Raw genomic sequence first — 71,743 nt, 5'->3', positions numbered from 1 at the left:
AAAACTGCCAATTCTACAATGGACAGCCCACTTAGCCCAAGGGCATTTTTTTGGGTGAAGGCTGGCCCAAATATAGAAATCTAATGACGAAACTGTTATTAATTCAAAAGAAGTCCAATTTCATAGGTAAAATGAATAGTGCAATTAAAACCCAATTACCCAAGGGACATCCCACTTCAGGCCCAACGCAGCAACCCAAGGCCTTTTTTCTTACGAAGGCTGGCCCAAATGCAAAAACCCAATGGCAAAATGGTTATTAACTCAAAATTAAACTCCAATTTCATAGGCAAGATGAAGAGTGCAATTGACATTCCAACTTTAGACTATGGTAATGGTAATTGTATAGACTAGTCCAACACCCAATTGAAGGCAGCCACGTGGCAAAAGAATTTTTTTAAATTAGATTTGGTTCAGTTCAGACATGTATGAAACTGGTACTAAACTGATTATTCATAGACCGGTTTAGTTTTATATCGTAATTGAGAAATATCATTTAGAATTGGCTAATCCGTTTTTTCCCGTTCGAACCGGGTTCAATTTCAATTCTTGGTCCATTCTGCCCACCCTTATGAGAAAGAGCTCCTAAGAGCATCTCCAGTCATACTCTCTATTAAGTACTAGGTTTAATGTTTGGCTTCCCTTGTCAAAATTTGTAAATATTACAACACATGCTCATAATTTAGAGTTAGGGTACAATGCTGATCTGGGATTAAACTTGTCAAAGCACTAGCCATCTTCACTACAAAATGTTTGATTCATACATTTGCATATGCATATCAAGCTTATTTTTTCAAATTCTTTTTGTTTAGTGTAGTTGTCTAGTCAAAAATTCCTTCTGATGTCCAACTGTCGAGGCATGCAAATTAAGATAGCCCACATGGGCCATTTGACACATTTTCCTGTGCGTGGATTTCTCATCCTTGATCTGAAAAGGTTTCTTTGGGTTGTGACACGTGTCTCCTTGTACCTCTTAAGCTTCCAAACCAAAACCCTAGCCATAAAACCATCTCATGCACAAATACCCAATCACTGCATATTAGGGTTGCAATGTATTCATGGTTTTGTATTAAGTTCTTGGTTGAAATTTGAGTTTCATATCCTACATAGACCAATCCTTTGGATTCATGTTAGGTTCTTTTTCAACTATTTGACTGGAGAACCTGAATGGTCAGTTGAATCTAGATTTCATATGCATATCATAACATCATATCATTGATCGTGTTGATCTTGGTGCCATAAGGTGAAAAAGCTGAGGAGGAGCTGCCACTTCGTGAAGACTGAAGGAGTTCATCTCGTGTAAGGTAAGGTTACACAAAGGTAAAGCTGCTCCATAGATAAGGATCTAGGAATTAAGTTTGTGTGGTCTTTCTATGAACCTTGTTTACACTAGTGGATTGGACTCAGTGTAGAGTCTCCGGTTTTTTAACCTAGAGGTGGGTTTTTCCGGCCAAAAAATTCCTCGTGTTCAATACTTTACAAAGCATCATTTATGACCTAATAATCACTATTAGAGATAAACACTGTAGGGTCTGCTAGTATTGACACTTTGTTAACAAAGTAAACATAACTCATGAATTAAGACTAAAACATAATTGAAGATCACATTGTCTTATTTTAGTTGTACGAGTGTGCTTGGTTTATATGCTTGTGGGTACCTAACAATCTGTACTTAGTTGACTAGTACGTTTGACTAGTCAATACAGTTGGTTTCAAAGTTTTTATTGTAGGGTAATCTGTCTGGTACTAATTTCACTCTCTATTTTATACCAAAGGTTTGGTGAAAACTATCATAAAGTTATTTGAGAAGCTCTCTAAAAAAAATGTACTTTACCATATCCCTACTTTAAAGAGTTATAACGATCATGCATCAATAAATAGACAATGGGAATTAATTATTTATTTAAAATGATCTTTTTTGTTTGTCAAAAAAATAAATTTATTAGATTAGATGTTAGATTAGAGAGCCGACAGAGTTCGAACCCATGCTATGGTGCAAAGGCAACACTTACCTCCACCACTGTGGTTGAGGGCCACTTGCTATTTAAATCGATCTTAAAATAATTACATTAATTATAGAGAGCCACTATGAGGTATTTTCTTCCTTCCTATATCTAGGAGCTCTTAATGAATATTGATGTGAAAATTACTTAACACACAAATTAAACCCTCTTTTGACAATTGTAGTATATATGTAAGTAGGGTATCGTTCTAGGCCGGGGATTAGGAGGGATTGCTAATCTATTCTAAATTAATTTAAAAATATTAAATAAGACTCAATGACACAAAATTAGGCTAAAAATTCTAATAACTCGAAACACACTTAAAATGACTCAAAATAATGAAAACAATTAAATTAAACACTAGGAACTGAAATGGACGGAAATTAAATTAAAGACTAACAATAAAGAAAACTAACTAAATAATATAATTTAATAATGGATGGGTGTTTGGTTTTGATGAAAAGTAAATTAAACTTAATTAAATTACAGAATTGACAAAAACATAAAATTAAGGTAAAATGATAAATGACGGACTAGCTAGAGGGTTCTTCTCCACACATGTTATACTTGCATACAAAATGATTTTCAGTTTTTCTTTCAATAAATTGTAAATCTCAATACTCCAGATTAACCGTGAACAGCACTAATTAACCCTCAGTTTTTCCACAAGTTATTGGGTTGGATGATTGCATACGACAACCCAAAACATTCCCTACAAGTTCCCTACATGAATTGCATAATAGAGATACAAGCAAGAATCATTAAGTTCTATGAAAAACATAAGCATTGACGAGGCACTCGTTACTATGATTTGCATGAAACTTATGCCAAGAATTTACTTAACGTGATTGTGACTAGCAACCTTCACTACTTGTGAATATAAGTTCATAACGATTAGGTGAAATTCACTTATATTCTAGCATCAAATTCATGCATGTAAATTAAGTATGCATCCTTAATCGACATACAAAAATAAGCTATCTATCAAGCAGTTAAGCAAATTAAATCACAACTCAGAAATCACAACTGAAGGTAATCAATTCATATTACAAATATATTCATGGCTTTGAATTATCCTCTAGCCAACATAAATTTAATTACACATTATTAAAAACAGAAATAAAAGAGAAGTTTAGAAAAATTAAACCGAAAGAGAGAGTGGGCATCTTGCTGCTTTCTTCACTGGCGTCCTCCCTGTCTTCTTTCCGTCTCTAGCAGCCTTGCTGCCTTTCACGCTGCAAAACCGTCCCTGCTGTCCGTGTCAGTCTCTCCTACTTTTTCTTCGTTTCTGCGTGCTGACCCTGTCCTTCTCACCATGCCGCGCCTTGGGCCTCTCTCCCCGTTCTCACTCCTCCCGTACTGCCTCTGTCCTCTCTTTATTTTATTCTTCCACGTTTCTTCTTATTTCTGCGCCTCTCTCGCTGCCAAAGGCAGCGCCTCTTCTCTGCGAGCTGCCCAAAGGGCAGCCCCTTTCTCCCGCTCCAAGACCCCCCCTTGCGTCCTGTCTTCTCTCCTCTTATCTTCCCGCTGACCTCCCACTTATTCACTTTCATTTTTTATTTTATTCCTTCCCATTTTTTCACTACCGTCCCATTTCCTCCAGCTGCAAAAGCAGCTATTCCTCTCTCCCACCGACGCTCTCCCTTCTATTTTCTGCTATTCTTTCCGTTCCACTACCTTCCCACTGTCTCCCCACTAGCTGCAAAGGCTTATTTCTTTTTGTTTCTTTTCTTTACTCACCAACTGCAAAACACTTCAATCTTAGATATATCATATAATTTTTAATGCATACCTAATAAATTTAGCCTAACTTCTATAACCTATAATCCGTGACAGAATTCTACCAATAACCCATGACAGAATGAGAACGACTAAAGCAATTTTCGACGAATTTATTATTTAAAACTCATTTGTGCCATTTTTATTTTCTTTGCATAAACAAATCCTATAAACACAAAAATAACGTAAATAGCTCAAAAATATAAGGAACTAACTAAGAAAAGACGAGTGAATTTGAAGTAAAAATATATATAAATATGATCCGATCAAATATCTATCTTAGGAGGTGGATAGGGAATTGGAGGTGATTTTTTTTTAATCACCCTTATATTCTAGTTAGGAGTTTATTTAGGGAGTCCATTGGAGATGCTCTAAGGGTTCCTAAAATTAATGTTTATCGGTTCATATTTATGTTGGAAATGTGCCCTAAAGCCAATCATATGATGATACTTTACGGACATTTTACATGTTAAACTAATCTAGTCTAATATAAAGGGCAAAGATTATTGTTTAAAGCCATCTCATATAAATGTTATATGCTTAAACGATATGTCCAAGGAATATATAATTGGGAGAATGTGATCTAAAGAAGTTAGATTCATGAGACCATTCTCTTTCGTATACATATCCTAAACATTCTTGATCATACGATTGCCAATTAGGCATTGACAGTCCGTTAATATCAGTACGTGCTATGTCTTCTCTTAGAGAGAGTGACTGGTCTCGAGTCATTGGTGTGACTGACACCAAGACAAGCATGTAGGTGCTCAATAGAAAATGAGTCCATTGAACGCGATCAATAAGGAGTTCTCATACTCATGTCACATGAAAACTCATGGTTTGGATAATGAAAAATAGTCATTTGACCTGAGGCATCATAGTTGTCTTATGGTTAAGTCATTGATCTTTGACTATGTCAAAGTCACTCCGTCAAAGGGTGTCCACAACATAGTTGGGGTTAAGCCACTTAGCCATGGAGACAAGTGAATGCACAACAATGGATCTCTAACCTTCAAACCGTTTGAGGGAGAATACTCTATGATATGATTAAGAATCTCTGGCCAGAGTATGAATGAGATTTAGGAATTCATTCCAAATCACATTCCAGGTAATCATATAAATAAGAGAATCACATTGGATAGTAGACATGAATAAACTATCAAATCAAACAATGTGGTCAAGAGTATTGTAGAGAAAGATCGTATTGCATTGTAATCCCTAGCCAAATAGGTTCTCCACCTCTTCTGATTAACTTGGGTAGCCATGACATACTGCTAGGTGTGGTTTGTCGAAGCCCTAAAGGTGTATAATCACTAAAGGGAGAATTGAAAAGTAAGTTTCAATTCACAATTGATTTGAAAAGTTATAATTGCCCACTGCCTCACTAAAGGGAACCTAACGGATTGTACACAGTGTAAGGTAGATATTGAAGAAACAACGGAGATGAGTAAAGATAATTAAATGGTTTAATTATTTATGGCTAGGATTAATTAATATGTTAATTAATCAAATGAATAAGTTCATTTTAGACCTTGGGTTAGTTTTGGGCCTCAAGGCCCAATGGGCTTCGAATGTCAATAACTTAAGTTGTATGACAACTTGAAAACACAAAGGGCATGAAAGCCCAATGAACCCACATGGCCGGCTATAGAGAGTGTAAGGGAGAATTGGTTTTAATTTCAATTATGCCACTCAATGTAAGTGGCTATAGAAAGGAAATTATAACTCATTCCCTTATAAGGGTTTTCTAGAGAGAAAAGAGAAAAACACAAAAAGGCTCTCTCTTCTCTTAGGAGGCCGGCCACTCTAGGAAGAATGGACTAGCATCCATTTCTTCCTAGGTCACTCATATTTTCCTCAATGCTCTCCTTGGTGTGGAAACTTAGAAGTTCCCTTTCTTGGGAACTTGGAAAATCCATTCCTTCATCCATATCCAAGAAGTCATGGAGCCAAGAAGCAAAGTTCCTCCATCCACATCCATAGAGCCAAGGAGCAAAGGGACTAAGGAAAGAAGGCCCTCACATGGGTGAATATCCTTTGCTAAGCAAAGAGATACTTCAAAGGTATAAAAGTTTCTAAACTCTTTTCTTTAAGATTTGAGTTGAGTCTTGGTTCACCACAACAACTAGGCCTTCAATTTCATGGGTAAAGTTTTGTTTTTGAGTGCATACAAGCATGATTCCGCCTTTAATTGTTAATTGTATGCATAGATGTTGCTCAAATTAAATTTTTTTCACAAATTATTCCTTCAATTTATTACTCCAGAAAATAGAGAGTATAGTTGAGAAGAAATTTTTTAAAGAGCTCCTAAAATAACTTTCTAGCAATTTTAGCTAAAATTTAATTAAAGAATATAAAGCATGTCTGGAGATGCTCTAATAAATTAAGAATTGCCTTATCTATTTTACCTTGTCTTTTGGTGAGATAATCATCTTAACTAGGTCAATGGACTAGGAAAAATACCATATTAACCAGCAAAGTATAATTTTCCTCAAACAATCGCCTACTCTTTTGAAGATGCTCTAAAAGCAGTTTCACCTATTTTGAACGGTTTGGGGCTAGAAGTGGATTTGGCGTGGTTGCTATTCACTTAAACAATAAACTTCCTTAGCCTTTCTCTCTAGCTTTTTCTCTCTCGCCCAGGAAAACCCCCAATCCCCTTTTCGCCGCCGACTCCTTCCTTTGGTTTGGGTTAGCAGGCAACCCCTGCATCTTCTCACCTTTTCTTTTTCCTTCTAGCTAGCTACTCATCCCTCACTCCCTCCTACATCCTTCTCATCTCGTTTCATCCTTCCCTTCTTCTGAGCCATTTTCTCTCTCCCCCCTCCCAACCCACTCACTAAGACTTCCCTTCTTCAATTTTTCCTATTTTCCTTCCCTTTCTCTTACTGGTTTTCGGCTTTCCTCCTAAATTTCTAATTTCCTTGAGTTTGTCTTAATCTCCCTGAGTTTATCTCAGATCTGGGCTTTTATGCTCTTTTCTTCCTCCGTTGTTTGTCTCAATCGTTAATTTTCCACCGCCGACCTTTACCACTCGACCTATCGCGTGTCTCCCATTGGCGGCACACTTTGGTGTTGGGTGGTCATTAAAGTGCTGTTTTTAGCACTATTTGGTAGGATTATGGGAGTGCTTTTGCACGGGTGGCTTGCTCACCCACATTTTCCGTTCATCCAGCTTGTTCGTGGGTTCTTCCTCTTGACGATGGTGGTGGATCAGCGATAGTGGCTCAGCTATTGTGGTGGAGTCAATAGTCTTCATGATCTAGGGTTTTTCTTGTTGTGGGTTTGCTCTTTTTGGGCTTATCGCTTTAATTAGTCTAGTTGGATCTTCTCTATTGCGAAACCCTTTTGCAACCCTTTATGACTCATCTTCAATACCAACCCAAGGTTTGAACATGATTGTTGCCACCACTTTCCTCTCAAACAGCGAACTGAGCCACCTAAAAAAACGATGAACAATATGAAAACAACAATGGCTACATATCTAAAATTGAAAATCAAGTGGTCGCCGCACGATTCTTCTAGCCTCAATTTAGTTGATGTTCTTGATCTTCGTCCCGGATGAGTCTCAAGCTTCTTCGAAGCTTTCTTTACGGAGATCCTGTTTGAGGCAAGGAATTCTCCTCACATAACTCCTCGGGGGTGTTGGCACATGGTGTGTTGTCGAGCTAGTTCTTGCTTGGTGTGCTGCAAGATAGGTTAGTAGTTAGTTTTGAAATGTGCCTTTGTGGGGCCTTAGATGTAGGCCTTGAGGTTCATAATCAAAACTAACAAGGATATTGGCATGCCACTGCTATCTTAGTATAATAGATGTTGAACAAATGTGATTTAAGTCGATTACTTGCGTCCCAAGTTACTTAAATTTCTTGTTATCAAATGATTGTCACAAATGGGTTAAGTCTGCATTAAGTTATTTTTCTTGCCTTGTAACAAGGACTTTTAGTTCATAATCTTGTATGTTCAAAACGAAGGGAGTTCAAGGCCCTTTTAACCATCTCCTCGAAACACAGTTTGTTCTTAATGGAACCATGTTTATTATGCTAACCAGATTCGAATGTAAATGGAACTCTTAGGTAGAAAACAGTTGGAAATAACTTGAATATATGCTAAAAAGTACAAGAAGCGACAGATCTACTAAATTAAAGTACAAACAAAAAGACTCGGGCAAGGTCAAACTTCTTACAGCCGTTTTTCTTTGAGTTTACAGAGGTTGTATGTTAAAAAGGATAGATGGTAAACAGGTTTTACATGAGGGAATCGATACTACAACACTAGGGAAGGTTGCAGAGCTTTTACACTAGACAAAACATGACTTTTCTAAGAGAACTATTGCTTAAAAGGACTGAATCTGGCAAGTTTCATCTTTTCTAGGTATGAACTAGCATGAGAGCAAAGTTTGTATGCCTTTTGATTGGTTGGTTGAGCGTCCTTATCTTTGTTGTTTCTTTCCCCTTTTATAGCCAATTTGGCCCGACTGCTTTAGCTTTACTCTTTGTCGAGGGCTTTTAAGGGTAGTAAGTCATCTCTGATTTACACCTTTATGTCATCAAAAGTGCTTTTTGGATGGTAGTGAGCTAGTCTCTATCACTTTTCACTTTAATCATAGGCACATGGCCTATGTTGTGGTTGAGACTTCCTTACTCCACCTCAGGCTTCTTGACTAGGCTTCAGGCAAGTTCGACATGTTTTTGCGCCTTTGGGCTTTCCTTAATACAAAGCCCAATGTTTAAATATCAACCTAAATAGTGCCCCCTTTAATCATTGTTAAGTTTGCAAACTGAGACATTAATAATGATTAAACACCAACTGCATGCTTTTACTCAGAACTTGCACCATTTAAATAGACATGCCCCGACCCTGATATTCCCCGAATACCAAGATAGACACGTGTTGGCCGACACCTGAGGGTGACGAAAGCCATTACTTGATACAAAAGCTAAGCATAAGAAGTAAATAAGGATTATGAATTTAAATACAACGAGTTAATAATTTAGGAACATGTTCAGAGCATACCACTAACTAAAGCTCTAAAAGAATTAATACAAAATTGAATAAATAAAAGGATGTGGGTTCTACACCGAGTGGACTCGAATATGTCAATGCGAAAGCGTTGACGTAGGGATCATATGCCTCGATTCTAACTCTTGAAAGGGGGCGCAAAACAAGAGTGAGTGGACCAAGTTCATATATATATATATACATAATACGAAAATAGTTATGAACATACTAACCCCCAGGTTTATATATAATGAAAACTACTAACATAATAAGTGATAGGTTTTTTGAAAGCCTAGCATGCCGTAAAACATCACAACAGGTATAACGCGAAAAAGCATCATATAAATCATCGCGTGTATCGTCTCGTAAGCGCGGTGTTCTGCTAGTAGGATCATTGAATAAATGTAACTCCTGGCCATATGCCAGCACCATGGTCTCTACGCCCGTAGCCAGAGATTACCAACTCCCAGCCCAATGCCTGCTCCGTGTCCCTCAGCCCGTAACTAGGGATTATTTCTTCCGACCTAACTACTCCGTGATCCTCGCTCCAGGCAGCATAGTGTCCACTAGGTATGCACAAATAGTTACGCCTCTCATAAATAACCACTTCATAGTATAAAGTCATCCATCGTCTATACTATAAAGAGGGGTTTCTAAAACATGTTCTAGCATCCTATCGTCATCCATCAGATAATCTACCAGTTCATGGTTTTTATAGAAAATACGATATATTAAAATATAACTCAATATAGGCCGATAATTAATTCCTCACCAAAAACACGAGACGAAAAATCAACATATTCAATAAACATGCTAAACATAAAATTAAATCATAAACTCGTAAAGCATGCTATTCATTTATGCAATTAAACCATAAATTCATATAATTTTAGAAGGGGTCCACTCACAGAGACTCCGTAGCAGCAGAATTGTGCGGAAAATGATTAATAATTTCCTCACTAGCAACTTCACCTAAGCACAAAAAGGTAATAAATAAATAAAAGGATTTTCTAAAGGATTTGGGCTTGAACTAAATAAAATAAAGGGTTTGGGTTGAATGGTTAAAGCCTAATGGGTTTAGGTAAAAGGTTTTGGATATGAATAAAAAGGATGGTGGTTTGGGCTTGAGCCCAAACCCACATACCATACACCTATACACACCAGCACACACACATATGTATGCACATCATACATGTACACTTACACACGCACACACGTAACACACCACACACGTGCATGGACACACACACACACACACCACGCACACACATGGACACACACACAACCCACACACACACAACATGTGCATGGCCCAAAACACACATCCACACATACGCACAGCCCAACTCACACATTCACGGCCCAACACCACACACACACCCACACACAAAGCACGGCCTATGCAGGGCACAGCCCACATGCCAAATAACTAAAAGGAAATTGGGATGGTCCAAGAATGGGCTAAGGCCCGTGGGTGTTTGAGAATGCCTGGTGGCCTGGTTGTGGTTCGGGAAGAACAGAAAATGACGCCGAAGTTCAACATCGGAACCAGACATGCATGCACAAAAATAAAGGTTTCCACTTGAATTTCCATCACCAAAACCTCACAATTACACATAAGAACTCTCTCAGATGTACTGCAGCAGGTTTTTGGAAGAGATGGACCTCGAACTTGCCAGAGTTCGTCCTCCTTCTTTTGCCTGATTCTGGAAATAGAGATGAGGGTGCATACAGGGATTAGAACTTCAACAGATAGTTCAAAAACCTTATCTAATCATCCCAGAAGCAAGAGAGATAGAGAATGGATGCATTACCAACACCAGCCGACTTCAAACTCGACGGCATTTTGCTGGAATTTGTTGTCGAGGCTGGGGTTCGTACGCGCAGAAGTTGCAAAGGTTGAAACCCTCGAGTTTCAATGCAAAATTAGCATCACAGAGTGCAACATAATAAGATTAAGACACAGAAATTCAAAAGTAATTAAAGACCTCACCTGGGTTTGAGTTTGAGAGCTTCAAGCTTTTGGCATTAATGGTGCCGAGGTCCACACTGAACTGATCCCACATGTAAGATCACCACTGTGATATTTGCATCCCACAGACTTCGAATATGCTAAGGTCAGGGTTTATTTATGAAGGTAAGTGGGAGAGTGAGAGCTTTCTTCTCTCGGTGCTAGAGAGAGTGAGTTCGAGATAAATAGAGTTTTAGAGAGAGAGAAAAGGAAAGAGGGGTCACGGGGTGGGGGGATCGAAAGAGAAAAAAGAGATGTGAGTTAGGATGCTGCCACGTGGCAGTTTGGGGGTACAACTACACGTGTACTCTAACCATCCTTGACATGGTTCAAGTCCTCGAGTTGAGACCCCTGGGCAGGTGCGTGAATATCACCCATGATTGGTCATTGCCTTCTCACCCAACTGCTGAAGACTCAAGCGCCTCTAAGTCAATTACTCATCTAGAGTACACTTCCTCGACCTTCAAGAGCTATGGGACGTCCTTCGCGGGCTTCATCCCATTTGTAAAGAAGACATTCAGCCTGTCTTCCCCCACTACCAACAGGGATCAAGAGGACATGAATTTCCTCCTATATAGGTTGAACAAACATGTGTTCCCAAACAAATCCAAATGAGTGAAGCTGGAGCAGATCCCTTTGGTGGAAGCCTTCCATTTCTTCGATGATGTGGCCACAGGGTATTTCCTCCTCACACACCTATACCACCTAATATATGAAATGACCAGAAGTGAACCCTTCGAGACCAATCTCAATGGGCCAACTTAGATGGTCCAGTTATGGCCCCAATGGTACTTCCTTAAGTTCCGGGAACCCATCCTGGAGTTCCCCGAATGAGTGGCTCCAGCTCGCATCTTGGCCAAGGCATCTCCCACCAACCATTCAACACTTGCCTGCCTACTTCAGAGTTTGCCGGACTCAGGCAGACTTAGAGCGGGGTGCCTTTGTGCTCAGGAGGTATCTATGGTTCTCCGACCAGATCTTTCAAGATGCTTTGGGAAAGAATGTCAGCAGCCTCTGCAAGGAAAAGTTTATCAGTTGAATCCAGCAAAGAGATCTGGCATGGGGAGTACGAAGCGACCGCACGGGCTACGAGTGCGGGCTAGATGTCTACTACCCCATTTTCTGTGGTAGATAGCTGGGATTTTGGCAGGCGATCCCAGTGCCATTCTTTGACTCTATGCATTGTGGAACCTTCTATCGTCTTCGCTCTCCCTCAGAGGTAACTTTTTGGGTAGCTCGATGTAGTTTAGAAATGATTAGCAAAGTCATCCATAAGCATGTAGCCCTTAACTTTGAGTGCACTTTAACCTTTGCCACTTGGTAGGAGGCCAAGTGGTTAAAGAAATATGAAGGGGACATCAGGGAGGCCTATGATCGTCTCTTCGGGCAGCTCTTCTTCAAATCATATCCGAAGAAGGAAGAGCTTGAAAACTGGAATGAGGCTATCCACCAAAAGAACTAGCGTTTTCTTGTACGTATCCTCTAATACTCATATTTTACTTCTCTTTGGGGTACATCCATAATCTATTGATCACTAATTCTTACTTTGGCTTTGCAACCCAAAGCAACACTGAGGAAGTGGATGTTGGGCCAGAAGAATAAGCTGTAGACACACTTATCCTTCAAGAGGTCGCTACCAAGGCTGCAAGGCAAGGGGCTAGGTCCAAGCAAACTTATGAAGATGCTAGGGACATCTCGAAGCTCTTTGGGGACTCAGCGAATGAGGTGGAGCCTAAAGAAGAGACTCGAGCACCTCGATGGGCAAGGGTAATTATGGTGGAGTCTTCCAAGTCCGAGCCCAAAGAGTGGCTTCAGCCTAGACTTACTTTTCCTAGTCTGCAGGCAACCCCAACCAAGAAGAAGACTATAGCTCAAACCTCTAAGGTGTCCAAATCCTCATTTGGTCATCCAGCCGAATCGGGCAGAAAAAAGCAAAAATCCTCCAGTAAGTGATTTCATCTTTAAACTTATCCCTTCCAGTCTTGATTTCCTTGAACATTGAACTAACACTCCCTTCCTTTCTTGTAATCAGGGCCTCCAGCAACCAAGAAACCTGCCCATACTCCCAAAGAGGGGCAGTCGGGTGGAGAAGTCTAGCCAAAAGATCAGACAATCCTTGATACAATCATCAAAGAGTTGAAGGTATGGCTTTTACTTTTTAAATATTGAATTGCTTTCTAAGTTTTTCCTTCCTTAATCATGATGCTAATCCTTTGCTTGTTTGCTTGTAATATGATACTAGAGGTGAATGGACCACCCAGCCTGATGCTTCTCATCTAGCCCGAGCAGCGCAACATTCCCCTCATCGAGCCAAGCCCTCAAAGATATACTTTTATTTCAATCCTGGTTACATTTGTGATTTTCCAAATTTTGAAGCTAATGACCATCTTCATTCTTTTCTAGGCAAAGGTTGGGGCTTCTGCTCCTCCAGTCGGGCAAAGCTTAACTCCTACTCCTTCAACTCTTCCCCCAACAATGGTGGTGATTCCCACTTCCTAATTTAATCTAAGGACTGGGGAGATGTTGCACTATGTTGAGGACGGCAGCACTTCAGTAAGCCTTTTTTTTTTAAGTTGCCCTAAAATCCCTTACAAGTTCATCCTTAACTTGTACTTATATTTGGTTCTTTCTTCTTTTAGTCATCTCCCATGCATGAGGCTACCCAGCAACCATTTACTACCTTTAGGGAGCCAATGGTCCTTGAGATCCTAGTGGTCTTAGAAGTGACTAACCCAAAGGCCTTTCAAGCTGTTTCTTGGGCCAGCCCACCTTCATCTCCTAAGGCTGCTGCTACCATAGAGGTGCCTTCTCCTCAAACTCAAGGGCCATCACAGGTATAAAAGTCTTCACACATGTTCCTTTTTTTTTATCTTTATCATGACTTAAATTCTTGACTCGATTCTTCCTAGGTTTGCAACAGACTTCTGGCGAGGGTTCGGGCTAGTCCTCAACCTCCCAAGGCTTATGGCGTTCTTGGGATTTCTATCCCTCGGCTGAAGAAAATGACTACTGCTGCCGCCTCCTCCACTTCTAGGCATTCCCCTTCCATCTCTACGGAAGTTGCCTCTACCGCTACTGCCTCTGGGGTGCTGGAGTGATGCCCCTACCCCTTGCATCCATTCCCGCGACGGCTCCTTAACCAAAATTGTTCACGATTTTGGGCAAACTAGGACTAATAAGCTGAGGTCCCCAAGGTGTCATTCTGAGCCTCATCTTCTTCAACATTCACGTCGAGTCTCCTGGGAGTGGATGCAGAGGGACTTCACTGCCTCCTTCAGCCTTAAGGTTCTCCAAAATGCTGAGAAGGCTTTGACTGAGCTATACCAGGCTTAGCAAATGTCGAAAGTTCAGTTCAAGGCCTTCCTCTCATTCTTCGAGAACCTGATGGCTCTTAGGGATCAACACCAGAGGGTTGAGATGCAATCAAACAGAGTTAAGTGCTATAAGGAGGAGCACACTCGGACTTTAGCCTATTTGCAGCAGCTGGTGGATGAGAGCTTAGCCATGGAAGAATCATGGTAGTGGCCACAGAGATTCAAAAGCTGGAGGAGCAATTATCTGCATTAAAGGCCCAGCAGATGACCCTTTCAAGCCAGCTTTACAAGAAAATTGAAGAAGTGAAGAAGGTGAACCAAGAGGTAGAAGACTCTGAAGCCCAACTAGCCAATAACAACATGTACTTAGAAGAACCTAGCAGGATTTTTACAATTATACAAACATATCATTCTAGAATAGCTGTCTTGGCAAAAGATGTAAAATTGTTAGGCTAGGGTCTTTATAACTTCCTCTCTTGATGAAATGAAATGACTTCCTTCTTTACTTCAACTTGCCTTATTTTACTTTGAAACTTAACTGTGGTAAATGCATAATCTAACTTCAACCTTCCTTAAAATGTTTAAACTTCCTCAATATAACAATCTCTAACATCCCACAAAGTTAGGTGATATTTCTTAAAAAACTTAGCATTAACAAGATGTCTTTGCAAGTCCCCTTCTAAGTCTGCCAAGTAATAACCTCATCTGTCTAACACTTGGTTGATAATGAAAAGGCCTTCCCAAGTAGGACTCCACTTCCCAAAGCCTCTAACTTGAGCTCCCAATGGCAGAATTGCATTCCACAATAACTCTCATTCCTTGAAGGTTTTCAACTTCACTTTCTTGTTATACGTTCTCTTCCCTTCTTGAATTTTGTTTAAGGCTTCAATTCAGGCCACATCCAAATCTTCAATTCCTTGACACATAGCTTGAATGTATTATTCACTGCGTAAACCAAACTGGTTTTGAAGCCTTACATAACTTACATTGATTTCCATGGGGAGTACAGCATCTTGCCCGAAGGTTAAGGCATAAGGGGTAGTTCCTGCCCTTTTTGAGGTCCTATAGGCCTATAGGGTATCTCCCAACTTCTCATTCCACTTCTCTGGACTATCTGCGACCATTCTTTTAATGATCTTCACCAAGATCTTATTGTTAGCCTCTGATTGGCCATTTGATTAGGGATAGTAGGGACTAGACTGGATCATCCTTATCTTGAACTTGCTTGCAAATTCCTCTACTTCTTTCAATATAAAAGATGGCCCTCGATCTGTGACAATTGTCTCGGGCACCCCATATCTATGTAAGATCTTGGTTTCAATAAATTTCTTCACAGCAGCTGAAGTGATAGTCTTCACCGCTGAAGCTTCCACCTACTTGGTGAAGTAGTATGTTGCCATAATTATGAAGGTGTGCCCCTTGCTAGAGGCTAGATAAATTTGCCCGATGAAGTCCATTGCCCACCCTCTGAAAGGCGAAGGCTTTACGACAGGGTTTAAAGGCATTGAGGGCACATGTTGAAGAGGTCCATGTTTTTGGCATTCTTCACAACCTCTGGCATAGGCTTTGCAATCATTCTCCATATCAAGCCAAAATTAGCCATACCTTCTCAATAACCACCTCATCTTGGTTCCACCTTGATGTGCTCCATAAACTCCTTCATGTACTTAAGCAATTACTTTCATTAACTCTTCTAGGCCTAAGCACTTCAACAAAAGTCCATCTGGAGTCTTTCTCAGCAAAGTTTTATCCCACATGACAAACTTAGTTGTTTGCTGCCTAATCCTCTTACTTATAGGAGAAGAAAGATCATTCAATTAATGGATGATAGGTGTTCTCCAGTCTTCTATCTCAGCCTCTTTAGTCATTATATCTAAATTGAACCCTCTCGCAAAGGCAGAAGGGAGAATTCTCATTTGTACTTCCACATTCACCTCGAACCTTCTTTCTTGGATCTGTGCTCTAGAAGCCAACTGTGCCATCTCATTAGCAATTAAATTTGCTTCTCTGGGAATGTAATTGACTAAAATCTCAGTACCCTAATCACTTAATAGTTGAGTAGCTGCCAAATAATAACCAGCCATGGTAATGTGTCAGCACTTGTAGTCTTCATTTAACTGATTGATCACCAACTCTGAATCACTAAATTCCTTCACTTCAGTTGCCCCCAACTCTATCAGGATTTCTAAGCCAATTATCAACGCCTTGTACTTTGCCTGATTGTTGGTGGTATCTTGATAAACTAGGACGAATGAATAGCAATGGTGAATTCCTTTAGGATCAATGATGATAATCCCAACTCCAGCAGCATGTTAAGTGTAGGATCCATCAAAGTACAACCTCTAATGAGTGATCCATAAGCTGGTTATCCTTCTCACCTATTGCTGGATCCATTCAGCCTTGCCCGAGTGATTTTTACTTGGTGGGATCCATAGACTGTCTACTTCCAAAGTTACTGGGATGTTGACAAGTTCATTTTGTGATTCTTGGTGCTCAGTCAAGAAGTCTGCATTGGCTTGTCCCTTTATAGCTCTCTGAGGCACATATTGAAAACTAAATTCTAACAATGCTATAATCCACTTCCCAATTCTCCCAGTTAACATTGGATTTGACAACATATACTTGATCACATCGGTCTTGGCAATAATATGATTATGACAAGGTAACATGTAACGCCTTAACTTGCAGGCAATGAAGTACAAAGCCAAAGATAGCTTCTCAATTAGGGAATATCTTGTTTCTACCTCAGTAAGAATCCTACTGAGGTAGTATATTGCTTGCTCATTCCCCCCTTCATTGTTCTAAGCTAGCAAGCTTCTTATTGACTTTTCAGAGGCATAGATATAGAGATTCAAAGGTTTCCCCTTCTGAGGGGCGGCATAAGCACTGGTGGAGAGGCTAGGTAAGTCTTTACTTTGTCAAAAGCCTTATGGTGTTATGGGCCCCACTCGAACTCTTCTTGGTTTTTCAATCTTAGTAAGGGAGTCAATGGTTGGATTTGCCCGCCAAATTAGCAATGAATCTCTTCAAGAAGTTGATATTTCCCAGTAGCCTCTGCAACTGCACCTTGTTGGTAGGAGAAGGTGACTTCATTATGGCTCGAGCCTTATTTTTGTCTACCTCCACATCTCTTTGATGAACAAGGAATCCCAAAAAGTTGCCCGATCTTACCCCAAAAGCACATTTCTTTGGATTTATTTTTAACTTATGAGTCCTCATTCTGGTTAAGGCTTGTTTGAGGTCCTCTAAGTATTGCTCCTCAATTTTTTACTTCGCTACTATATCATCAATAAACATTTCCATGCTATGGCCGATTAAATCATGAAAAATGGCATTCATCGCCCTTTGATAGGTTACACCAACATTTTTGAGCCCAAATGACATGACTACATATTCATATGCTCCAATATGTCCTAGGCACCTAAAAGCTATCTTATGAATATCCTCTTTAGCCATTTTAATTTGATTATAACCAGCATTACCATCCATGAAAGATAAAACTTTGTGTTTTGCAACTGCATCTATGGATAAATCGGCCATTAGCATAAAGTACTCATCTTTAGGCTTGGCTTCATTAATATTTCGATAGTCAACACAACATCAGATGGTGTTAGTTACAGATTTAAATACTGGCACAATGTTGGCCAACCACTCAACATATTTGCAGGCCTAATAAATTCGACCTTCACCAACCTCTCGATTTCTTTTTTAACGTTTTCTTTTATCTCTTTTGACATCCCCTTTAGAGCTTGCTTCACGAGCCTGTACCCTTCCTTTATAGGCATTATGTGCTCTACTAAACCGGGGTCCAATCCAGGCATATCTATGTAATGCCATGCAAAGCAATCTTTAAATTCATGCAAAAGGTTTATTATTCTTGGTTGATCACCAGTTTCCAACAAACCACTGAGTTGTATTGGCCTTGGATCCTCCTCAGTCCCCAAATTAATCGTTTCTAAAGGGTCTTATACTTCTGGTGCTGGCTTATCAGGCTCTGTACATAAAAATTCAACTGACTTTGGACACTCGAGCACATCATCTGGCTAGTCCAAGTCATGAATACACTCAACCATGAGTATGACTGCCTTTATCTCCTCTCCCAAAAATTCTTCTTATTCTCCGTCCTTGGTTCTTAAAACCTCTTTCTCCCACTCTACTTCCTCTTTAGTCGAGCTCTCTCTCACTTCTCTTATTTCCTTCCCATACACCAGCATTCTCTTGATTAAGGACCTGACTGCAACTACTTGGTCTTTTCTCCTCTATTCTGACATCATTGGTGTTAATGGGCAGGAACAATATGGGGCATGCCCCATTCCTCATTTGTGAGAGATAATCCTTGTTCTAGAAGCTTTTGGGCCGTCACCTTAGTCAGATGGTCGTTCTCGTCAGTTCTTAAACACTACAAGATTCCAATATTGGGGTTGTAGAAGTTTTCCTCTGCAACATTGGCTAAGGGGAGAAATGGTCGTGCCTCGGCCTCCACAATTTCCTAAAATCCTGGTTCCCCGACCCTTGCCTCATGGTAGATAGCAACTTGTTGATGTAGGGTCGATGGCATAAATAGACTTTGGTGAATCCAATAAGTTCCAAGTAAAGCTTCATAAGTAAAACTATTATCCATCACAAAGAAAGCTAGCATGATTTGCTTAGAACCCAAGTCAACCTCTAAAAGCAATATCTCATAAATTCTAGTGATAGCTCCAGATAAACTAGAAACTGTAAGATTAGTGAGGATAAGGTCTTCCTCACTTCTACACAACCTCTTCATTTGATTGAGGGGAAGTACATTGATCGTTGCTCCATCATCTATCAAGACCCTTTTGAAGGGTACTCCTTCTAGATAAGCAGTTACATATATGGTTTTGAAATGGTTGGCCAAGACTAAGCATGGTCTAATGAATGCCATTTGATCCGAATATATCCTTTTAGGCTCCTTTCGTGTATCCTCGGGCAAGTCTGCCATGCTTGATCTCTCTTCCCCAGCTTCTTCAACACTAACAAGTGTCATCATTGGCTCTGCTGCCAAATAATCACCTTCCATCGTGGCAAGCTGATTTGGTTCAGCGCAGAACATGGCAGATAAGACATATGTCATGTTTACATGGAAATTGCTGGGTCTAAGTACCTCTTATTTCTTTCCTCCAATCTGGTACACAAATTCATCTATCCAGGCCTGTGCATCTTTTGGCAACATTAATTCGGGCACTTCCTCTTCTCTGGTTATACCAAAGTCATGTAGTTACCTTAGGATTTCACATAGAGTATCAACCAAGAAAGGTGAAGGTATTCCTCTTTCAAGTGAAATGGTTCCAAAACATATTGGTTCTAGACTCTATCTTGGTGTTGGCATCATTACTGCATCCTCTTGTCCTCTCCTCAAGATACTATATTTCCCTGGATGGGGGCTCGGAGGCACACGACCTCCTTCCCCTTAAACTTTACGATTGGCTCTTTCTATTTCTTTTTTACTTTTCCACTAAAGTTGTTTCCTCCCTCCTTGAGAGACCTTCCCAAACTTGACATTCTTTGAGGCCTCTGATGTGATAGGGACTTTTAACGAGTTCATATGGGCTTTATGCTGCCTTCGAACTCTTCTGATCATAGATGCCCTCATTTCCCTGACAGGTCTTCCATCATTTCCAACTATGTACCACTTCTGGCCAAGTCGGGCTGAATCTTTCTTGGTGACTAGAGAGGCTAGGTTCATTATTATTTCTTTCCATCCCTGCTTCATCCTAACATTATAACTTGGATGTGGGGGTCTTACATCCATCCATTTTGACATTTTTGCCTCTTTATCTTCCACCTCCTCAGAGGCTTCATAATTTCTAAAAAGTTCGGATAAACCCTTGGGTTCTGAGTCTCCTCCCAACCTTTGGAAGACATTTCTGGAAGTCTCTTTCTCAGCTGCCTGCATGATACTTTTGCAAGCATCTTGTTCTTCTTTTTCTCTTCTCTTGACCAATTCCTGGTCAATGATTGCTCTGGTTGCAGGTACTTCTAACTCACACTCACACTGGCATTTACTACATAACACCACTCCCTTGACTATGGCAGCCTTGGGTCTATCGGGCAACCCTATAACTCCTTCTGTAGGTCTAACAGCTTGCTTTCTTTCTCTCTTCACCTCCTAGGTAGCCTTGGCTTTCCCTTTCTCAACCCAGTTGAGGTTAATTATATTAATTGTGGCCTTTGGGAAAGGATTTGTGTCTATCATCATATTGGGTTGGGGTTTTTCCATCTACAACTTCCCTTTAACTATAAGATCTTGGATCAAGTCCCTAAACTGTACATAATTAGCTATAGAGTGATTAAAGGTATAGTAAAGTTTGCAATACTTCTTTCCTCTCAACTTTTCTGGTTTGAGCATCTTTTTTGTGGTGTCGGGCAAGATTACTCTAGCCCACACCAACTCTTCATTGATGTCTGCTGCCTTGCTCAGATCAAAAGAATAGGTCTGGTATTTAGAAGGCTTCATGTAACACCTCAACCCCCAATTATATGTATAATTTCGTTGTTCGCCAAAACTTTTATAAATTTATCAATTTAGTCCCTTAGCTTTTCACCCAATCCGGATCTAAAGTGGGATCTTCTCTATCCCCAAGCTGTCACATGGTGGCACCCCAACTATCATTCTTTTCTTTCCTTATGTCCCCTACCCCATGACCCCCTCTCCTCTCTCTTTCATCTCTTTCTTTGCACTTACTCTCTTTTCTCTCTCTCGAAAACCTTCTCATCCTTCTCTCATCTCTTGCACCGTGACCACACACACACACAACCACACCACCTGCTCTAGGAAATCACCACCACCATCGCCATCAAAACCTCATATTTCTCTCTCTTTCTCTCGTAACAGCGAAGACGACGAACCCAGGAACCTCCGACGAGTTTTCTTCATTTTTCAGTTAGGTAAGTTTGGATTTACCTCTCTCTTCGTTTTATTGTGAAGCTCGAATGAGATTTATTGAGTTCTATCTCGTTTTTATCAAGGTTTTAGAACGAGATCGGCTAGGGAGAAAGCACACCCAACTCCGGCGAACCCATGATTTTTGAGGAGCTTTACGAACACCATCGGCCGTTTCATGGCGAACCAAGGGTATAAACTTACTCCTTTCTCTTTCCTCTTCACATTGGTCATTAGATCGGAGCTTAAAGGTTACGTTTGCAGTCAACCAGAGCTAGGAAAGCTTCGGCGTTCCTCTCCGTTCACACTAGGCCTTTCAGGCCGTTTCTCAACCCACGGGCTTTAAGCCCGTTTTGTTTTTGCCCAATACCCTAACCCAAACCCAAAAGCCCTAAACCCATTTTCCTTTTAAACCCTAGGACCCAATTAGGACCCAAAACCCAAACCCTAATCGGTTTGACCCGGTTTGATCGATCTGTTTGACCCAATCCCACCCGGACCTGTGACCCGTTGACTTTGACCCGATCTGACCGTTGACTCGGTCAACGGTCAGCGTTGACTTTGACTTTGACTTTGACCGTTGACTTTTCGAGTTTCCTTTTGAGACCTCTCATAGGCTAATTTCAATGTTCTAGACCCGTTTTTTAAGTCCTTTTTCCCAAATTCAATCTTTTAAGTAGAGTTTGACTAAATGTACCCCCTTTATGTGAATAGGTGCAATTATTAGCGGTGATTCCATTATTCCTTTTTGGTATGGCTTGGCACCAACGGTGTACGGTGAGTGGACCTCTTCTAAAAATGCATATTTTAATAGTAGAAATGCATACATGAAAAGCATGATTTAATGATTACGTTTTATGAGATAACATGCTTATTGAGGCTAGTTTAAATTATTACTATTTTTCCTATAACCCATGTTCTTTATAGGATATCTGATGGATGACGATACAATATTTAGAACATGTTTTGAGCACCTCTTTATAGTATAGATGATGGATGACTTTATACTATGAAGTTGCTTTTCAATATATGTATGTTCAATGGTTTTGTACTTACCTGGTGGTTCTTATTCCGCTACGGGACGTAGGGATAGGTTTCGGTCCGTCCCAGGCGACGGTTTGGTGTTGGCATAGGTCCTGGAGGGTGTTTCCTTTGGCTATTTAGCACAGGGACGGGGAGCCGACATAAGGCATGTAGTGTATTTTCCTCTGACTGTCTGCTCAGAGACGGAGAGCCAGCATGGGGCATGAAGTGTTATGCTGGACATTCACTAGTGATTATTATGTATACAAGTTATGATTTGAGACATTGCACTGCATGCTAGGTTTCGGAAAACCTATTTTATCATGATATATGTGTTTTCATAAAACCTAGGGGTTAGTATGTTGATAACTGTTTTAGTATATGTATATATCAAATTGGTCCACTCATGTTTGTTTTGTGTCTCCTTCAGGACCTAATAATGAGGATTACGATCTGAGCTACGAGGCGTTCCCCTACCAGTGATATTGTGCTATATTCTCTCTGTTTCGGCATCTATTGTAATAGCACTTCTTTATCTTAAATTCTGTTTGTACTCTGTAATAGACGTATGCTCTGAACATATTATGCACTATCTTAATGTTTAATTATCAGCAGTTGAACTTTGTTTGGTGTTATTCGTTCCTATTGCATGATTAGTCATAAATTATAGGCATGTTTAGTTCGTTCTCAGTTTTTGTATGAATTAAATGGCTTCCATCACCCTTCGGGTGTCGACCAGCACGTGAACATCCCGATGGACATCGGGGTCGGGCGTGTCAGATTGGTATCAGAGCCAATCCCTGGCCGGATGTGTGCCAACGAGGACGTTGGGCCCCTAAGGGGGGTGGATTGTAAGATCCCACATTGCCCAGGGGAGTGGATCCTGTAAGCCTTATATGTATATTCTCATCTCTACCTAGCACAAGGCCTTTTGGGAGCTCACTAGCTTCGTGTTCCATAGGAACTCCGAAGTTAAGCGAGTTCGGGTGAGAGCAACCCCATGATGGGTGACCCTCATTAGGAAGTTTTCGTGTGAGTTCCCAGAAACAAGACCGTGAGGGCGTGGTAAGGGCCCAAAGCAGACAATATCATGCTACGGTGGAGTCGAGCCCGGGATGTGATGGGGGCCCGGGCCGGGATGTGACACTTCATAGGCACAAATCTTCTGTAATTCATCACCATTTTTTGGTTTTTAACTGGCTGGACCAAACCTTTCATTGTCAAAGGCTTGAAAATAGTGGTTATCTCGGCCGCATATAGTTCAATTCCCTCTCCTATGATGCTATAATTTTCTCCTACTCCCTCTCCTATGATGCTATCATTTTCTCCTAACTATTAGCCTTCGAACTCTAACTCGTGTATTGTAGCTTTGTTCTTGTAGAAATGGGGTACCTTGGATGAATGTTTTACTTGCTGCTCCTCCATTGACAACTTCTCATACTTTGTAGTAGCTATTACCAACTCCTGCAGCTCATTAAACTATACATCATAGAACTTCTTCCTCAATGGCAATCTCAAAGCTTTCTGAGCAATAGAAATAAGCTGAGCATGGTTGATAGGGAACTGGCATCTCATCTTTGTCTTCCTAAACCTCATCATGAGGTCTTCTGTTGACTCATGTTCATATTTTTTTTACCTCTACTAGATCATTGATAGTCATCTCGGGCTCCACTGTATATACCTATTCGTGAAAAGCCATCTCTATTTGCCCCCAGTTAGCAATGGAATTGGGGGGGTAAAAAATAGTACCATTTAGATGCTAAGCAAACCAACGAGTTCCTAAACAACCTTAACTTGTAGTTAGGATTGTCTTCAAATACCACGCAGTAGTTCGAAAACTTGAAAATATGGTCACTGGAAGACACATTACAATCATCCCCACTGAAGGTTGGGAACGTGGGCACCTTGAAGTTTAGGGGAAAGGGGTTCTGCTAATCAATATACTCTGGATAAGGCTTTTAGTAGGTGATCATGAACATCGGGTGAGCCTACGGTTGGGCATTCTGGACCACCATTCTACTCAGATCGACCAACTCATTTCTAAGTTGCTGATTAGCTGCATTGTTGTGTGGGGTGTAAGGAAGTTCCCACTTTGGGCTACGCTCATTGCCTGAGAAAGCTTCCTTCTGTGGTTCTAGTTGTCTCCACCTAGCCTTCATTCCCTTATTAGCCAACGGTGGTGGCCTATAAAGGGGAGGCTTGCCCGCTGCTATGGATACATCTTTTCTACTGGACTCTCCAACTTGCTAAGTCATTCCAAGCTTCCTTCCTTCTAGCCCGATCTGCCTCCTATTATCTAGTGTGAATAGCAAAAGGTTGGGCACACTTGGATCCTGGATCTCTTCCTCTCCTAGCTGACTGGTTTCAAGCTCTTCCTTCTTTTTCCCCTATCTTTATTTTCCTTAAGCAAAGGAAATAGGGGGATTAGTGGTTCTTTCTCAGGACTTGCCTCTCTCATCATCTCCCTAGAATAACCATCTATTAGGGTAGAGTACTTCAATTCTAATCTCCTCTACAGACTCCCCGTTAAGGAACAAAGTCTGCTAACCTCTCCTCTAGTCTCCAAAGAGATTTTCTCCATGCTTTTCAATACTTGCACCATGGTAGCTTGCAAGTCTTCATTTGTAACTTTTTTGCCCGACTTCTTAAAAGAAATTGGGCTCTCCAAAATAGCAAGACCTCGAAGGGAGGGGAAATCTTCCAAGTGATCTGTCATGTCTGATCTTATTAGACAATGGGGTGGCCCATACTCTGTGTTCCACCTGAAAGTTCGCTCATTCCTTCTTCTTCTTCTTGGCATACAAGACTATAGGTCATATTGGGCGAGCCACAACTATGTTCTAGGCAAGGATTTTCCCTCACACACCTCTACCACCTTCTGTATGAAATAACCAGAGGCGAACCCTTCGAGACCAATCTTAACGGGCCAACTTGGATGGTCTAGTAATGGCTCTAATGGTACTTCGCTGAGTTCCAAGCGCCCAAGCTGGAGTTCCCCGAAAGAGTGGCTCCAGCCCGCATCTTGGCCGAGGCATCTCCCATTAACCATTCAACAGTTGCTTGCCTATACTTCTTCAGAGTTTACCGAACTCGAGCAAACTTGGAGTGGGGTGCCTCCGTGCTCATGAGGTATCCATGGTACTCCGACCAGATCTTCCAAGATGCTTTTGGAGAGGATGCCAGCAACCTCTGCAAGGAGAAGTTTATCAGTTGCATCCAACATAAAGATCTGGCATGGGGAGTACGGAGCGACCGCACAAGCTACGAGCTCGGGCTGGAGGTCTACCAACCCAATTTCTTTGGTAGACAGTTAGGATTTAGGCAGGCAATCCCAATGCCATTCTTCGACTCTATGCATTGCGAAACCTCCTATCGTCTCTGCTCTCCCTCGGAGGTAACATTTCGGGCAGCTCGGCGTAGTTTAGAAGTGATGAGCAAAGTCGTCCACAAGCCCGTAACCCTTAACTTCGAGTGTACTCCAACCTTTGCCACTTGGTAGGAGGCCAAGTGGTCAAAGAAATATGAAGGGGACATTAAGGAGGCCCATGATCGTCTCTTCGGGCAACTCTTCTTCAAATCCTATCCAAAGAATGAGGAGCTTGAAAACTGGAAGGAGGCGATCCACCAGAAGAACCAGCTTCTTCTTATAGGTATCCTCTACTGCTCCTCTTTTACGTCTCTTTGTGATACTTCCATAATCTATTGATCACTAATTCTTACTTTGGCTTTTCAGCCCAAGGCAACACTGAGGAAGTGGATGTCGGGCCAAAAGAAGAAGCTGTAAAGGCACTTATCCTTCAAGAGGCCGATGCCGAGGCTGCAAGGCAAGGGGCTGGGTCCAACCAAGTACTTTGAAAGTTTTTTTGGTTGTTTTAGACAAAGGTACAAATCAAACAGCGTTATCCCGACACAGATAGTTTCACCCCACGACAACGGAAGCAGATTCAGAGGTTGAATCCATCTTGTCATATCTCTTTCTCCTCTGTAAAAAAACACATGTTTAAGTGGAAAAGCCGATCCTATTCCCGCTACAATGAAAGTTCTTCTCAATGAATTAATGGATTGCTTGCTACTGCAGCTGAAAACATGAAAGTCACCTACCCTGGTCTCAGTCTGAGTCTAGGTTTGAGAGGACAAAGGTGGCCAAGCAGAAAATTCAACAAGAGAAAGTGACTGATCAAATCTAGAGAAGGTTGGGCGAGGCCATATCCACTGTCGATCCTAGATATATGGTACAACCTCCCATCACCACTTCTGAATTCGTCGGCAGAAATATATTTGTGATGATGAGATAGTTTAAAATGGCAGTAAGGTTTATTCGACCGGCACTGCAGACTACAGATAGGAGACATTTCACCTTTTCTTTTCAGATCCCTTGAAACTACTCTCTCACCAATTGCTCAATCACTAAGCAATCCGTCCTGGATCCTACTAGAAATTAAGTAGAAACAACCACAATATCTTTCTTACAATTGTTTATCATGTTATATATTCCTTGCACTTGCAAAGATGATCATGACATCATACCAAAAATAAAAATACACAAAAATAGAACATATGTTATATGCACTCGATCGGCATAATTCAGCAAAACAATGGGAAAGGGAAGCGAGTGCAGTATCAACAAACGCTGTTACGATATTACTATGTCAAGGCGGACTAGAAAGTCATCATTTAACTATAACGTCCAAGAAGGAATTAGCATCCCTACTCCCGCTCCAGCTCTTGCTCTAAAAAGTTTTCTGGATGAAAATGGAGATGGTGGAGATCAGAGTTCGCCTTCGCCTTCACCCTCGCCCTCAAAAGTTGAAAATGAAGATCATCCAGAGAATGGTTATGACCGTAAAATCTTGAAGCAATTGATCAATGGGGATGAAAGAGCAAGGGCGGTCATCAAATTGGGTAATGAAGGGAGCACTGGAAGAAGTTCACTTGGCCAACACTTCACTGAAGAAGAAAAAGGGAAGAACCTTCAACTGGTCAAGAAGCAGCAAAGGGCAGAAGAGAGTTTGCAAGGAGGAATGAAGCTCAAGAAACTGGTGAGTCGTTGTGCCAAAGTTTTTGGCCATTTGGTGATAGTGAGGAGCGACCGAACACTTAGAGAACCCAGGAAGCTTGAGGCCGCGGTTCCAAAGTTAACTATGTAATATTGTAAGCAATGAGTTTCTTGCTTGTTTGTTTCTACGTATAAACTAAAACGCTTCAATTGCTTTGTATTCTCACCGCGTATACAGTACTATATGTGTTCTATGTATTGTGTGAACATATATTCGATTGGATTCGAGTAATTTAATGCGATACTTACCAAGATATATTTAGTTTCAATTGTCCTACTGCTATATATTTAACTGACAAGTCGAAATTCACATGCCCAGCTATTTGGAATATGAGCTTAGAACTATTGTTGAAATCCTCTCTCATGCACTGTCTTCTATAACAACTCAAGAGCTCACCTGTTGATATTTGAGAACACGACCTATTAACTACCTACACAAAACAAAATTAATGTGCTGGAAATCAAACTTTCCTAAATCGATGGGGGAGGAGGATAAAACTCTCAACGTGTGACCTGTTCCAGTTTTATGAACCAAGTCGAGGTTAGTTCATAACATGTATGGATTACCATTTTTTTCAATCAACAGAGGAGAGGGTAATGTTTGCTAATAAAATTTCATATCTTCTGGAGTTGTAATTTCAGGGTAATGTTAGCTAGATGAACCAAATGAATAAGAATTTCCCCCTTAAAGTAATGACTTACTGACTAAAAATAAATGAACGCTTGGATTCTGTTTGAACTAAGTTATCTGAAATTACAGAACCCAATAACTCAAACAGCTGAATGTTTAGTAAATTATTATACACAGATGAACAACCGCGTGCAATCATGCCATCAATCCCTTCAATAAAAAGAATTAAAAGGACAAATAAGAATTGAATGGCCTTGTTGACTTCATGAATTGCTGAAAAAATTTCAGCTTCTCCTAAAGCAGAATTAGGTCCGCCCGGTTAATTTCTCTCAAGCATGTGCTTGTAATAAAAACTAACAAGTATATACAGAACTTCGAGTCCACATTGGTTTCAAGTGGACACTATGCCAATAGAGGCTCCATCAAAGGTTTACAGCGAGCAGGTTGGAGTTTCATGGTGTATGTGACTACCAGAGAGACAAGTGCACATAACGCTGGAACAAGACCCAATCCAAATCTCGTGACTGAGATGTTGACATGATTTGAATGGTTTTCCTGTATGAATCTGTTACCTGCATATTAAAAGTTTTACATTGGGAACCAACTATTGCATACTATAGTACTCAGTCATTTTCAGGGGAAATGGAAACAAGCATTGACAAGTTTTAGTACTATGGCGACTGAAGCTCAAACAAGAAAAGACAACAAGAGAGTAACTAATCCCATTGTTGAGACCCTACATGAGTCTTCAACCCTTGTCATGACCACATGAACACCTTTCTCATGTGAGAACTTGTATAACCCGATAATGAAACAGAATCAAGCAGAAGTAAAAAATACCCGACCACCATGAAATAACAATAATGCACCGTAATGGGGACGGTGATACACAAGTACATAACGTTCAACACTGACAAAACTGAAACAAAGTTGCTCTAGTTGCTAGTAGTCCATGCAGATAAAAAAAGATCCCATCACCCAAAACTCTTTAAGCCCGACGAACTAAGAACCATAGAACCAACTTTATGAATCCAATATATTGACAGAAAAAAAAAATACATAATCAAACATGCAATAGATATAGCAAGATCCACACAATTGTAACTTACTTTGATAGGACTGAAGAACAAATAAGGCAAGCCCACATGAGATTTTGTCCAAGAAGCTTAAAGATCCACATACAAATGCACATCCATTGAGATCTGTATCAATTAAAAAGCTTTGCATGCTTACTCCAGTAACCTGTCACATCAAAAGATGATTTAGACTGAATTTATAAGAAACTACTCAACTAAAATGGACTGATACCGCACGTATGTTTTAAAACCAGCAGCATCTCCATCAATAATAAGAACTCTTGTTTTCTTGACAAACGATTCTATTCTCAAGCTTCAGACTGAGAGAGCAAAAAAATAGAGTGAAAGAAATGTCAATGCTTAAGGGTCATTTCAACATAAGGAACATGGGTCGTACAGAGTTCTTTGTTGTCTCAAGTTTTTAAAACTGTACTACCACTTAGAAATCTATCATCTTTTATGTTGTCAACAAATACTATGTGACAAAAATCAGCTGGCAGAGATATGAAAGTGTCCACCTTTCTAAGGGCAATATATGCATGTACTTCTATATTCGTTTCAAGCGTTAACATAGTTCATATATCGTCTTGGACCAACTAAAACGGAGAGGAACATGGGGGAGTAGTGAAGAGGCTCCAATCAACCTATGACAATTCCAATAAGTGATTGACAACATCACCTCCGGGATCTCACTCAGCCACAGTGCCTCAACTTAGTATCAATATGTATCAACTTTACTGAATAATTTCAAAATGCAACCAATTTACAATACACTTAAAATTTTCATGAAGGAAGTTCAAATCACCAAAGTATGACATCATACCATCATTAAAGCATTCGCTATGCCAATAAATATTGATATGAGGTACATGAAAGCACTCATGTTGCTAGGTAAAAATAGGATCCCTGCTCCGCAAAATATCCACATAATGGCTCCTGCAGAAAAGAAGGTCTTCAAGGAATGACCATTCCATGAAATCTCCTAGAATACTAAAGTTAAATGGTTAGGTACCAACACAACAAAGTGCATATGTCATATAAAAGATTTTATCAAACTGAGTTCGCAAGGGACCTGTAGTAGTATAGATACAAGGAAGCTGCTTATGTAGATAATCGCAGGAACCTATTCTCATCAATTAAATGAGATAAATCAGTCTCTCATTCTTCGACCAAAAAAAAAAAAAAAAAAAAAAAAAGACAAACGCTTCTGATGATGAAGGTGTGCATACCAGAGCTTTAGCTGATTGCGCCATTCGCAGATCATCTATAACATAGAATGCAAGATACGCCTGAGTAAACGAAAGCCGTCTTGGTTAAGAACTACAAAGGTTGACAACAAAATCTGGCAATTACTTCTATTATGGGAGAAAATATTGCAAGAGTGGTTTCCTAGGAAAATCAGTATGATAATGGAGTTCTCAATTTGAATGCTCAACAAATCCGTTGGGACTCAGCTGTCCATTTCTTATTAGTTGCAGTTTGTTCTTTTCATGATGGATAAAAATGATCACAAAGAGGGGGAAAAGTGTGCTGACCTGTGAAACATTGACCACTAGCCTGGTCAGCACATAAACAATAGCAACCTGATAATACAGAACTTTCTTGAACCAGTATGTCCATGAAATCCTTGAACTACTGTTTCCTTGTACGCTGATTTTTAATCTGCATGTGTAATGCAGATTAACTATCTACAGTTGGAGGTTATCAGGTTTTACGAAATAATCACAGAACGATTAAGAAATGATACAGGAACATTTAAATCCAAGATCAAAAACCAAAAGAAGATACTTTCTGATGAAGCTAGGAAAAGAACAGAGGAGAATGCTTCTAATAAATGCAAGGTGGGGAAAGAGCATAGGACAAAATAGAGAAAACAGGAAGTTAATTAGAACTACAAAACTATGGTAAGTAAAATCCATAGTCTTAATCAATTTCTATCATATCCCCAAAGTTTGAATAGAAATTATCATCATATTAAAATTTACATTAATATAACACCTACACAATATAGTAAAAACCTAAAATTCTTTCAGACCCTAAATTAATGCAAATGATGGATATAAATAAGTAACCCTCTGCAGTCTGCACTAGTGCATATTGAAAATGATACAAATTCTTCTTGCAGCCCTCATAAAATGCGCATCTTATATTACGACAATGGTATAAGCATTCAAAGAATGAATCAAAAGTCAAAACTTAAGCGTTTAAAGAACGAATCAAAAGCCAAAACTGAGAGAAAATTAGCAAACCTTGGCTCTTTTGTGCCGAGATGAAATATACCCACAAAGCAGCATCCTATGAAAATTGACAAATACGCAATCCAGCGGTACTGCTCATTTGTGAAAGTGATGTGATGGGCATACTTGAACAGATCTTAATAGATGGACCAGAACTGCTTAGAAAATAATCATACCTGATTTTCAATGTCAGCATGTGTACTTGCCCGAGTGACACCAAAGACAACAAAAGCAACTGCATACAGGCTGAGGTTGGCAACCTTTAAAAGGTTTAAAACATTTCAATCAATACAAACACAAAACAAAATATGGAGCTGAATAATCAATTCAAAACTTAAAGGGACGCTGCTAACCATAGTAAAAGCATTTCGACAGCTAGCTAGCACCACTCTGCTATTTGAATTCAGCGTAATGCAATTCAACATAGACCTTCAACAGAATAGTTATTCTTTGTAAGTGTTTAGATATTCCATAGGCCAAAAGAAAATGCCTTTTCATTTTCTTTTCCTCAAATAAGGAGGTTGGGGAAGGGGTTCCAAGCTTACTGAATTTGAAAAAAATCCGTTTATTGACTCAATGCAATCATCAATATAAACTTCTAAACCTCTCTAGTAGAGTTCATAGCCAATGGCGACACATACATGATAGAAAATAAAATAAAAATAATGAGGTAAATAGAAAATTGAAATAGCAATGCCACCATTTCAAGTTTATATTTATTAAAAGAACAATAAAGGAGCATTTGTTTTGATTATTTTATTACAACAGAAAGAGTTTGGTGAAGATTGTTCTTCCACTGGGTTTGTGGTTTTATTTTAGGGAGTTTTAACGAAAATCCCATGGTACCGTTCACTTTAATGAAAAATCACATTTTTACATTAAAAAGTCAAACCTGGTACTATTCACTTTACCCTTTATTTTGTCCTTATCGTTAAAACTCAAAATTTTCAAGCCTTTTTCATTAGTTTTCCTTTTATTTTATCAGAAGGAGCTCATAAACTTTCACTTTAAAACTCACATAAGTACTTACATGTGTGAAACCTGAGTAGCAGCCCAACCAACGTTAAAGATGGCAGCAAATATACTGTAACCGACAGTTCGCAATGTGGATGAAGAGGTACCAAAAATTTTACAAGGTATGCAACCACCAAAAACGGAAGAAAAAGATATAGCAACCAAAACAGAGCCTGCACCATGCCACAATTTGAAATGTCCAAACCGATCTATCTATCAAGTTGCAAACAGAAACAAATATTATTTGCGGATCAAATAAAAAACCATGGTTGCAACTTGCAATTGCCAAAACTGAAAAGGAAACAGGAATTAAAAGGCTCACAATTATTAATTCATAATTTCTTTTTCTGGTCGGGTATGATTTCAATCACTTGGAGAGCAGAATGGGTGGCTTTCTGGGCTTAGTCCCCCATCACTTATGTAACATTGACACTTCGTTTATAACGTTGTCGATATGACACGACTCTAGATAAGTTATGGCTTCTAAATACAATACATACAAGTAAAATGTTGAAAGCAACCTAGCATGTCTAAGGGAAATAGGCCATGTAGGTATGTGGACTTGTCAACATAAGGTTCCAAAAAAAATTATATCGGCACTTAAGCTATGTGATCCATCAAGCATGCTTTTCAGCATATATTAAGTCATTTATTGATGAATGTTGAAAATACGGTTAGCAAGAAGCATCTATGTATGATACAATTATAATCAAGATACCAGTTCGCCAGCAAATATGGTTGCAAATCCATCAGCTATTTGACCAGAAAGCATAACAGTAGCGGCATCCCTGAACAGAAATAAAAATAATAAGAAAATAACAGTTACAAAAGAGAAAAAGAAAAACATGGGGTACACCTTAAGAAAACATATCTTTAAGGATTGATGATACAAAACGCTGAAACTATGAGATGGTAACACAATAATGTTGAGAATAGAAAATCCCACGAGGGGAGTTCTTAGCCTTTGCATCACCATACATAAATTCTTACACCTCTCAAACACTTGCACATTGGTTTTCACATTGATGCCTCTAACATTAACATAGTATGAGAGCAAACAATTCATCAACATTTTAGGCCTAGTTCGGCAACATGCAGTTTATGTCACCCAATATAACTAATTTGCGTGCTTAACATTTTTCAGCCACGCATAAGGGGGCATGTTAATCAAATAAAGTCTCACTTCCGGAATTCTAAGCCTTGCATCTATTTATGTAACAACTTGGATGCCCTAACTTCTAGAAATAACAACTTTGATTAAAACATGGATTAAATAATTTAAGCATACTTCAAGTGTTCATCATATTTGATACCAAGATTGTGCAACTTATTCGGATGGTCTTAGGATAATGACATAGTACAACCCTGAAAAAGTTCGTATAGTGCCTAAATCAACCTGACAAGTCTCATTCGCTCCAATCTGTCAAATTTGTAGACTTCCCCTAAACTATCTAGATATTTTCTCTCATACTGCAAATTTGGCCCTACAGTTCTTTCCTACCACAGAAACCAATGCTTTGTGAACAGTGGATAATTACTTTTTCACACTCATTATTAAAGTGGACAACATTTAACATAACATGTTGCTAATTCTTGAAAGCTTCACGCACCCCCAAACTCATTCACCATGATCTGTCTGTACGTATATATGTGTGTTGCATTTCAAAATAAGCAAGAGCGCATATGCCAATGTGCGTAAACAAACGTATACGTGCAGATGTGGGTCGAGGTAGATAGTACAAAGAACTTGAAACTAAGGAAATCACTAGAATTTACCTTGGGGAAAGTCCAATATCTGTCAAGAACAGTAAGAGATATGTAAACCAACAGGAAGCAGTAATGTCATTGAGCATATGCCCCACACCGTAATAAGAGACGGTGCTTCTCCCAAGAGTAGTGAATGAATCAACATCATCAGTGGCATTAGCCATAAGGGAAATTTCAAATTAAAGAGAACCTGCAGAGCAAAAGAATTAAACTTGAGAAAATACAACTCTGAGTCTGAGGAGCTCAAACAAACTCTAAAATATTTGATTCTAGAATAGAGATAGACGAAACCAAAAATAGGCAAGAAAATCACAGGGGAAGGGGATAAAAGGAAACCTCTTGTATAAGAAGATGGGGTGGAGGAGGAATTGAATGGGAGGTTAAGAATTTTCATAATCTATTTATGTTAGTAAAACCAACAATCGTATAAGTTATGGATTAATAATTCAACAAAGAAAAAGGGAAAATGACAGGGTTATATCCGTGAATTATGAATGATAGATTAGAGCTGCACCGCTAGTAAGAGAGAGAGAGAGAGCAGCAACAAGTACGGAGGAAGAAGAAGCCAACCTTCAGCTTTGATGCGGAAGCAGCGATGAAATGAAGCCCAACATATAAATGGATCTTTGTCGTCGTCGTCGTTCTATCCCTCTCTCTCTCTCTCTCTCTCTCTCTCTCTCTGGGCAAAATCAGTTATCTGAATTCTGAACAAAGTAAACGTAGTAAAGCAAACCAAGTGGTCTTTGTCCTTGTTTCGTGTGCAACGCCAAGCCATTAATATTAAGCAGTCTGTCTTGGAACTCTAAACTCTCAAGACTGAAAACAAATTGACGAGTATGTAACTTGTAAGTTTCTCTTTTCCAATAAAACTAGAAAGTAGCAAACTTGGCGCAACGAAAATTGAAAACGACTTTCACTTTATTTACCCGAAGACGTGTTGAAGATAGAAGAATCTAGCTCATCACACCCGGCGTGGGCTTCGCCAACAATACAATACAATACATATTGGTATATTGCTTGACGAAAGACAAACGCTGCTGTTTCCAAGTCCACCTAATTCCAACTAATTCCGAGCGTTGGGACCTACTGAAGCCAACACAACACACAAGATAATGAGAAAATTGGGGTAAAAATTAAAAATAAGAGAACTGTCACTCTTACCTCATTATTTTAGCATAAAAATTAATATTCAACTTAATATTCAACCGTGAAATGACACAAAATTCATGAACAATTCCAATTTTAATTTGAGAAACCCTCCTTAACATTTCTTAAAAAAAATAAATGTCTCGCACTGTACATCCCTAAAAATCTAATCTACTGACTCCTAAGTCCTGACAGCGACAAGATCCACAACTACCAGTCCTTCCCAAGAATTGAAGGATAGAGAGCATGTTGCTGCAACGGCCAGCTATCATTGTCAACTAGATCCGGCATTTTTTGATACGACACAAAAATAACAAATTTCGAAATAATACAATAACTAATCGGGTCATTATCGGATGATCCGTTAATAACGGGTTCTTAACGAGTATACACACAGATAACACGTGGGTAACCCGTTTCAACCATTTAAGTAAAAAATTATTTTGATAATTTTAAAGTTTAATTACTAAAAGATTTATTATAGTCATATTAATATATACAATATATTCTATATTAAATATATAGTTTTATATTATTATTCTATATAAGTTTAAAAAAATAAAAAAATTAGTCATTATTTATTTTTATTATGAGAGTACCTTATTATGATTATTAGGATAAATTTTACTTAACATGTTGTTGTCCAAAATTAAAATAAACTAGTAGAGTATTTGTATATACAAGAACTAAGAAGACATACATACAAGTATGAAAAATGTGAAAGAAATATAAACACTCGTGATTCATCATTATTCTTCTACTAGAAGATAATGATTACGCTTACATTATCATTTAGATTTTTAAAATCCTCCAAACCCTCATTTTATTTGAGGGAAAAATTAATATAATTAATAATAATTATTGTAGAAGTGTAAAAAATGTAAAAAAAAAAATATACAAAGGAGATAACACCAAGCACATTACGCCGAAGTTTTTCTTCTCACATCAACAACAAGAGCATCAGAAGATTAAAGTCAATCAAATCTGTTCACAAGACAATATGGCCGACCTCTTCACCAAATCACTATTGAAGATGACGTTTCAGAAGCTTGTTTAAGAAATTGGTATCCGTAAACTTTTTGAGTTGTAACATTGCTAGTTCTCTTTGGAATTATGTCTAACTCGGGAGGAGTATTCTGAAGTATACTTGCTTGATCTTAATGTACTCTTTTTCCCTACGATTAGCAGTATTTTTGCCACTAGGTTTTTGCTACCTGGCGAGGTTTTGATGGGGCACTGACCTTGGGTTGATCATATCCCTAATGACGTCCCGTAGACATTTCATTTAACTTTCATTACTCACACATTTTTCCTTAGACTATGGATTTTGTCCTTACTCGGGTTTTTACCATAGCCCTAGGGTTTTTTGTGTGACTTATTTCCTTATGCAAGTTCCTACCTTATTTGAGAATAGTGTGTTCTTAGAATCAATGCCGACGAGTCGACTTCCTCAACCTTTACATGATGTCGAATCTACTTGAGTATTTACACACTCAAGGGGGAGTGTTATAAACTTCTTATTTAAGTGTGATTGTGTAAATCCTATATTAGATTTGATTCTAGTTATTCTTCCCTATTAGGACTTGTATTCCTTGGAGGAGAATGATTTCTTCTCTCTCTTATTACTATAAATAAAGGCATTCCATAGGGGGAATAACACATCCTCTACACAACCCTACAAACACATCTCTTTTTATATTTTCTTTGTGCCGCTAGCCCTCTCTCCTTGTCAGTTAAATATAGGCCACAACACTAAGTACAATCCCACCTCGTATAATAAACTATCTGGTAATTAGTATTAAAAATTATTTAATAAAAAATAATAAATTAGTAAAAAAAATGATACAATTTTAGTATTAAGTATCTATTTCTTTTTTCTAAAACAACCTCCTATCCTTCGAAACATCTTTTTCTTCCTCTTTTTCTCTATCTCATCCCCTCCCATTTCCTTCTTATCTTTCTTTGTCTCACACTCTCCCTCCCCTCTCCCTTTCATCCCACTCTCTCCCTCCCCTCTCTCTCCTCTCACCCCCCAAAGAGTAGTATTATGTGTCTCGTCTCTATTAGAAAGATAGTACAAATAAATAGTAAGAATATCATTTTTGCGCCCCAAAACCCTCACTCCATACCCCTAAGAATGCGACACAAAAAATAGACGAGGTAGACCAAGGTCCAGCCACCGAGCATGATTGGCTTGGGACTGTTGTGAAGCCTTTGCTCAAGCACAAGTTCCAGCTCGCCGTCTCCGCCTTAGCCTTTATCAACTGCAGCGCTTGCACTCCCTCGATACCCATATTTTCAATTAGGGGATTGGGGGTTGGCTAACGTTAGCATGACGTCATAGTGCACTTGGGCACTAGTTCAAGCAAGGAATATGATTGAGCAGTCTAGCTGAACTAGGTCCAGCAATTGGCCCATTTTTTGGTATGAGGGATGGAGCAATGTTTTTCCTTTTTTAGAATAATAATTGCCCTGGCATATGAGCTAGAACTGTTCTAACGAGAAGTTGGGTTGCCTAGCCGCAGAGACAGAGCGAGAGGGTGTGATAGGGCGTAGGGTGGCTGAGGGTAGCCATACCAAATCGAGTCCAAATAGAAGACCGGACATTCTACACGAACCAAAATAGAAGTCAGACATGTGTTGTTTTGTACCTAAAAACAAATACAAGTAACCTTAAGCACAATAATTATAATATATTTTGACAAGGGAATATAGAGACATTCTTCATTCACCAGCAAACCTGCTTTGCCATCATCCTATTTAACTATAAGCTATGAGTTGATTAGTTTTAGTGAATAAACATGAGTTTAATTGTGTATCCACTTGTGCTTAAAATTGCCAAGTGTAAGGCTAAAATATGTAAGGTCATGAGTGTCATGTGTGATGATCCTAGCTATTAGCTAGATGAATTGCTGAGATTATTTTCTAGAAAGAATGATCCAGCTACACTTTTCTAATTGTTTTTATTCCTCTTGCACAGTGTGTGTGTGTGTGTGTGTGTGTGTGTGTGTGTGAGAAGAAAATATTTGGTGAATATTCTTCCTCTGTGATTTGCAGAGTGAAAAGCAGCAGCCAATTCTCATTGTTTTTTTCTTCTTCTTCGATTCTTTTCTTCTAGAATTATCGATTCAACATAGCTACTCTTTTACGTACACTAACATGGCCTCAGAGTCAGGTTGGATGGTTTGTAACTGAGCGTAAATTGGGAAATCGAAAAGTCGCTGGAACTGGGAAAATCAAGCTTCAACAGAGCTCATTCCAGTCTGGTGAAGGTAACTAGAGTTCGCTATATGATCTAAAACCATAAGTTTTAATACAACGAAGTTCATGATGGCCGGATCTGGAGGTTCAGAAGTACAAACTCCTATCTTCTTCAATGAGAACTACAAATTATGGAAGATAAAAATGGTAACGATTTTCAAGTCACATGGGTTGTGGAAATTGGTAAAGAAGGAATTACACTTCCTGATAACTTGAAGAATAAGCAGAAGGCTGATGAAGCTAAAGCGGTGGGTGATGATGATGAACTCATTGCTATGATGTTCAAGAATGATGCAAAAGCTCTCGGGATTATTCAAAATGCAATGTCTGATCAGATTTTCCCTCGAATTGACAATGCAGATTCATCCAAAATGGCTTGGGATCTGCTGTATAATGAATACCATGGTGGTGATAAGGTACAATCGGTGAAACTTCAAAATCTCATACGTGAATTTGAATATGTTAGAATGAGAGATGGTGAATTGTTATCTAGCTATCTTACTCGTTTAAATGTGATGATTAATCAAATGAAAACATTTGGAGAAACACTTTCAAATGAGAGATGGTGAATTGTTATCTAGCTATCTTACTCGTTTAAATGTGATGATTAATCAAATGAAAACATTTGGAGAAACACTTTCAAATGAGAGATTAGTGCAGAAGGTGTTGATTAGTCTAAGTAATGCTTTTGATCCTATATGTCTTGTGATTGAAAACACTAAATGCCTAGAAACTATTGAGCTACAAGAAATGATTGCAATTTTGAAAAGTTAAAAGCAGCGTTTTGATTTACATTCCTCTTATGCAACTGAGAAGGCTTTTGCCTCTTTATCTGTGGAAAACAATGGACAAAGTAAGAGTAATACTTATCAGGCGCAGTAAGAAATGGGATTCAAAGTCAAGGTTTCAACAAAAACCATTTGGCACATCTGCACAGAATCTGAGCTCATCACAACCTATAGGTCAAGCAGGTGCAAAACCTCAGTCCAAAGTATGTTCCAAGTTTCATTTTGGAGAGTGTAGACAAAAAAGGAAACCAAAATATTACAGTTATGACAGATTTGGTCATTGGGCCAGAGAATGTACTGCAGGAAAGGCTGTGCAAAAGGCAAACTCAGCAAACCAAGTGGAAGTGACAGGGAACCTCTTTTATGCAAACAATGATATCTCAGAGACAAATGTGAATGTTCGTTGGTACATTGATAGTGGTTGTAGCAATCACATGACAGAGAGTGTAGATTTCCTTGTTGATGTGAGAACAAATGTAACAGGGAAGGTACAAATGCCAATTGGAGCACTGGTGGATGTAGCTGGAATAGGTTCATTGGTGATTAACACTAACAAAGGTAGGAAATACATTAGAGAAGTTATGTATTTACCTGGTCTAAAAGAAAACTTGTTGAGTGTTGGACAAATGGATTAGCATGGCTATTACTTACTGTTTTGAGGAAAGATGTGCAGTGTATTTGATGGCCCTTCACTTGACTGTCGCATTGTTAAGTTAGAAATGAAAGGAAACAAATATTACCTTTTGTCACTGTCATCAAATGATCATATGGTGTTGAAAACCAGTGTGTCTCATTCAACAAGGATTTGGCACAAAAAAATGGGTCACTTACATTTTAGAAGGCTCAATCAGTTAAAAGATAAAAATATGGTACATGACTTGCCATATTTAGAATAACACATTGAAGTATATGAAAGATGTCAACTTGGAAAACAGCACAGAGATGATTTCCCAAGAGAACAAGCATGGAGAGCTAGTGCACCACTGGAGTTAGTGCATATGGATCTTTGTAGGCTTATGAGAACTGAATCTATTGCAGGGAACAAGTATTTCATGTTGCTCATTGATGATCACATTAGAATGACATGGGTGTATTTTCTCAGACACAAATCTGAAGCCCTATGTTATTTTAAGAAATTCAAGGCTATGACTGAGTTACAATCTGGTTTCAAAGTGAAATGTGTGAGAAGTGACAGAGGAGGAGAGTTCATGTCTACTGAATTCACTCAATTTTATGATGATCTAGGTATTCAAAGGCAACTTACACTAGCTTACACTCATCAACAGAATAAAGTGGTGGAGAAAAAAAATAGAACAGTGGTGGAAATGGCAAAATCAATGTTGCATGAAAAAGGAATGCCATATTACCTATAGGCTAAAGTTGTTCATACTGCAGTTTACATCCTCAATAGGTGCCCTACAAAATCTCTGGACAACGTCACTCCATTTGAAGCTTACTGTGGAAGAAAACCAGGAATAACTCACCTGAGAGTATTTGGTTCAATGTATTATGTGCATGTTCCAACTGAACTAAGACATAAACTTCAATCGAAGAGCACAAAAGGGGTGTTTGTTAGATATTCAATCTGTGAGAAAGGTTATAGAGTATTTGATCCAAACTCTAGGAAACTAATTATGTCTAGAGATGTTGTGTTTGATGAAGATTCAAGTTGGGATTGGAAATGTAACATCCCACATCGCCCAGGGGAGTGGATCATGTAAGCCTTATATGTATATTCTTATCTCTACCTAGCATGAGGCCTTTTGGGAGCTCACTGGCTTCGGGTTCCATCAGAACTCCGAAGTTAAGCGAGTTCACGTGAGAGCAATGCTATGATGGGTGACCCATTGGAAAGTTCTCGTGTGAGTTCCTAGAAACAAAACTGTGAGGGCGTGGCCGGGGCCCAAAACGGACAATATCGTGCTACGGCAGAGTCGAGCCCCGGATGTGGTGGGGCCTAGGTTGGGATGTGACAATTTGGTATCAGAGCTAATCATTGGCCGAAAGTGTACCGACGAGGACTTCGGGCCCCTAAGAGGGGTGGATTGTAATATCCCACATCGCCTAAGGGCAGTGGATCATGTAAGCCTTATATGTATATTCTCATCTCTACCTAGCACAAGGCCTTTTGGTAGTTCACTAGCTTCGAGTTCCATCGGAACTCCGAAGTTAAGCGAGTTCGCGCGAGAGCAATCCCATGATGGGTGATCCACTGGGAAGTTCTCATGTAAGTTCTCAGAAACAAAATCGTAAGGGCGTGGCCGGGGTCCAAAGCAGACAATATTGTGTTACGGCAGAGTCGAGCTCAGGATGTGATGGGGCCTGGGCCGGGATGTGACAGGAAGTTAACTATTGAAAGTCAATTTTCAATAACCTACTTAGAAGGTCAATGTGAAGATGTACCTAGAGTGAATGAGATTGAAGAAATAGCAGCAACTAGTTGTGTTCCACATTCAAGGGAATTAACTAGTAGTAGTCAAAACATCACTGATGTCACTCAGTCTTATGAACACAGACCTTTGAAATGGAGAAACTTGAATGATGTTCTTGCTTAATGTAATATGTGCATACTGAAACCAGAAAAGTATGAGGAAGTTGCACAAGATAAATCTTGGTTGAAAGCAATGGAAGATGAATTATACATGATAGAAAAGAATGCCATATGGAAGCTTGTTGACAGGCTAATGAACAAACCAGTTATTGAAGTGAAGTGGATGTTCAAAACTAAGTTGAATTTGGATGGTACAGTTTAAAAGAACAAAGCAAGATTGGTTGCAAAGGGTTATGCTAAAAAACCAGGCCTGGATTATAATGAAACTTATGCACTAGTGGCTGGATTAGACACCATCAGAACAGTCATAGCATTGGCAGCACAAAAAAGTTGGAAATTGTTTCAACTTGATGTGAAATCTACATTCCTAAATAGAGTATTGTATGAAGAAGTCTATGTGGATCAGCCATAAGGTTTTGTAGTAAAAGGGCAAGAAGACAGGGTTTACAGATTATACAAAGCTCTATATGGTTTGAAACAAACACCTAGACCCTAGTATGGGGAAATTGATACTTACTTCACTAAATGTGGTTTTGTAAGGAGTCAAAGTGAACCTACTATATACACCAAGATAATGGGAGAAAGTGAGATATTAATTGTCTCCATTTATGTGGATGACATTGTTTACACATAAAGTAATGCTGCAATGTTGCAGGAATTCAAATAAGACATGATGATGAAGTATAAGATGTTAGACTTGGGTCTTTTACATCATTTTCTAGGAATGGGGATGATTTAAACAAATTTAAACATCTTTATTCATCAAAAAAAGTATGCCTCTTCTTTGTTGAACAAGTTTGGTTTGAATGAGTGCAAATCTGTGACTACACCACTTGTGGCAACTGAAAAATTAAGCAAGGTGATGGAAGTGGATCTGCAAATGAAGAGCACTATAGAAGTGTTGTGGGAAACCTGTTATATCTCACTGCCATTAGACCTGATATTATGTATGCATATAGTTTACTTGCTAGATTCATGCATTGCCCCACTAACAAGCATTATGGAACTGCAAAAATGGTACTTAGGTACATAAAGGGAACACTGGATTATGGCAAAAATGTAGTCTTAATTACATACTATGATAGTGATTAGGGAGGATCAATTAAAGACAGCAAGAGTACCTCAGGCTATGCCTTTTCTTTTGGAAGTTGAGTGTTTTTATGGGCTTCAGTGAAACAAAGTTGTGTTGCTATTTCCACTGCAGAGGCTGAGTACACAAGTGCTTCTGAAACAACTGCACAAGCCATTTGGCTCAAGTTTGTAATTGAAGATTTTGGGGAGCTACAAACTGAAACAACTCAATTGTAGTGTGACAACACATCTGCAATTGCTATCACCAAGAATCTAGTGTTTCACCAAAAGACAAAGCATATTGATATGAGGTACCACTTCATCAAGGATGCATTGCAAGATGGAATAATTGATCTAGTGTATTGTCCTACAAGTGAACAATTGGCAGATATCTTCACCAAGGCCTTGACCAAGGATTGATTCAACTACCTCAGGGATTTGCTTGGAGTCAAATCAACTCAAAGTTTAAAAGGGAGTGTTGAACTATAAGTTATGAGCTGATTAGTTTTAGTGAATAAACATGAGTTAATTGTGTGTCCACTTATGCTTAAAATTGCCAAGTGTAAGGCTAAAGTATGTAAGGCCATGAGTGCCATGTGTGATGATCCTAGCTATTAGCTAGATGAGCTAGATGAATGGCTGAGATCAATTTCTAGAAAGAATGATCCGGCTACGCTTTTTTAACTGTTTTTATTCCTGTTGCATGGTGTGTGTGTGAGTGAGAGAAGAAAATATATGGTGAATATTCTTCCCCTGTTATTTGCAGAGTGAAAAGCAGCAGCCATTTCTCTTTGTTTTTTTTTCTTCTTCTTCGATTCTTTTCTTCCAGAATTATCAATTCAACAAAGCTACTCTTTTACTTACACTTACACATCCTTCATTTACCTGCAAAACAACACAACCAGATGCTTCAAGTTAACTTCATCTTGTCAATAATTGAGTGGAAAATAAACATTCACTAAAGAATAACAGACAACCAAACAATACAAAGACATTCACTAGATTACAAATTTAAGGAGTGAAAGGAAGTAAGGCAATGCCTTACTCGGACCAAACAGACAAAACTAAAGGGTTTTTTTTTTTTTTTTTAGGGAGAAACAAGTAAAGGGTTTAGGATATAGAAAAGACACAACAAAGTCAAAAGTAAAATTACTATTCTCTTGAGGTGTCCCGCATGTGGGTGCACAAAAAGACACGTGTGTGGTGATTGAAGGTAAATGTTTCAGAAATGGTGGATCAATGGCAAGGCACCATCGCACCCACCAGTGTGGGTTTCACCAAACCAAGGCCAATTCTCATCCATTTTGGGGTGGAAACTGAAGAGGGAAGGCCAGTGTGAAGTTTCCAGGTGATGGCTCGATGAAAATCGTCGGAAAAATGATGGAAAACCACAGGATATTGCTTCGGGTCAAAACCAGGTCGTGGTGGGGGAAACGAGTCGCACGGTCACCTAGTTTCCCCATTCTCTCCTTTCTTTCCTTTCCTCTCTCCTCCTTCGTCCGTTCTCTTTCTCCCTCTTTTCTGATTGGCCCCCTTAATCCCTCATTTCTCTTCTTTTAATCCCAGTCATCCATCTCTTTCCTTTCTCCATCACAATCATCCACGTGACGCTTCCAGATTTTCTGGAGCATTCTAGATTATGGTCAAATGACCATTTCACTCATAACTTAACTCGCTCATAACTTATTCGTTATAACTCCGTTTCACTAACGGTTTATGCCTACGCGTTCGTGAGATTGAACTCTATTCAAAAATATAAATTGTGACCTCGAAAGGCCTACGGGTTTTAAATAACTAATTTCAAAACTTCAAACTTCGTAACTAGTTTAATTAAAATCTAAATTCAAATAAATTAATATAAATTCCTGAAAAATAATATAAAATCTCAATAATACAAATACGTATATTATAACAATGAAATCCAAGAACGGGATTTCACAGTGCGCCCCTTTTGGGCACACCTATTAAGACCCACAAACAATATTTTAAACAAATATCTCATAACCTAAATGAATTTACCACAAGACCCTTCTGTTCCGAAAAATCTGGGCCGAGTTGTTACATACAATTACATTTATACCAAACGACCACACTCCACTATAGACACCACCATAATACCCTTACAATTGTTAATACCATCACCATCGCCAGCCCGACTACTACTGCCATCGCTACCATTTTCATCGCCACCACCTATGACTGCAACTACCAACATTACACCATTGTCACCATCACCACCACCACCATTGCAACTGCCAACTATTTTGCAATTGTCACCATTACTGCTGTCACTAATGCTACCTCTACACCCCAACCACCACACCCTATTATTAGCACCACCACACCACCCTCTCCAACTACTATCCTCAACACCACTATCATTGCCAACCCCACCCCCACACTATGTCTATTTTTGTTACTACATACAATTATATCACTTTTACATTGAAATTTACCAAATACTTTTACATCACTTTTTTTACTCACAACACTTTTAAAAGTAAAATTTATCAAAAATCCAACTGCTTTAATTTATAGCTAATTATTCTTAAACACAGCAAAAGCAGTATTTTTGAAAAACACAGCAATTCCAAACTGAATGTAAATCTGAAAAGATTAAGAGAATGGAATTTAGATGAGAGAAAATAAGTTTCATGGGAACTCAGTTGTAAATGGCAAAAGTACATACATTATAAGAGTTGCATTTTGTACAATCAAGCCATGACAGCCAATATATCAATCAATCAACCAATCAACCTGTCTCAAGATCTGAGTTTGTAATAATGGTGTTTAATCCGTTTCAAGCATCTAGATGAACAAGTACAAAACCATTAAGGGGAAGCACCAAGACGAATCTCTAACCACAACCAATTCTTTCTACTGCAACAGACCGACGATATTCTGTCGAGCAGCCCCACTGCTAGATCTTGACCCCATACTGGCAATCGTTGGACCCTCCACTGTTATATATACAAAAGAAATTAAAGAACCCAAAATTGTTATAGTTAATTTTTATTCAAGCAGAGAAAAGCAAAAGTAGTTAATTCAAATTATCGTATATTGCTATTAATGTAAGTAATATATTAGTTACCACAGTTACCAGTAGTACTGGGAGCAAGACTGCTGGCAGTTTTAGTAGAGTTGCCTTCCAATTGATAGAAAGCTTGAGCTTCTGGTGATTTAGGATCCAAATGCAGAAGTTCTGCGCGCACTCAGTAATTCCATGCCAACCAGAAAATTAAGCAGAAAAAATAGCGTGTCAAAATTAGAATACTACTGCAAAATGGTATGTATGTATGTATATAAAACTCGAAATACTTATGTACGTACGTACCGGGACACTTGGAGACATTCGCAGGGGCCTTGCAAACAGCAGGCAGACCTAAAGCAAGCGTTACATTCATCTGTAGACCGAGTTCAGGATCATTGCGATCTTTAATGATAACACAAAGGCACTTCTTATTGTTGTTGACCACTTGTTTGAAGGACTTGGATTGTCTGCCCTCTAATTTTGGTGCCCTCCCTGTGCCCTTCTGGTTTTGTGGTCATGGTTAAGCTACGTCAACATTTTATATTACTATTTTTTTTTGTTTTATTATTTTTATAAAAAAATAATATAAAATATTGACGTGTCTTAACCGTGACCACACAAAACAAGAGGGCACGAAGAGGACACCGAAATGGGTGGGCAGACAATCCAAGTCCCTTGTTTGAAACCAGTGCAACAGTCTGGTGTAGGAGCCTTGGCTTGACCTCCAACGTAAGGCGGACACGTGGCCATCCCTACTAACTGCTGTGTACATTCCTCTCTGTCTTTTTGCTGAATCTGCTGTTGCAAAGCTTGCCGTATAACTTGATGTCATAATTAACAGGACTAGGACCAAGTAGGCAAGAGATTTTTTAGTGTGATCGTCACACGATGTGGTACATCACGTGTTCTTATATAAATTATGGGTTATGTGTGTTAAAATGTTAATTACTTAAAAATTAAAATTTTCCATCACTTGCATAAAAACAAGTGATGTACTATCGATATTTCCATCACAACTAAAAATTTCTCAAAGTAGACAAACCCTAATGCCATTTTCTGAACTGAAATTAGTAAAGGATAATATTTCAGTACAAGGTTGAAGAGAGAGAGAGAGAGAGAGAGAGAGAGGCCCCTTGTTAATTTATAAGAGAAATGAAAGTGGTAGCTAGAGTGTATTGGTGGACTAGTGGTGGTGTGGCCTTGTTGGTTTTTTGGATCGACGGGTTTGTGGGATCCCACTCTAACAATACGATATTATATTAGATTTTTGGATCGACGGGCTTGCGAGGTTTTACTCTAGCAACACCATTACTGTTACAACTTTATTACGTGCCAAATCTATCAAGTGTTGAGTTTTATCACAAAAAATAGCAGTATTAGTTAAAGTGAGGTAATCATATTTAAATCTCATTATTTTCTTTTCACCCACCAATGTAGGATTCCAACAGACCTTTGGGTTCATCCAAGAGGCATTTGGGCTCATTCTTTCCAATGGCCACTTCCATTTCATAATTTTCTTTCAAGGCTATTTCTCAGCACTGATGCCACCATGACATCGTTCAACCATATTGTCGACATCATACACAGCACAACACATCTTATTTCATTAAAATAAAAAAGACTTGACAGGGTTGTGGTGGTGATACACACACTTTTTTTTTTTTTTACACTCATGTTTTATCTTGTGTATTGTTTTTTTGTTTGATTTATTGTGGTGATACACACATTTTTTTTTTTACACTTATGTTTTATCTTGTGTATTGTTTTTTTGTTTGATTTATTTCATCTAATGGGAACACAAATAATAATAAATATTGTGAGGCTAAAAATAGTACGAAAACTTTTTTTCTCAAAGTGTACTTAGTTAGGGCTAGTTTGATATCTAGTTCACTTTCAGTTTCTAGTTTTAATATTTTTGTGCTTAAGATATGAAAACAATATATAGAAAGAAAAAAATATGGTGAAGAAGGATGGTGATAGGAAGGAGAAGAAACAAAGAAGGAGAAATGAATCTTAAAACTTAAAACAACACATAAAATGATTTTGGTTTTCATTTTGTGTGTCTCTCTTACATTATGTTTAGATGAGGGAAATAAACTTTGAAATTTGGGTAAAAGTTAGAATTTATAAATTGACATGCACAAATTCCTTTGTTTGGATCCATAATTATAGAAACTTAGAATTTCTACATTGAAAAAAAAACTTGAAATTTGGGATCTCTAATTCCCAAGTTTAAATTCCATGTAAATATGTGTCATTTCTCAATTTCTATGATTAAGAGTTTAAAAATAACAAATTTCATATTCAATTCCATTGTTATTTTAGGTTAACCAAACAAGAAAATTCACAAATTTTAGAAAATAAAATCCCGTCATTTCAATTTCTGACACACCCCGACCGAGGTCAAGGCATGCTGACCGTCACGTGAGAGTGACGTAGCCATGTGCACAGTGCGGAAGCGATAAAGACAGCAATTATACGAATAATTAAAAACCATATTTCTAGAGTGCACTACTAAACAGAAAGTGATAGGAGTTAGTTACAACTGTGAACACTCCTAATCAGAGCATAAAGTCTAGGTGCAGTCCAGTAAGACAAGTACTAGTTGTACAATAACAAGAATGTCCTACTATTATTCAAATAGGTCAGAACAACCGACGTCCTTGAGCCACCAACAGCAAGCTTACTTAAAACCTGGAGGGGCACAAAACAGAAAACGTGAGTGGGCAAAAACAAATGTTTTACAAAATCATTTCATTTATCAATATACTAACCCCTCGCTGTAAAACATGTATAATTTTCCCAGAATCAAGATATAAGCATATATATATATATATATATATATCTGAAATCATATCAATTCATTTCATGCATCACATAATCATATTCATAGGTATATATGTCATGCCAAGATATAATAGAGTAAACAATTCAGGTAAGAATAATTTCATAGAATTGTGATATGTTAGCCGAAACTCATGTGGTAGTCTGTATGGCTGAATTCATAGCTCATACTCAATCTAGCCGGAGTCACTACTATGACCTATACGGCAATATAGTGCACATAAGTCGGAACCACTGAAAAGGGTCTGTACGACAAGATTGGGTGAAATATAATTATGCTCAATTCTATTCTCTCATAATAGCCGGGCGATAATCGCTAGTCACCTACGAGTCGGAACCATAATAAGGTCTGTACGACAAGACTATGCACTTAAGTTGGATCCAATATGAGCATATAGTGCGGGAGATGACGTAAATAAACAGGCCTGTATTTCATATATCTGGCTAATTCACAATCACCCTAGGTGCAGTTTTATGAGCTCAACATTACTTAATCACATATCACATATCACATATCACATCATCGATGATTCACACAACCAAACATAACTTATCTGAACTCACCTGTGCCTCCACAGCACCAAATATATATATATATATATATATGCAACCATGCAATGCATATTCAAAATATAGAAGCATTTGACATATTATTTCAAAGCATACTTTCTTTAAAATGCATTTCTAGGAAATATATCAAGTATATAAATATATACTGAAAACAAAAGCCCACTCACTGATATGTCGACGAGTCGTAACCCCCGAGTCCCCCGTGGATACGCTCTTCCTCGGAATAAGTCTCACCTATATGCGAATTAACTATAAAAACGTTATTTTAAAACACATATACAAAACTAGCTAATAACTTCTCATACATTGCTCAATTTGGGTATATGAATATACCACAGTGATCTACACAACTTCAGGATCATCCCCATATTTTTAGAAATATTTTTGGACCTCCCACGCGCCACCACGCGCCGCAAGGGCACGGCAAACTCACTAATCTCGCTCGTTTCTCAACCATTTTTCATGCAATTGGTACCAAAATGAAGCTAATAACATGTAGAATCACGTTATACCTATTTAAACCCTCAGATTCCACGAAATCACGTTGGAGAAAGCTCGAAAATCCGGTAACCTCTGCAACTCTTCGAACCTAAGCTTTCCGACGTCCAATTTTCACCAACGATCCACTCCGAGCCTCCTTAGGACCTCCTAAAGCTCCCTATGAGCTTAAAAACTCCTAAAAACCACGCATTAATTAGTGCATGCACAATACTCAAGATCGAGGTTATGGTTTCTCGAGTTTTCAACGTCCAAATCACCTCAAAACTTCTCAAAAACTTAAATAAAGTTGTTTAGAACATTTCTTAACCATTAAAACATGTTAAAACAACCACGATCAAAGTCAAGGTATTGTACCTCACACCGGAGCTTCTAGTTCTTCGAGTTCTTGTGAACTTCTCCTCGAACTAAGAGTACCATTCGACTCGTGGAGTTATCAGGAAGACGATGGTGACTTTAAATTCCTCGATATGTAAATGGTAGCTGGTGTTTGGGAGTTGTCCGTACGAGAAGGGAGAGAGAGAGAACCGAGAGGGAGAGTATGGGAGTGAGAGAGAAAAGGTGATGTGGATGTGTGTGTGTGGTCTAGAATTGGTCAACAACCCAAAATACACAATATACCTAATCCTAATTGGTCCAAAACAATTAGGATTTGACAATAATGATCCATACGTACACTTAGACCACATCACACAATTTAACGTCCATGGGTATTTCCGACATTTCACATCATCAAGAATAAAATAATACACATCTCCAAGACGGGCTGTGACAATTTCCGTCAATTCCTTAATAATATTAAATTTCTTCATCCAAACTATGTTTCTACATGTTTCTCACCATCCTTCATCCACAATTCTATTACTCTTATGTCTTTCATGTCTTTCTCCGCTATCTCTAACACAAAATGACAAGAACGAAATGGTTATCAAACGAGTCTTTAGGTGGCATGGTTTTCATCCGAATCAGTAGCAAATGATTTTGGTTCGTCTCTCATCATCCTTTTTGCCTCGATGAGTTCTTCCTTCCTCTAGTTCTTATTTATCTCAATTCTAACCATCTTGTTCGCTCGATACTTCTCTCACTTTCGACCGGTGACATAATTTAGAATCTTTGAGCCAGATGGTGGTCTTGAGTTTGTTGTGTTTTGTAGTATCTCTAGAGGAGTTTTTTCAGTGTGCTTTTCAGGGCTCTTGGTCTTTTTATTGGTTGTGAATCTCTGACTGAATCTTAGGATTTTGCCCCTCTCGTGAAATTTCTCATGGTTCACTTTTATGGGCTTGCTCTGTCAAGCTTTGGAATTTCCCATGTCCCATTGCCCTTGGGTCGAAAATTACTCAGACTAAAACTATTGGCAAGCAATACATATAATTGAGATAGGTCATTTACTTTTGCACTCAAGATCCTTACATGTACCATCTAACCGGCTAGAATAAGGGGGAAGGGCTGAGGGGGTCGTTTAAGAGTCGTTAAATGTGTCTAGTGATTTATATCAAATATTGACTTCATGTGGAATCGAGTTGAAATTATCCATTACAAGAATTAAAGCCCCAAAGAGCTCATAGAGAAAGTGAAATAACCAAAGAGCTTCATATCCGATCGAATAAGAAAGCAAAAGATCAAACAAGAAGAAAACAATCCCCAAAATATATATAACTTGGTCCACATATATATCTTCTTCCAGATCTCTCCCAAACAAATATAAATTCCTTCAAAATCAACCTTCAAATCCCACTCTTGATGACTAAGGCCTTCTGAAATTTCATTATCTACTAAAGAGCTCATAGAGAGAGTAGAACTTGATTAGTTGTAATTAGAACACAATAATGATATAAATTCACTTCATTCATATTCTTAGTCTATGTTGTTAGTAAACAATTTAGGCCCCGTTTGGGATTGAGGTGATTTTAAAAAAAGCCACTGTGAAAAAAAGCTGAGGGTCATTTTTGTGTTTGGTAAACTGAAAAAAAAGGGCTTATTTTGGAAGCTGCTGTGAGAATAAGCTGAAAATCAAAGGAAAAGCTGAAGCTGCTATTTGCTGCTTTGAAAAAAAGCCAGTTTTTTCAAAGCACACGGAGCTACAGTGCTCCTTTAATGAAAAGACACACTATCATCCTGCTTTTTTTTTCCAAAAGCACTTTCACAAAAAAGTTTACCAAACACTCTACCGGCTTTATTTCACAGCCGCTTATTCTCACAGCACAGCCGCTTATTCTCACAGCAGCTTTTTTTCAAAGCACAGCAATACCAAACCAGCCCTTAGTGGCATGAGTTTTCCCATACCAACTTCTTACTTTTCCTATTCCTAGGCTATCTGATCACTTACTTCTCATTAAAACTTACTTTAAGTAAACATGCCCTTAATGAAACAAACCAACCTAAATCTACAAATACAAGAAACTTAAGAGATAACCTAGAAAATAAAATGTGATTATGAAATTGTCATAATACATTCATATTTTGTCCTTCTCCAACATAAACAACCATAAAAAGAAGACAAAAAAAAAATGATATTGCATCAACGAAGAAAGAATAAGCCTTCACATATCTCCTATGATAAAGACTAACTTGCACAACAATTGATGATACAATATAAAGGAATGTTAACAATCATTAAACAGTCTACCTTCTTTAACTCTTATTCCAACCTTATTGTGTTGCACCATGTTCTTAACTATTTTCTTTATTTTCTGAGACACCCTTTAAAGATTAAAATGGACCAAATCCAACAAAATCAATGTAGTAAAAAATCAAAAATTAAAAACTAAAAACTAAACACGACATGTCGTTGTATAGAGACTGCAAACACGTGGTCATGGAATTGTTTTGAGCCGCAAAGATCGATGTAGCCAATCTCTTGAGTTTAATTCGAAGCTCGAGCACAGACGTCCGAAGCAAGACAAGGACTCCACCCTCCACTCTCTCCGCTCTCACTCCCAGGCTTCGCTAGGGCTAGGCTAGGGTTTCTGAGAATTGGAATTGTAATTGGAATTGGGGTACAGAAACAGCAGCAGCAGCAGCAGCTGCAGAAGAATATGGCATCCACCTCCTTTGCACTCTCAGCTCTCTCAATATCACCCTCTTCTACCTCTCAACCCCACAGAAACCCTAGCGCCTACTCTTCTCCCTCCCTTCCCCGCCATCTTCCCCCCTACAACCTATCTACCACTTTTCTCGGCTCAAGGCTTTCCATTCGAATTCCGAATCTAAAGCACATGGCTTCCAAGCCTCGGACGGCCGTCGCCACCATCCTCTTCAGCCTCCCAACAGCGTAAGTCTTCATCTCCCAAGTGGTGGTTTTGTAATTGTACCTAGATTAAAGCCCAGCCCATCTTAGTGGTACTGTGCTGATTGTTTTGTTTTGCAGGAAGCCCGACAGGATTTCTACTGGGAAAAACTCCAAGTGAGTATATTAGTTTCATTTAATTGCATTTCTTGTGTTTCTTCTTTCTTGTGCGTGCCTGTATGTTTCCATGTGAATGTGAGTAGTGAGTTATTTATTGAATTTTGGTGTTTAGATGGTCCGCCAGAGCGATAAAGTCGTTTGCTATGGCTGAATTGGAAGCAAGGAAGCTTAAATATCCCAATACAGGGACCGAAGCACTTCTCATGGGGATTTTGGTTGAGGGTTAGTCAGCTTCTTTCGAGCTCATTCTCGTCCTTATTTGTGCTTCCATGTTTTTTTATTTTTTATTGATTTTTTGTTATGAAATGTTAAAACGCTGGTAATTGCCCTGCCTTCATAAAAGTGGCTCCTTTTGTAGATAACAAAACGGTTCCGTGTAACTAATATGTTTGCTAAGAGAAAGTGTGCCTGCACTTTAGCATTTCGAGAAGTATGAATGGCTTTGAACTTGTCACTGATGATTTTATGATTTGATGATGCTGCATCTTGGGTTTATGGAAAAACCACAGAGGAAACAATATTTGTATTTTCTGTCTAGGGAGTTGATTTTCCCACACCCTTTTTAGCCTCCCGCAAACCCCTCTTTGTTTCTAACCATGATATTGAATCAGTTAAACTGAAACAACGAACATGATTAAATAGGGTTGTGTAGGAAGGGATAAAAGGGTGTGTGTTTATCATTTCCCTTTTTGAAAAGTGGTATGTTTGAAGTCTTTATTATGGTTCTTGTTATCTTTACAGAAACCAAGAGAGGAAAGCTTGCTCATTTTCAAATCATAAACAAAGAGATTGACTTTTGATACTGTTCTCAGTCTTATTTCTACTTGATCTTTAACATTAACCTTTATCTGGATGAGCTTTGGTTCACTGGATCATAAGTTGTTTATTTCAAGAATCTTACCATGCTAAAGACTCACCTAGCAGCTCCTTCAGTGGCTTCCATGTGCCCTCGCCTCTTTGTCATCATTTGTTTAGTGTTCTTTATTTTTTGTTTGTGTTCATGTTAATCAGATATATTACTTTTGACTTCAGGAACGAGCCTAGCTGCAAAGTTTCTTAGAGCTAATGGAATTACGCTCTTCAAGGTTCGAGATGAAACTGTAAATTTACTTGGAAAATCAGACATGTACTATTTCAGCCCTGAGCATCCTCCATTAACTGAACCAGCTCAGAGGGCCCTTGACTGGGCTTTTGATCAGAAACTAAAATCAGGTTGGTAAATTTAGGTTCAGAAAATCTAGTGATGGTGATTTTGTGGTTCTTTGAAATCTAGGATTGTCATCAGTTTCCACCTTTCCCGTGTAGACATGTATGCTCTCCATGCATAATTGTTTGGTTGGCTAGGGCATTTTTATACTCACTTGTTATTGAGATTGTCTTCTCTGATGCAGGAGAAAATGGGGAAATAACAGTAACTCATCTGCTTCTTGGGATTTGGTCTGAAAAAGAGTCAGCAGGTCACAAGATCTTGGCGTCCCTAGGTTTTGATGATGATAAAGCTACAGAGCTTTCCAAATTTGTAAGTTTTAAGCTGGATTTTCTTCTTGAGTAGTTTTTGTTTAACGACTGCTAATATGGCTATTGTTTCATACAGATGGATAAGGATTATGATCGTAGCTTTAAATAAGGTATAAGGAGGCAAAAACGCCCCATTCTTCAAACAATTGCTTGCTGTCAAACCTTCTCCTACGCAGCCTCCAAAAGATATCGCTTCCTGGTGCTTTTGGTTCAGGAAGTTCCTCTGCATATGGTGTGTTTCAGGATGGGGATTCGCAAACAATTCTGGAATTCAAAAATTCCACGCAGCCCTTGCTACTCGTGGCCCCATTTTAAACAATCTTTTTTATGTGTACCATAACTTCCCATACGACAACATACTTAGGACTTGTCAAGTTAGCTAAATCAGTGTGTTTCATTATCTACACTTAAGTTCGAATTTCATTGTCCGTCCTTTAAATAAATTTAGTGTAATATTTTTACCGCTTGCATTTAAACCTCCCAAGGGGAGCCAATTAGTAATTTGAGCATGCAATCAATAATGTAGGAGAGGAAAAAGAGTGCAAAAACTATTTTTCTAATTATACCATGTGTTTTGCACATAGTCCACATGCATGGTAATAAAACCAACAAATGTCATTGCATGAGTAATTTTGTCACTAGGTGTAAATCTCAGGTGCAAATTTTTGGTGGAGTTTAAACGAAAATCGTGATGTTGGCTTTGACGTTCTGGTGGAGCTTGATTCTCCTCCTCCTCCTCCTCCTCCTTGTGCGCGGCTGTTTATGCCTTTAATTCCTTTTTTCTCTTTTCGCTTTTCCTTTTTCTTTTGCTTTTATCTAAATTTCAACCATGATCGATAGGCTGACAGCTAAGCATTTGAAAAAAAAGGGAAACCAAAATGCATACTCGCAGCGAAGAACCGGTAGATCAAAATTCCTACCAAGGTGCTCATGGACTCACTTTTTTCATAAAAGAATCTGCAAAATTAATTTTTCTAAAAAAGAAGAGAAAATATACTTTGTATAAAAGTAGGAGCCCTCTAAAGAGGAGAATTTGCTAGTGCCTAGCGGCCAAGATAAAAAAAAAAAACATTATCATCTGCCCTTGTATAGTGTATATGCTTTTAGCTACCACAAAAAAAATACTCACCGAGCATAGGGAATCCCACTTAGTGCTTCATCATTTTACATGTTATCATAAGGATGGACGATAACAAATGTGGTCAACAAAAGTCATCAAGTGGTGTGCCAATCTACATGTTATAGCAAATGTGAACAACAAAATTGATATGTTCCACATCTTGTATATTTTATTAAAAAACTAAATTCACGTGGTACAATTAGTATCATTGGAACGCCAAGCGACCAAGTGGTTACTACCGCAATTGCTACCACAAAAAATAACCCACCTTGTTGGCTGTAGTTGCAATCTCCCAACCCCTCTGATTGTCACCACCGCTTGCACCAAATGACCACCTCCAAAAATTTACTTCTTGTCTTGAAGGCTCGACCAGCAACCCTATCGCCGCCACCACCATGAGAATCTGTCACATCAGTTTTCTTCTTCTGGATCTAGAACTAAGAGCTCGTTTGGACGTGCTTTTAAAGTGACTGAAAACGCTTTTGGTGAAAATATTTTTAAAACCAATCATTAGTAAAAATGAAAGTAAATTCTGAAAAAGCACTTAAAGTGCTTCCTGGAAGAAGCACATAACTGTGTTTCTTGCATAAAACACTTTAAGTGCTTTTGGAACCAAAAAATATTTTCTCTAAAAACGATTTCAGTCATTTTAAAAATACATTCAAACAAGTCATAAATCACCATGATCTAAAAAATTAAGCTCTTTGTTTTCCTTTCTTATTTGATTTATCAAATTTTTTTATTATATCAATTAAGAGCTGAATACCAATTTCATGATTTTAGAGAGAAAATTTATGAAAACTTTCAGATTTTCTGGGTTAATGAGCAGCGGGGTGAAGAAGAGAGAGAGAACTTATTAATTTAAGGGTAATGTTTGGGAGATTAAATGTGTAAACCAAATTTGCAAACTAAATTATGTGTCACTAATAATAAATAAGAATGTTAATCAACACTTAACTAATAATCTAACCATCAATTTCTATGTCATTTAATTTACAAAATTTAGTCTATACATTTAGTCTTCTTAGCATTACCGTTAATTTAATTACAATTTTTTTTAAATGAATTAATGGGGAACTATACAACATTTACTCTTGGAGTGAGAAATCAACATGCCTAATGTGTCCAGCAGCTAGACTTGGTTTTTTTTTTTTTTTTTTTTTTTTTTTTGGAAACTGGAAATATATTACCAGGGCAAAGATGTCAGAGAGCTACAAAGAAAGCCTACACCGAGACCAACAAGCAACAAGGCAACAAAAAACAAAGCAACGAAGGGGATAGGGAGAAAGATACTAGATCCAAGTTCAAGCGTTCCCCCTTCGACTGCCACAATAGATCAAGGGGGACAAGGTAAACCATCGTTATTAAGTACATGAACCAACGAAGATGGAAGTTTGTTAACCCAAGTGATATTGAACATCTCTGTGTTGCTTCGCGACGCCAAAGTATCCACCACCATATTGGCTGATCTTGGAACCTAAGACCAGCGACAGCCCTGAAAAGACTCCCCTATCCGTTTAATTGTCGCTAAGGTAGGAAAGGTCTCCCATCTACCATTTTCCAACGAAGTTGATAAGGATGAAATCGAATCCTTCGAATCAGATTCAATGATTACCTAACGGTGTCCCAAAGCAGTAGCCAATTCACATCCTCGCAAAATAGCTAAAGCTTCGGTCGTGGCTGCATTTGGAGCCTGGACCACATACCTTGCGGCAGCCACAAACATACCCATCATACCCCTAATCACAATCCCCACAAAACCATTCCATAATGATACCATCCAGCAAGCATCAACATTAACTTTCAGGAAACGGGATGAAGCCAAGTAGCAATGGAATGAAACCAATCCACCCATGAAGTAATCCCAAGTCTATCAACTTTGTAATTGAGAATTCCACCAAACCAGATAGTCTCCACCCAAGGGCATAATAAGAGGAGATGTTCAATAGATTCCTCTTGACTATTACATATCAGACACTTCGGTGATGGGGCTGATTTTCATATAAAAAGATTCTCCATCGTAGCCAGGACACGATGAGCAATTCGCCACATAAAGTTACGAAGTTTTGGTGGGGTTTTCAACTTCCAAATAATTTTCCAAATCTATCTCAATAGAGAGCGGGGAGATTGGGGTCGTTGATCCACCAGGGAACCCTGCAAAGACCTTGCCCAGTGATACCCAGACTTGACCACATACAACCCATTCTTGGTGGACGGCCAAACAAGTCGATCATTCCTCCTAGGATCCCCAATGTGTGTAACCAATATAACATCCTTCTCCTCCACTGACAAGAACGGTTGAAGGAAACTTATGTCCCAGGAACAGAAAGTAGGACTGATAAGGGGCATCACCTTAGTATCTCTAATCACCGACACCTCCCTACTAGCCATTGGATGACCCAACGGAAGGGAGGGAAGCCACATATCCATCCACAAACGAACATTACACCCATCTATGATTTTCCGGTGCGACCTATTCATCAACAGATCCCTACCTACCAAAAAAACTGGTCCAAGCCAAGAGGCCCTACTCCCCTGTTGAGCATCAAAGAAAGAACAATGCGGAAAATATCTAGCTTTGAGGACCAATACCCATAGAGAGTTTGGGTTAGAATCAGCCTCTAACACTGCTTAGCAAGTAAGGCATCATTAAAATCATTAAAGTTCCTGAACCCCATACCCCTATCTTGCTTCGAGAGACCCAAAGTGTTTTTAGACACCCAATGAATTTTTCGCTCATCACCAACTGTTTCCCACCAAAACTCAGAGATCAGAGAGTCCAACTCATTGCACACCGCCGCCGGGAACTTAAATAAATTCATAAGGTATGCTAGAATCACTTGAGCAACCGCTTTAATTAATACCTCTTTGCCCTCTTGAGAGAGAATGTTTTGCTTCCACCCTTGTAGTTTCCGCAAAATCCTACCTTTAACATAAGCAAGACCTTGCCACTTTGATCTTCCCCATATAGTAGGAACACCAAGGTATGTTCCCGGAGCGAAAACCACAAGCATATTAAGAACTTGTCCCAGCTCCATCGACACTACCATCGGCATATTGGCACCAAAGAAAACGCACGATTTTTGTAGATTTACTACTTGGCCCAAAGCCACACAATAGTCTTCAATGATTTTGACCAGATTGCAACAGTTCATTCTAGTGGCCTTCAAAAATATAAATGTGTCATCAGCAAAGAAAATATGGGATATTACCGGACCATGCGGCTTCATCTTCACCCCTTCCAAATGCTTTCACTCCACCGTCGATTAAAGCATCCTAGAAAGAACATCACTGACCAATAGGAACAAATAAGGAGATAAAGGATCCCCTTGTCATAAACCTTTTGAATGAGCAAACTTGTTGCCCAGTTTCCCATTAAGAATTACCGCAAAGTTAACCAAGCTCACACAACCCATGATAAGTTTCCGCCAACTAGAATTAAACCCATCTTCTCCATAACAACATCAAGGAAATCCCACTTCATCTGATCATATGCTTTATGTATATCCAGCTTAATGCCAAGCTCAAACTTACATCTTGTTTTCCTTAGTTAAAGGAAATGGAATAGTTCGTGAGTAATCCCTACATTATCTTGAATTTGTTGTGAGAAAGATGCTTGATGATGGAGCGAACTATTTATGTGGAGGAGGAATTACAGGACATCCCAGTTGAGTATTAGGATATGTGGGAGTTCATGGAGGAGGTCTCTGAGCATGAGAGGGATGCATGGTTGGCCTGAAAAGAGGGAAAGTCTTCCCAAGGTGGTGGCGGCCGGCCTTCCACAGAAATTCACCATGATTTAAATCTTTTGGAACTACTGTGGTCTTCGATCGGACATGGTAGTTTAAGCCTTTCATGGGCTTATTCAGAAATATAGGCCCTCTATGATTTTTCTATCGGAAACTAAGATGAAGGATCATAGAATTGATGGTGTGAGAAGATGAATGGGGTTCAAGGACGGTTTCAATATTTCCCCAATTGGTAAGTCTGGTGGATTGAGCCTATGGTGGGATAACCAATTGGAAGTTGACATTAGTTTTTCTTCAAAACATGTTATTGATGCTTGGGTGTGAACGGTAGGGGAGTCTCGATGGGTAAGAGTGACAGGGGTCTACGACACTGCTTATCGGGGGGGGGAGAAAGCACTGCTTTGGGATTGGATGAATACTCATTTCAACCCCTCTAGTATTCCTTGGCTGTGTGGCGGCGATTTCAATGAGTTTATTTAGGATTACGAGAAATCTAGTGGAACAGTTGTTTTGTTTAATAGGCTCCAATATCTGGAAGATTTTATGAACACGGTGGAGTTGGTTGATCTCGACTTCAATGGACCCTCCTTCACTTAGAGATGTACTAGAAGTTGAGAGCTGGTGGATGAAAGGTTAGATAGGGGGCTTATCAATCAGTTATGGCAAGTTTCTTGGCCGCATACTATGGTCACACACAATACTGTTTTGGGTTTGGGCCATTGCCCTATTATCATCTAGTGTGATCCTCGATGAACTGCTAGTCGAAAGTTATTCCACTTCAAAGCTTTTTGGGCGAAGGAGGAGGAATGCAAAAGGTTGGTGAAAAGTTGCTGGGACCGTCCTTGCGGTTGTGATGCGTTGGATCGATGGCAAAAACGGATCAATGATTGTCGATCTCAGCTCATTACTTGAAGTAGAAGGAAATTCAAAATGAGGGAACAAAAAATTACGGAGCTTATGTCCAAGCTTGGGGAGCTTCAAAAAGATTGGGGAGCACATATTGATGAGATTCATGAGAAGACAAAATTGATTGATAGGTTATCGGCATAGGAGGAAAGCTCTTGGCAACAAATGTCCAAGGTTAAATGGCTTCGTGAAGGAGATGCTAACACCAAGTTCTTCCATCAATCCACCATGCAACGACGGAGGAGAAATCATGTGATGAAACTTAAAAAGGAGGATGGTAGTTAGGAGGAGCATCCGAGTTGAGTGAGGAAGCTAATAGATGACTATTTTCTAAATCTCTTCACCTCTGCAGGGAGAAGGGAGTGGGGACCAATATTGGAGTGTGTAACTCAGTCAGTTACTGACAACATGAATGAGTCCTTGATGTCTTCAATCTCGGATGTGGAAATTAAAGAAGCAACGCTGCAAATGGGCGGTCTCAAGGCTCCGGGACCTGATGGCTTCCAAGGTGTGTTCTATCATTCTTTTTGGGAGAGTATTAGGGAGGAGGTTAATGCTCTGGTTCGGATGCTGGAATTTGGGGAGGCTAATCCTCGTCGACTCAACGCAACTCACATTGTGCTTATTCCAAAAGTTCAAAATCCGGAATCTGTTTCCCAGTTCCGACTGATTAGCTTATGTAATTATTCTTATAAGATTTGGCTAAGGTTTTGGCTTCAATATGACATGACATGTGTGTGAACTGCAAAAAAATGTTCAATACTTGAACTTAACTAAATATGTATAAAGAGTTGAATTACTATTAATAACATTATATAATTGTACGTTGGAGAATGGATTATTACAAATGAAAATATAGCGAAATAATATACAACTTAGACGTAAGAATTTCACTACTAATACCACTGAAACTTTTGTAAAATTCAATACAATAAGTGGTTGAAATAATATCGATGATGTTGATTAATCATAATAAACCTAAAAATTTATCAAATTGTGACAAAACCTCAACTTTCCTCTTCATTAAGAGTTGGACTTGTGTCGTGAATTGGTTTTATTGTTCATGTACTCACCTTGTACACGAGAGAGTGAAACAGAATATGAAAGCCTCTAGGGAATGGGGATGGAGAATATCAAAAAGCAAAAGAAGAAGAGTCAGCTTTCTGCTTTAATGCATCATCTTTATTAGCCATATTCTTTTGCTTTGCTGAGGCTTTTTCAGCCACCTCTAACAGCAGATCTGAACTCCATATTAATATAGTGAACGAGATTTAAAGATGCCCCAGTGACCAGTCACAGATATATTTCCCCACAATATCGCCCTTTATTTACACATTAACTAATACTAAGTAGACTATTTTTTTAAACTAAATTTACAAATTTTGTGATATGTAACCAATAAAAAAATAAACACATTAATCAAAATTTAATAATACAATCATCAACAACCACATCTTATTATTTATAAAATTTAATGATTTCCGTAGCATTATCCTTGCACATTAGAATGCATGCAACTCTGGCCCCGGCCCCTGCTTAATAATTTGTTTTCTTCTCCCATAGTACATATAAAAATAAATAATGCATTTCCATGCATGAAGGTAAAGTCCTCACATCACATTAAGTAGACCATCTCTATGGCACCTACTTACTATGATTTTATAAAAAATGGGTATAAAAAAAACTGAGCTTAAAAAAATGTTTAGTAAACATTTAAAAACAGTTTATTTTCACAGTTTTTTGTGAAAAAAAACTGAAAACATGAAGCAGCAAAAATGAACTTAGGGGGTGTATTCAATTGGGATTTTGAGAGATTTTAATTCTTTTAATGAATCTAGGGGTATTCAATCAGGAATTGAAGTGATTCTCTGAAATTTAATGTGTATTTAATCAGGATTTTAAGATAGTATATGAAAATCCTTAGAAATCCGGGTGTATTCAATTAGAATTTTAATGAAGTTTATCACATTACAGGTGTATTCAATTAGAATTTGATTTTAAAGAATTTGAGAAAGTTGAGGAATTAGAGGGAATTGGAGAGATTTCGTAGTGTATTTTGAGCATCCACAAATCTCACCTCTCCCCAAGAGATTTCGAGGGAATTGAATCAAAATTTTACATGGAATCTCTACAAATCAATTAAACTCCATAAAAATCCATGGATTTATAAATTCATTAAAATCTCTCAAATTCTCAATTGAATACACCCTCCTTATTCTCACATCACAACAAAAACAATTTTTTTTTCAAAATACAGCAATACCAAACCAGCTCCTTAATTACCACTACTACTTGTGGACACAGACAAAATCGCAATCGATCAGTGATCACTGCGTACTATATATCGCCGCGGCAACTGCAAGTCTGCAAGTCTGCAGGCAAGACAAAAGATCGGTAGCCAGAGAAACGATTAGAGATTTATACATGGAGATGTTGTCACAGCTGTGGTCGTTGCTGGGGCTGCTGACAGTCCTCCAGAATGTGCTGCCTTCCCAGCTGCTCTCCCTCCTCCACTCCCTATACGAGTCCCTCCAAGACATGCTCACCCCCTACTCCTACTTCGACGTCCCCGAGTTCAACGGCTACTGCGGCGTCCACCTCAATCACCTCTACCGCCACGTCAACCTCTACCTCAACTCCCTCGTCAACGCCAACGCCTCTGCCAGTTCTGCCACCTCCTCCTCCTCCTCATTCAATTCCCGCCTCACCCTCTCCCGCTCCAACTCTTCCAACCGCATCTCCTTCACCGTCGCCCCCAACCACTCCGTCCACGACTCCTTCCGCGGCCTCACCCTCTCCTGGACCCACCACGTCGACACAGTCCAAGACTCCCTTGAAGAGAAGCGCTCCTTCGTCCTCAAGCTCCCCAAGCGCCACCGCCACGCCCTCCTCCAGCCTTACCTCCACCATCTCACCGCACGTGCCGAGGAATTCGAGCGCGTCTCTCGTGAGAGGCGGCTCTTCACCAACAACGGCCACGCCTCCTACGACTCCGGCTGGGTCTCCGTCCCCTTCCGTCACCCCTCCACCTTCGAAACCCTCGCTTTTGAACCCCAACTCAAGAACCAGCTTACCGGAGACCTCACGGCGTTTGCCGAGGGCAAAGAGTTTTACCACAGGGTGGGACGCGCGTGGAAGCGGGGTTACCTTCTGTACGGCCCTCCCGGTTCAGGCAAGTCGAGCTTGATCGCTGCCATGGCCAACTACCTGTGCTACGACGTCTACGACCTCGAGCTCACCAAGGTTTCTGACAACTCGGAGCTGCGAGCTCTGCTCATACAGACCACCAACCGCTCCATCGTAGTCATAGAAGACATAGACTGCTCCCTCGATCTGACGGCTGACAGGCAGCAGAAAATGATCTCCAATTCAACTTCCAAGGCTAGACTGAGATCATCGAGGATGCAGGCTCAGCAGAAGCAGGACAACGACGAGCAAAACGGCGGAGGGAGAGTGACGCTGTCGGGGTTGCTCAACTTCACGGACGGCCTCTGGTCTTGTTGTGGAGATGAACGCATCATAGTGTTCACCACCAACCACAGGGACAATGTGGACCCGGCGCTGCTGCGCTGCGGACGCATGGACGTCCACGTCAGCCTCGGCACCTGCGGTCCCCTCGCCTTCCGGCAGCTGGCAAAGAACTACTTGGGGCTCGATGCCCACCCTCTCTTCGAAGCAGCGGACGGGTGCGTGAGGTCGGGCGGGGTACTCACGCCGGCCCAGGTAGGAGAGATTCTGTTAAGGAACAGAGGGAATGCTGACGTGGCAATGAAGGAGGTGGTGTTGGCGATGCAGGCCAGAATCAACTTGGGTGTTGGTGGGGGAAGCCGAGATCAACTAGCTGAGCTTTACTCATCGTGCGATGATCAGACGGTGAGGATGAGGTCATCGTCACCGGAGAGCGTGCTGGTGGGAGTGGGTGGTGGGTCACCGGAAAATTGGGTGACGTCGTCACCGAGGGGGATGGGGAGGAAGAAGAAGGCGGCTGCCGGGGCTGAAGCTGAAGGGGATCAGAGCAGCCAGAGGATGAAGATGAAATTGTTAGTGAGGCTTAGGTCTTTGACGAAGTCCGACTCCGGAAGGAGGGGAGTCTGATCCTCCGCTCCTTTCGTAACTCCATCATTTGTTAATTAATTAATTATCTAGTAAATTAGTTTTTTTTTTTTGTCAAATGATAGATTTGTTATATTAGAGGGCTGATGGGGTTTGAACTCATGTCATGGTGTACGAACAACACTAAAATTTGATGAAGTTTAGAAAAATGTCTTATACAAGATTAAAATTTGATTTTAGTCTCTAGACTCTAATTAATGTTAGTATATGCATTCAATGTCTTCCTTTTTTTATAATATGTTTAGGTACGGAAATTTCGGTACCCTAGTTTAGCATAATATTTAGGTACGGACATTTCGGTACACTTATTTAGTATAATATGTTTAAGTATGGACTTTTCGTTTACACTTATGTTGACACACCTCGACCCAGAATGTCCACCTGGTCCGAATTGAACTGTGTTGGCCAACATCAGGAGGGTGACGAAGCCATAAAGTGTAGCGATGTGGAAAATGCGAGTAAATTTAAACCTAAAAGGGCCTAAATGGAAGAATGCACTAGTGAGCGAAAATGAACCCAATTCACACGTGATGTCAGAGCATAAGTAAAGTACAGTAAAGGTAGGATAAAAATTATACCGTCGAAGGTAATCACCTATACCAAAGTTTGCCGAGAATCCTCATCGACACGAAAGCTCAGCTACTAAAACCTGGAAGGGCGAAAAACAAGGGTGAGTGGGCTTAAAAATAAAGTTTCGTAAAAACCTTTTTGAAAACATAATAACCCCTCGCTATAAAATAAGTATAGTTTCCAAATATAACATACTACATATAGTATGAAAATACTTACCATAAACCATAATATCTCAAGCATACAACATTTCACAACATCTCCTAAATAAACACATAATAATCCAATAATCACAACAACTTGCATAATCGAATATCAAATCAAGTGCTTATCGACATATACTCACACACGAGTTCATGCAGAGATATTCTAACATGAACAGGACTGGGTGTAACAATGATTTACGCTCTAGCACTGCAATCATGTGAAGACTGGCACTATGCGCATCGCATACGAGTCCTAATTGGCTATAGCAATTCAGGACAGGACTGGCACCTACAACGGATCCAAAGTGAGCATGCGGTGCGATGTGAACATACACGTGAAGCCTGATCCTAGCCCGGGCTAGTACAAATACTAGTGTAGCACACAATGAGCAAATAATATAATTATGATCATATAACGGTAAATCGACAATTCTAGTTAGCCATAACACTATTCATGGTAGTAAGTGTAATTAAAACATCTCATATTAGTACGCATACCTGTGCATCCCGCAGGATTCAGAATAATTTCATAATTTTCACCATTTCGACAGTTCTTATAACGTCAATTTAATTATGCCATTACGTAGAAAAGACATTATTAATATATGTATGGCAACTCAAATAATATATATATATATATATATATACACACTTTATGAAAGAAAAGACCCACTCACAAATACTTGCGAAATCGTAGCCGTTCGGACGAGTAAAAATGGATCGCTGATGCTAATTGTACCTAAGCATAATAGAGGCCCATTAGTAAAACTCAATTAAAACATTTGAATTTGGAGAAATTGACGGTGGATTCGAAATCAGCGCGTCGAAACGTGCTAAGAAGGGTCCCAGGTAAATTTTGTAAAAAGTCAATGAAAAATCAACAGTCAACCCTAAAAAGTCAACCGAGACACCCTGGTAGTCAACTACGTTAAAACTTTAGAAATTCACTAATGGATGTCAAAAACAGACTCGAGGCGTCGAAATTAGCCTATGAGGGTTTTCAAGAAAATTTTTAAAAAGTCAATACAAGGAATATTCCAAAGAATATTTAAGGAATATTTCAAGAATATTCCAAATCCATTAGGAAGTGGGCCAGGCCGAATCCTAGTTTAGGGTTAATAGGCTAAAGGATTGGGTTGGCCCATGGATCAGGTTTTGGGCTTTTTTTTTTTTTTTTAAATCGAGTCGGGTCAACCCGGTTGCAAGTTGCCTAATTCGGCTGGAAACTGGGCAGCGAACTAGAGCTCTGTTCGAGCTCAAAACTCAACCATTTTCAATGAAATAAAAATCTAAATGAAGCTCGTGAAGTAAGGGTTCAAAATATACCAATGAGGGACGGAGCCGTGGCCGGAGTTAACCGAAAATGGCCTGCAAAACCTTGGAATCTTGCCGGAAAAACTAGGGAAAAAATATTCGCATGGTTTCTGTCCTTAAATCCTACAAACACAGGCCTATATCTTCAAAATCTTTCACAAACGATGAGAAAGGACGAGATAGGGGGATTCCTAAGGCCTACCTTGGTCGGAAAAATCATGAAATCTCGCCGAGAAGTATAGCGATGGTGACTACCATTGCTGCATATGTGCATCGAGCACAATATCAAATATATTATGGTACGGACGTTTAGGTACATTAATTAGAGAATAAACAACATTAATTAATTAAAATGTGTATAATAATAAATTTAAAATTTTATGTGGAGACATTAAATGATATATCCATTAGATATTAAAATAAAAATATAATATTAATTTGAATTAAGTACACATTAAAGGACTAAAATTAATATATACTCTTAACACTAGATTTTTATTAACTATTAGAGCTGTTAATTAGTTATGTTATATTTTGGGTGTATGTTGTAATTCCGGTTGTAGGCTTCTAGCAGCTAGCAACTAATAGTAATATACATGCAATAGGAATTAGTTGTGAATTTGGCTTGGATTAGTGAAGTGACCACTAGAAACATTCGTCGGAAAATAAATAAATATGACATGTGAGGCAAAACCGGAATGGGAACTACTGGTGTGAAGTGAATGAAGTTCAGGGATTAGGGGATGTCTCAGAGTAGTGCTCTAATGCGGTGAGAACCCATTCTGAGACTTTCTCTATTATAGACTCAAATTTGGAAAACAACAACAACGTCACCACTCAATTCTCATCTATGAAAACCTTGTTAGTAACTACATCACACCCACCATGTAGTACTACAATCTAGTAATATTAAGGAATTGAAAAAAAAAAAAGAAAAAGAGATCTACTCTCTTTAATTTTTTTAATAGTTAAAAATTGTGTAATAAATAAAATTCTACTAAGAAGATTTAAAAATCACCATTAGGGATGTGGTTACTTTGCCAATTTGTACAAGTATTTTTGTTTTACTCATGATTCTTCCTCACTCTTGTAATTTGTAAGTGAGAGGTTTTAGGTTCGATTATCGTCAAAGGCGATTTCGAATTACATTAATGTTAACTCATTCTCACCCCTTAGTATTGCTATTAATAATATCGTTTGTAAAAATAAAAACATAATAAAAATAAAAAAAATAAAAAAAAACAAAAAAAAACTACAACACACCCAAATACAGTTAATGCTATACAATGGGACTCTAGGAGCATAGTTATTAGCAAAACTATTATTGTAAAAATTTAAGCATGATATTAATTAACCGAATATGAAGGCCCATAAGAGAGAGGGCCCGCTCATCCATTTTGAGAAAAGAATGAACCAACAACCGTACGTCTTTGTGTCTTTTTAGACCAATTTTCAAATCAAACAAAACGGTGAGGTAATTTACAATGTTACACTTAAATGGTGTTGGTGTTTGGTATGGGTGCCAAATTACCAAATTGCCAGTTGCCAGTTGAAGGAAGAGCAACGTGTTGCATTGTGTGTCATCATGCATGTGTCCATCCCATCTATATGCCACTTGTCCCACCACTTCTACCTAACAGAAACTGTACCACTACCAGTCTACCACCACCACCGCTTCATCTAAAACCGAAAGCTTGAGAAAAATTTCAATGTCATTGGCACTGAGTAGTACATCATATGTCATTATATAAATGATAAAATATATGTATTAAAAAATTAATAATTTAAAAAATAAAATTTCCTACCATTTACATAAAAACATATACAATATCCTCGTCATAATAAAAAAACTTCTCGAAAGCTTTCCCTTCCCTTAATCCTTTCCATCACCAAATGTTATTCGATTATTATTCCACTCCACGACACATGACAATTATTCTGCTTGCCAAAACACTTTACTTTACTTTACTTTACTTACTGCAGTCACCATTCACCACTCACCAATCCATATATTATCATTCTCCTTCATCCATGGACCATCTCCACCATCAATAAACACAAACACCACCAACACCAACACCAAACAATCACATCTTAATTTGAATTTCACAACACAATCACTGAATCAATCATCGATGGGAGTGGTGATAATCGACGGAAGCACTGTGAGGGACTTCGTGAGTGACGAGGCCCAGTTCAAGAAGAGCGTCGACGACCAGTTTGCCGCCCTCGACCTCAACAGCGACGGCGTCCTCTCCCGGTCGGAGCTCCGCAAAGCCTTCGAGTCCCTCAGGCTTATCGAGACCCACTTCGGCATCGATGTGGCCACCCCGCCGGAGCAGCTGACGCAGCTGTACGACTCCATATTCGACAAGTTTGACAGCGACCAGAGTGGGACGGTGGATCTGGAAGAGTTCAGGGAGGAGATGAAGAAGATTATGCTGGCCATCGCCGACGGGCTGGGCTCCTCCCCCATCCAGATGGTTCTGGAGGACGACGACCAGAACTTGCTCAAGAAAGCTGCAGATCTGGAGACTGCCAAGACCTCTCACTCAATCTCCTCCGCCGGCACAGGCGCTGCTGGCTTGTAGGCTTCTAGTTTCTAGCTAGACTTGCTGGCCTTGTGCCACGTGTGAGTGCTGGCATGGCTCTAGTCTAGCTTAGTGTTCCTCTGTTCTTGTCCCTTTTCTTTTCTTTCAAAAGTTTTTCCTTTTAATACGAAACCTGAAAGTCATCGATCATAATAATAAATATTTTTTTTTTGAACAAATAATCATAAATAAATTGAATGTTAGTCCTACTCTCCATTGTTCATTGGCCTTATGTTTTGGTAGACATTGCTGAATTATAAAATTGATGATGATATCAAATTACGAGATTGGGATTCAAATGTTATTGTTCTTAGACCAACTCCAAAAAGCCAAATTACTTCCCAAAATTTTTCCCCAAACTCACTCTAATCCAAGGGAAAAATTAGGGCTAAATGCTAAATGTTAAATCAATGCCAGATTTCTTCCAAAATTTAGCCCAGAATCCTTTCAAAATTTATCCTAGAAATCGAAATTTAATTTTTTTTAGATTAAAATGTTCATAAAATTAATTTACGATAATCTACATATTTATTTAAAAAAAATTAATTTAACAAAAAATTAGCCTAAGTTTATTCTTTAATAATTTCGGATTAAAATTTTAGACTAGAACGGTTGGAGCAGAAATGCTGCTTCTTGGTTAAAAGTTAAATTTTTCGGATTAAAATATTTAACTTTTAGCCCAACCATTAGACATGATCTTAATATATAAGATTTTGATAACCCATTAGTGTATCATTTTATGTTGTGAGCATGGTCCGAAATGCCATCGCCGATATTATCGGTTTTGAGGAGTACCGATTTTTTTTTCTATATCCAACTGGTTTTCGGGATAATATCGCGATATTATCGAATTTATCGATAATATCGGTGGCTGACCGCTCGAAGAAGAACGCCGGAGCTGTAGAAGCTCCGGCCGACTGTAAAACAGGACCCTAGACTCCGATCTAGGTATGAAAATGAAAAAGAATACGAGATGAACATTTGTATATATGAAATTTGCCGTGATACCATCGGAGGTGTTCGGAAATTGAGTCGACACGCACGGCCTCGCCGGAGTTCGCCGAGTTGCAGAGATGAGAAGGAGAGGGAGAAGAAGGATGCTGATGATGATGGGTGTGCATGTGTGTATGTGGGTCTTGGACCATCGGCGCAGAGAGAAAGGAGAGAGACGACGGCGGCGGCGACGAGGGAAAAGCAGAAGCCGATCTGCCGATGTGGGTCTCTGTGCGTGTGTGTGGAAGTGGGAGAAGGATCGAGAGACCTTGGGTCTCTGTGCGTGTGTGTATGTGTGTGTGGGAGAAGGATCGAGAGACGTGGGAGATCTGTGCTTGTTGTCGGCAGAGGTCGAGAAATGAGAGTGAGAAGAAGATGAGGATAAGGGTTTGGGTTTAAAGGAAGAGAAAGACATCGGTGGAGGGGACACGTGGAGGGAGTCAGGGACACCTGTTGGATGCGTGGAGAGTGAGAGTCTGCATGGTGAGAGAGGAGCTGGAGTGTTCAGTGATATGTCATCGACCTTTTGTTGGTTTGTGTGTTTTAATTTGTTTTCTTCGAATGATGGATAATGTGGTTTGGTGCAAATGGCAGTGTGAGTTTTGGGGGAGTAGTTTTTTTTAATTAAATAAGATTAGAGGGTGATCAAAATATATAGGATGAATTTTATATTTTTGTGAGGCGTGTTTTATGATTTAGGTAGTTGATTTTATCCAAGTTTTATCTACGTAGTTATGTTAATTTGCTACATTAGGTATTTACATTTGAATGCTCATTATCTTGTTGATAAAACAATTTAAGTCTTCTAAATAATTTGGAACGTGTGAAGGCTCCAATATGGCTGGTGTAAAATTGATATTTGAGTTTGTTACATAGAGTAAGTTTTGGAACTTATATGCTTTTGTGCTTGGTGTGAAATTGAAAAGGATATTATAATATGGTTTGATAACCGATGCTTGTTTAATCTCTTAAAAAAAAATCCAATGATCTTCATCGTTTGGTTTTACTTAATTTCAACAATGGTATGCCTAACATAGTATACTCATATGTTAATATATTATGATTTATGATGTAGTCATGCCTTGATGGTTGGTGATGATTTATGTGTGCTACATTAGTTATTTATGATAGAGAAACATTTAGGTATGGACATAGAGATGATGAAGATAGTGAAAAATTTAAACCTCATAGGAACTCTATGTGGTACTAAGTCACTCATGTATCTTACCATGCAATGTATAAAGTGTAAAATATTGTACTAATTCATTATATATAAATGATTATGGTGTGTTTAGACTTCTTTCATTAATTACTACATATTTTCTACACTCACAATATTTGTCAGCTCGCTATATAATCAACTTGATAATGTTAAATCCATCATGCAATGCATTTCCTTCCAATTTTTTGTGATAAACTAATAGATAATTGACTAAATAAACATCCTGCAAAGTTTTAATAAAAATTTCCAAGTTTTTCTTACAATTTCCGTGGTTTCCATGTAATTTTTATCGATATCGATATTATCCCGATATTTCCATCGATATTTCCGTGTTTTCAGACTACCGATATTTTCGATATTACCGATATTTAATACCTTGGTTGTGAGTAATATATAAATTATAAAGGGATCTCAACAAACCATTGACATTTCTTTGAAACAAGTTTAAAATATCACAATATTCAA

At 39.0% G+C, this 71,743-nt stretch overlaps 5 protein-coding genes across 9 annotated transcripts; 3 read left to right on the top strand and 2 right to left on the bottom strand.

The window, feature by feature from the left end:
- Nucleotides 1–27,813: 27,813 nt before the first annotated feature.
- Nucleotides 27,814–34,848, bottom strand: LOC103413599 (uncharacterized). 4 transcript variants are annotated; one of them, XM_070817965.1, is made up of 14 exons: nucleotides 34,737–34,848; nucleotides 34,381–34,626; nucleotides 33,820–34,000; nucleotides 32,762–32,831; nucleotides 32,060–32,256; nucleotides 31,383–31,458; nucleotides 31,206–31,289; nucleotides 31,042–31,121; nucleotides 30,328–30,454; nucleotides 30,022–30,081; nucleotides 29,865–29,915; nucleotides 29,616–29,774; nucleotides 28,826–28,958; nucleotides 27,814–28,288 (listed from the first exon to the last, which is right to left on the bottom strand). In XM_070817965.1, the coding sequence occupies exons 3-14, from the start codon at nucleotides 33,972–33,974 to the stop codon at nucleotides 28,119–28,121; spliced, it is 1,362 nt and encodes a 453-aa protein (XP_070674066.1). In that variant the 5' UTR covers nucleotides 33,975–34,000; nucleotides 34,381–34,626; nucleotides 34,737–34,848; the 3' UTR covers nucleotides 27,814–28,118. The 4 variants fall into 4 exon arrangements, with proteins under 4 accessions (XP_070674066.1, XP_008350284.3, XP_017182017.3 ...); XM_008352062.4 differs by lacking the exon at nucleotides 34,737–34,848 and having other exon boundaries at nucleotides 34,381–34,703; XM_017326528.3 differs by lacking the exon at nucleotides 34,737–34,848 and having other exon boundaries at nucleotides 34,325–34,488.
- Nucleotides 34,849–45,293: 10,445 nt separating this feature from the next.
- LOC103413585 (non-specific lipid transfer protein GPI-anchored 13-like) lies at nucleotides 45,294–46,146 on the bottom strand. 2 transcript variants are annotated; one of them, XM_070811062.1, is made up of 3 exons: nucleotides 45,962–46,146; nucleotides 45,719–45,829; nucleotides 45,294–45,587 (listed from the first exon to the last, which is right to left on the bottom strand). In XM_070811062.1, exons 1-3 carry the CDS (start codon nucleotides 46,029–46,031, stop codon nucleotides 45,505–45,507), a joined length of 264 nt encoding a protein of 87 aa, XP_070667163.1. In that variant the 5' UTR covers nucleotides 46,032–46,146; the 3' UTR covers nucleotides 45,294–45,504. The 2 variants fall into 2 exon arrangements, with proteins under 2 accessions (XP_070667163.1, XP_028955012.2); XM_029099179.2 differs by having other exon boundaries at nucleotides 45,728–45,829.
- Nucleotides 46,147–52,398: 6,252 nt separating this feature from the next.
- LOC103418604 (ATP-dependent Clp protease ATP-binding subunit CLPT1, chloroplastic-like) lies at nucleotides 52,399–54,964 on the top strand. The gene is made up of 6 exons (XM_008356711.4): nucleotides 52,399–52,841; nucleotides 52,938–52,973; nucleotides 53,089–53,198; nucleotides 54,009–54,188; nucleotides 54,368–54,495; nucleotides 54,571–54,964. The coding sequence occupies exons 1-6, from the start codon at nucleotides 52,606–52,608 to the stop codon at nucleotides 54,601–54,603; spliced, it is 723 nt and encodes a 240-aa protein (XP_008354933.3). The 5' UTR covers nucleotides 52,399–52,605; the 3' UTR covers nucleotides 54,604–54,964.
- Nucleotides 54,965–62,260: 7,296 nt separating this feature from the next.
- LOC103418605 (AAA-ATPase At4g25835-like) lies at nucleotides 62,261–64,561 on the top strand. The gene has a single exon (XM_008356712.4). It carries the CDS (start codon nucleotides 62,694–62,696, stop codon nucleotides 64,362–64,364), a length of 1,671 nt encoding a protein of 556 aa, XP_008354934.3. The 5' UTR covers nucleotides 62,261–62,693; the 3' UTR covers nucleotides 64,365–64,561.
- A 3,354-nt stretch (nucleotides 64,562–67,915) lies between these two features.
- Nucleotides 67,916–69,223, top strand: LOC103427026 (calmodulin-like protein 6). The gene has a single exon (XM_008365101.4). It carries the CDS (start codon nucleotides 68,608–68,610, stop codon nucleotides 69,061–69,063), a length of 456 nt encoding a protein of 151 aa, XP_008363323.3. The 5' UTR covers nucleotides 67,916–68,607; the 3' UTR covers nucleotides 69,064–69,223.
- Nucleotides 69,224–71,743: the final 2,520 nt, after the last annotated feature.

Source organism: Malus domestica, chromosome 02, assembly GCF_042453785.1.
Source record: "Malus domestica chromosome 02, GDT2T_hap1".
Classification (NCBI taxonomy): Eukaryota; Viridiplantae; Streptophyta; class Magnoliopsida; order Rosales; family Rosaceae; genus Malus; species Malus domestica.
The sequence above is the reverse complement of the archived record's forward strand: the minus strand, read 5'-3'. Positions and strand labels throughout refer to the sequence as shown.

Bases quoted from the DNA above. Each gene is read 5' to 3' on its own strand.
- LOC103413599 (XM_070817965.1), bottom strand. From the start codon at position 33,974: ATGGCTAATGCCACTGATGATGTTGATTCATTCACTACTCTTGGGAGA. The intron at 30,082-30,327 runs GTCAGCACACTT...TCGTTTACTCAG, and splicing joins TAGTGGTCAATGTTTCACAG to GCGTATCTTGCATTCTATGT. The intron at 28,959-29,615 runs GTATGATGTCAT...TTGATGTGACAG, and splicing joins TAGCGAATGCTTTAATGATG to GTTACTGGAGTAAGCATGCA.
- LOC103413585 (XM_070811062.1), bottom strand. From the start codon at position 46,031: ATGAATGTAACGCTTGCTTTAGGTCTGCCTGCTGTTTGCAAGGCCCCT. The intron at 45,830-45,961 runs GTACGTACGTAC...GAGTGCGCGCAG, and splicing joins GAATGTCTCCAAGTGTCCCG to AACTTCTGCATTTGGATCCT. The intron at 45,588-45,718 runs GTAACTAATATA...TATATATAACAG, and splicing joins CAGTACTACTGGTAACTGTG to TGGAGGGTCCAACGATTGCC.
- LOC103418604 (XM_008356711.4), top strand. From the start codon at position 52,606: ATGGCATCCACCTCCTTTGCACTCTCAGCTCTCTCAATATCACCCTCT. The intron at 52,842-52,937 runs GTAAGTCTTCAT...TTTGTTTTGCAG, and splicing joins CTCTTCAGCCTCCCAACAGC to GAAGCCCGACAGGATTTCTA. The intron at 54,189-54,367 runs GTTGGTAAATTT...TCTCTGATGCAG, and splicing joins TGATCAGAAACTAAAATCAG to GAGAAAATGGGGAAATAACA.
- LOC103418605 (XM_008356712.4), top strand. From the start codon at position 62,694: ATGGAGATGTTGTCACAGCTGTGGTCGTTGCTGGGGCTGCTGACAGTC.
- LOC103427026 (XM_008365101.4), top strand. From the start codon at position 68,608: ATGGGAGTGGTGATAATCGACGGAAGCACTGTGAGGGACTTCGTGAGT.